Genomic DNA, 52,764 nt, shown 5'->3' on the forward strand with positions numbered 1-52,764 from the left:
GTTATTGAAAACTATGATATTTTTTTTTACATTTATCTAGCAAAATTAGGGATGCACCGAATGCAGGAATTCGGTTCGGCCGAATCCTTCTGCCTGGCCGAACCAAATCCGAATCCTAATTTGCATATTCAAATTAGGGACGGGGAGTGAAATCACGTGATTTTTTGTCACAAAACAAGGAAGTAAAAAATGTTTTCCCTTTCCCACCCCTAATTTGCATTTGCAAATTAGGAATCGGATTCGGTTCGGTATTCGACCAAATCTTTTGAGAACGATTCAGGGGGTTCGGCCAAATCCAAAATAGTGGATTCGGTGCATCCCTAAGCAAAATAAACCTCTTTAACATAAACACCAATTTTATTCTGTGTAGGAGAGACGCCAATACGCTAAGGAAACACCATATAATTGAACTCTATGAGATCTGCAGGTTTGGAAATACACTTTACTGAAATACGCTGCTTATTTTCAACATGGCGGCCAAACTTTTGCGAGATGGATTCCGCATATACGTATTTACGGCGTTGTTTGCTGGTGACGTAATTACGCACAGGCTGCAAAACGCATATTATCAAGCATGTGTTGTTTTATTGGCGTATTTACTGCGTATTTATTTAAAAACGCAACGTGTGACCTTGCCCTAAGAGGGCTATGAAGGCAGGGCTTCAAGGTATCGTTATTCTTGTTTTCATAGAGGGAAGATATACGAATGCTGACAAAACAAGTTTCACTGTGATCTGCAGCCTTTGCCATGTATGGCATTATATCTCTGTTTATCTTATTGCATAAGAACTAAAAAATAAACGGTGTGAAATCACTGCACCCATGCATTATTCCCTTTTTATACAAAGCTTTATGTGATCTTGGTAATAACCCACTGTAGTGTAGTTTTTTAAAATTCATCCCTGGGACCTTGTTTCTTTATGACACATATTAAATCCCCATGCTGCGTGCATTCACTGTAGTTTGTCACATGCATTTGTGCTGCCTAAACCTAAATAATATAAACCTAAATTTAAGAGGTGCAAAACTCTGAATAATCTGTAACCCAGTGATCGTTGAAGTTCCAGGTATAAAAGAAGCCATGGCAGCTGTTGTGGTCTGCAGCTAATTTGCTAAATTTTCTTTAACCCATTAGGTGCTTAGCACAATCTCCATTCCATTCTATTCTCAAACTGAACACTGAGGGATTAGGGTTTCCCTGCACAAAATGTCCCTATTTGCATCCCATCCTTTGCTGCAAATGACCTGGTTTAGCAGGGAACTGGTTAATTAATCATATTGCAGTGACTACTCACTTATTACATAGGGAATAGACTGGCAGAGCAGCGGTCTATGTTTAGAGAGAAGTCAGAATTTGTGGCTACTTTAGTTAAGCAGATGTGTTTTATGGAACACTAACCTGAGTGATAAAGGTAAGATGAGAATTTTATATTTCTATAAAATGGCTATCAGGACAATATCTTAGTAATTCAGGATTAGAAACTAACTTGTTTTACTTTACATTTATTGATAGTATTATTTGATATGAGTAACTCTTATGCAGCAAAGATTTTTTTTTTTTGCCAAGATTGCAGTGGCCTTGGGCCCATTGGGTTTGAACTGGGGGACGCTGTTTTATTTTCTAATAATCTTGTGAATAGTTAGGGGTCATTTCTGCCCCTGGAATCTGCTGCTGTGAGCCTGTACTCTTCAGAGCATACATTCACGCTCTAGTGCAATGCGTTTATTCTTAACTTAAAGAAGGTTCCTGTGCCAGGTAAAATGCAAGCTCCCCACCTGCACAAACATTGAATGCAACAAATCCCCAGCTCCCTCCGCCAGAGCTAGAAGAGGTACTGTATGTGCTCCCTCCCCAAAAACTATGCACGTTCCTCTTTTGCCTGTTTTACTGACCAGGGCCCCAATTTGAGGAGGAAAAAAAGACATTGGGATATCTTCCAGTTTTGAACTACAACTCTCCATTCCCCAGCAGTCTTTGTCAGTGAGATTCTGGGTGAAGTCGTTTGACAACTGTTGAGGGCCTCTGGCTTAATTTAAATTATTAAAATACAGGTATGGGATCCATTATCTGGAAACCCGTTATCCAGAAAGCTCTGGATTACAAACAAGCCGACTCTCATAAACTACATTTTATCCATATAATCCAAATTCTTGAAAAATGTCCTTTTCTCTGTAATATTAAAACAGTACATTGTACTTGATCCCAACTAAGATCTAATAAATCCTTTTTGTAAGCAAAATCAGCCCTTTTGGGTTTATTTAATGATTATTTTATTTTCTAGTAGACTTAAAGGGATTCTGTCATGATTTTTATGATGTCATTTTTATTTCTAAATTACATAGTTTACATTGCAAATAATTCACTCTGCAGTATAAAATTTAATTCCTGAACAAATGTGTATTTTTTTTATAGTTATAATATTGGTGTGTAGGCAGCCACCTCAGGTCATTTTGCCTGGTCATGAGCTTTTCAGAAAGAGCTAGCACTTAAGGATGGAACTGCTTTCTGGCAGGCTGTTGTTTCTCCTACTCAATGTAACTTGCTCTTTTGAAAAATGGATTTTAGTGCAGAATTCTGCTGGAGCAGCACTATTAACTGATGCATTTGGAAAAAAAAAATTTTTTTTCCATGACAGTATCCCTTTAAGTTATGAAAATTAAATTACAGAATGATCCATTATCTGGAAAACCCCAGGTCCCGAGCATTCTGGATAACAGATCCCATACCCGTACTAAATAATACCATTTCTCTCCCGCTGGACAATGATGAAGTTTTATAATTCTGTACATGGTTTGTTAGCACTGGCAAATGTGTGTGACCTGTTACAGAGGCAAAAATGAAACACCCACTGAGGGAGAAGCCCTTCATGCAGTTTCACCCTCTGCTTCCCTGGGGTTATGCCAGGACAACACACCTGTATTTAAAATGTTGCATTTTTTGGGGTGGGGGGGTTACCTAGCCAAGCTAAAGATGAGTTATTTTCAGCAGGAACACACAGGTTGGAATTTAGCAACCCAACAGAGACACTTGGTTATGGGCCAAGAGTATGCTTCTCGTATGGATAGCTAGTTTGGGGTGAATAGTAAATTACAGCCCTGGGGATTGTAGTACATTTGACATCACTGCTATGGGCAAAACCGATCAATATTTATTTCCTGCTATTTATATAATGCTGACACATTTACACAGCACATTAGAGATTTTTTTTTAATTTAAGTTTTCTAACCTCGGATTGTAATCAATGAATATCTCCCAAAAACTGAAAAAAGCTAAAATGGAAAAAAAAAAATCCAATTAAAACCTGGTGAGCTTCTATAGAAGTCAATGGGAGAGGTGTTTTCAAGATAGCCTATGTACAATATGCTGCCTTTGTTACTAGTAGTGATGGGGCGAATTTAGGGCATTTCGCTTTGCTGAAAAATTCGCGAAACATCAAAAATCTTTCGCTGCGGTTACGCAAAAATTTATATATATAGATATAGATATATTACAACTCACAGGATTCCACTGACCGTTATTGTGGAGTTTACCAAGTACATTCTAATTAGAGAATATTTACTTTACAGTTGCCTAAATGTTTCAGGCAGGCTACAAAAATTTATAGTTGGCAAAGCCTGTATATTAGTAGCATAGGGCTGCTGCACATATAAGCAACAATTCTAAGTAGTAGTGATGTGCGGGCCAGCCCTGTCGAGAGTGCATATGTATAGATATAGATATATATAGATATTTGGATCAAGTACAAGATACTGTTTTATTATTATAGAGAAAAAGGAAATACTTAAAAAAAATTATTATTTGGATAAAATTAAGTCTATGGGAGGCAATAATTCGCAGCTTTGGGTTTCCAGAGAACTGATCTCTATAATATACTATTGTATGTATTGCAATACTAATTTTTTTTCACATTAAAAAGGACAGACTAATATTGGCAGCAAAAATACAATAAAGCATACAATATAAAAAGATGGCAAGTTATTTATAGTATCAAAAAGAAAAATATACTGGAACTGTGTAGCGGTGCTAGGTTCAATTTCAGCCAGGGCTCTAGCTGCAAGGAGTCTCCATATTATCCCTGTGCTTGGATGGCTTTCACCCGATTTCCTCATAACTGGCATGTTTATTGGTTTCTAATAAATTTCACCATAGTGCATAGGTGTGCATGTTAGGGATATAGAATGTAAGCTCTACTGGGACAGGGATCATACTGGATCACCATCCTCCAAGTTTGGTATTCATTTTGATTGGAGAAATGTACTTGTAAATAAGGACTTATAGAAAATGAAGGCAAAATAAGAAATCTATCTAGGCAAAGCCATTTGTAACTTGTAACAACCAATGTTACAAGTGCTATATCACTATTAAAGTCTTTTAAAAAAAAATGGTTATTTAAAAGAATAGGGGAATATACAGTGAGACTACCAATTCCAAGGGGGTTTCCAAAGGATTCAGATCTGGCCAATCAAAGGTTAAAACCCTTGTTTACTCTTAGTCCATATTTTGTGCCGTATCCTCCAGAACCTTCCAGGCGATAGTCATGTTTGAGATATGTCTAGGACATCCCGTAACCCCTTGATGGGGAGGAACTATACGTGACTCGGCAAGTCCACTTTCAATGATAAGCAGTAGAGCAGGGTTCACTGCAAACAAACAAGTTGTTATAATTTCATAATTCCAAAATGCGAACATCTAGGCCTGCATCTTGTCATTCTATTAACATCAAACAGTTCAAATTCTTTTTAACATTTTAATTAAGCATAATCTTATACACACTTGATCCTTCCAATATTGTACTGTTTCCATAGGCTTTTACTGCAACCAACTTATTTCCAAATTGACTCATTAGTGAAAGGGTTAATTGGGTTCATGTGCTCGGCAGAAAGTGAAAGTTTATGGTTTGAGTTCCCAGTAGTGTGTTTATTCCATCACATGAGGTGGCAGAGTAAAGACTACATGTTTTGCTGTGGTGTCAATGTAGCAGGATAGACATGTCTGGTCTGTGGCCACAGAGAGGTCTGTAAAGGAATCGCCCGGAGCTCGGATTTGGCAAGGAGCATGTTGGACTATAATTAGAAGAGTGACTCTTTCTTCATTGGACATGAACAACTGAGGATCCTCCCTAGGCGATAACCCTCAGAGCACCTTCAACACGGCCTTCGGCGCAACAGATTCATCCCATATGTTGTGTGACAACACAATCAATCCTCTCCCTAAGAAATCTATTAAAAGTGACAAACGGACAGGAGCAAGTAAGGGAGAAGTCAGATTGTAAACGGCAGTTTCTGGAGTATGGAGTGTAGGTATCGCATTACTTTTACTTTTTCAAGACTCTGTCCTGTGGGAGACACACAAGTTTTCTTCCTCCTGCTTGACAGAATTCGTAAATAGTCTTTAACTACCCTATAAAATGATATCTGTTTTTCTGAAGCCTGTGTCTTTGCTCCACTCATCTCTCCAGTGTTTGCCCAAAAAGCTATAGTGTACAATGACATTTTTGACAAGTTTGTGCTTCCTATTTTGTGGCATTAGTTTGCGGAATGATCTATCCTATTTCTAATACCACCGTGCATTAAGCAAGATAGGTACAGAATTGTTATGCTGAGAAGGGAGTAGAAGTGGAACTTAACTGGCCTGCACAGAATGCTGACCTCTTTGGAAGCCAGACCATCACTGTCCAACCTAATGCTCATGTGGCTGAATAGAATTAAATCCTGCCAACAATGTTCCCACATTTAGGGGGAACACCTACCCAAAATTCTGACTAGTGTCTCTTTTTAGCACTAGAGGGGAAACCCTTTAATTTGTTGGAGAGATTAGTTTCCAGATACTTTTGGTAATGTAGTGCATATCAGATGGGGAACCTCAGTTTTCATACACATGAAACACATTTGCATCAGTGCAGGAGAATTACGCAATCAACTATATCGATATATAAAGAAATAGGATACACACACACCCACACCCTGTGTAGTATTCATACAAAATTTTTATAAAATTTTTCAGCATAGACATACTGAAATGAAGAACTCAACAAGATGATGAAAGGGTGTGTAAGCGTTAAATTGCTCAGTAAGTTCTGCATTATGTGTTCATTACTAATTTTCACAAGCCATGTATAATTAAGACATCCCAAAAGCTTGTATGTAAAACTCTAGAAATATTAGTCATGCATTAAAAATGAGTGGGCCTTATATCCCCCAGTTTAACAATCTGTTTGCATGTAAGGTTTATGTAGATCTGTGAACTACCTACATAGTTCAACACAGACCTAGGAAAAACCGATTTCCACCATAAAATGTGTATAAGCCCCAATGAGATAATAACCAAGAAGGGATCATATTGGGACTATACACTAAACAATAGGCTGCTGGTTTAGCCTAGTGAAGCTGCGTCTCTTTTAACTATAGTCTTACTATAGATTCTTGCAGTCAGTACAAACCTTGCTACAAATGTATCTGTTTTATCCCAACAGATATGGGGTCCGTTATCTGGAAACCCATTATCCAGAAAGATCCGAATTACGGGAAGACCATCTCCCATAGACTCTATTTTATCCCAATTCTTAAAAATTATTTCCTCTTTCTCTGTAAGAATAAAACCGTACCTTTTGATTTGTACCTGATCCAAACTAAGTTATAATTAATCCTTATTGGAAGCAGTACCAGCCTATTGGGTTTATTTAATATTTACATGATATGTAAATATCATGTAAGCCCCAGGTCCCGAGCATTCTGGATAACTGGTCCCATACCTGTTCTTTTTCTTTTCCCTCAATATAGCATTTAAGATATTCCCCATTAGAATAATCAAATGTAATAATATAATGAACTGGGTGTTTAAATGGCACCTGTACTAAAGTAACAAACACTAGTTAAAAGCAGTGTAAAAAAAAATAAAACCTCAGCATAAATAACACCTGCTTCAGTTCTACTCTATATCCAACAAGCACCCACTCTCTCTACCACCCCCCACCCCACAGGCCATGGGGCAAAAATAGCCAATAGGAAAATCTATAAATATATATAATTCGTAGAAAACGTTAGCATTATTTTTTAATATGCAGCACACACTATTGCTGAATTATTCAAGGGAAAAAAATCATACCTTTAGGACTTGCTGTATTCAAAGTGTGAATCTGGCATGCTACCCTTATATATAATTTCTGTATGTTTCACCATGTTTAGGAACAGAAGCCAGTTTAGTGAGCAGCACTTTCAATTTACTTACTTACATAGTTACATTGTTAAATTGGGTTGAAAAAATACAAAGTCCATCAAGTTCAACCCCTCCAAATAAAAACCCAGCATCCATACACACACCCCTCCATACCCTCACATAAATTCTATATACCCATACCTATACTAACTATAGAGTTTAGTATCACAATAGCCTTTGATATTATGTCTGTCCAAAAAATCATCCAAGTCACTCTTATAGTCATTTACAGAATCAGCATCACAACATCACCAGGTAGTGCATTCCACAACCTCACTGTCCTGACTGTGAAGAACCCCCTATGTTGCTTCAGATGAAAGTTCTTTTCTTCTAGTCTAAAGGGGTGGCCTCTGGTACGGTGATCCGCTTTATGGGTAAAAAGGTCCCCTGCCATTGTACTTGTATATCTAGAGTATAAAAGTGCATGAAATACCTTTCAAGATATTCAAACACATATTTATCTACAGACTGACCTGGGGGTACTTTTAGGTATTAGGGTGGTGGCACATTCTGGCTAGAATGTAAATCCCTAGAGGGATGGCACTCGGAGCACTTCGTTTTCCGAAGTTGCCTGGAAACTTCAGGTGACTTCGGAAAGCCAAATCGAGTGCCGTCCTACCGGTGATTTACATTCTAGCTGGCGGTAACGCATATTATTTGAGAGAAAAAGGATAAGGATAGTAAAACCCCCGCACTCTCAGATGAATTCAATTTAAAAAATATCTCAAATATACCGTGAACCAATCAATTAATATAAATTAAGTGCATGTGCTGAAATAGAACTATTTTTTTTTTTTTATAACCTTCTAATGAATTAATTAAATGTTAGGCAAATTTCAAATAACCAATTCAAAAGGCAGAAAAATGCTTTTTTGGTGTATATTAAATATTGCTAGTGCTAGCGTAATATTAAGATTATCCGGTGTCCGTTGACAATTAATTCAGGATACTAATAACTTATAAAGTGCTAGTGCGAAATTGATTGCAGTCTCAGACTGCTTGTGGTTCAAAATTGATAATATTCTAAAAGTGCTAGTGCATTATAGAATATAATCAAGAGGTAATTAATTCTTCGAAAAATGGTTAAAAAAGGATCCAGAGCCGTCATTCAAGGAACATTGAGTAGGAAAAGAAAAATAGTATAGAGATGAAATCCCAAAGAAGCTGCTGCCTATTGAATTTCTTAGCCCTGGGACCCCACACGGGGAGAAAGTAGTACACTGAGGACTGTGGTCTCGTGATTACCTAACCTATCTCATTTGAAGAGCTAAGATTTCCTAAAAAAACACAGGCGAAAACACGGCCAGACGTCATGATACTGCGCGAAATCTCGCAAGATCCTTGGGAAAACGGAAGCATTTAAAAATCATGCGGGCAAGAGCGCATACCATTTGCCTTGACAAAGCTTATTAGCGAAACATGTCGGCAGAGCCTCTCTTTATAATTGATTTCATATATTACCTAGATTCTTTGAATTTGCTTGAATATTTTGGAGAATCTTAACTGAATACTGAACGCCTGGTGGATTTGTGGTTTTTTAAGGAAATCTTAGCTCTTCAAATGAGAGGTTAGGTAATCACGAGACCACAGTCCTCAGTGTACTACTTTCTCCCAGTGTGGGGTCCCAGGGCATAGAAATTCAATAGGCAGCAGCTTCTTTGGGATTTCATCTCTATACTATTTTTTCTTTTCCTACTCAATGTTCCTTGAATGACGGCTCTGGATCCTTTTTTAACCATTTTTTGATGAATCAATTACCTCTTGATTATATTCTATAATGCACTTTTAAAATTATTATCAATTTTGAACCACAAGAAGTCTGAGACTGCAATCAATTTAGCACTAGCACGTTATTAGTATCCTGAATAAATTGTCAACGGACACCGGATAATCTTAATATTACGCTAGCACTAGCAATATTTAATATACACCAAAAAAGCATTTCTCTGCCTTTTGAATTGGTTATTTGAAATTTGCCTAACATTTAATTAATTCATTAGAAGGTTTTTTTTTTTTTTTTTTTTTTTAAAAAAGTCATTCTATTTCAGCACATGCACTTAATTTATATTAATTGATTGGTTCACGGTATATTTGAGATTTTTTAGATTGAATTCATCTGAGAGTGCGGGGGTTTTACTATCCTTATCCTTTTTCTCTCAATTGATACTAGTAATTCACGCCTTCGACTCTACGAGGTAATAGCATTATAAAATTTAAAAAAATTAAGACTGCCTTTCTTTTTTGTTTCTTGGGAAGGCATATTAGTCGCCCGGAGGCGATTTGTTGCTGGGCGACTAATCTCCCCCAGTAGCGTTGTGTGCCACCACCCTAATACAGCTCAATCTTTTTCGCCCATGCAATAGCCAATTTTATCTAAAAAGTACCAGTAGGTCCTTCAGCGCACGTGAGGGCATCCACTGAGATTAGAAGCAAATAGCTTCCATCTTAACCCCATATGTGATAAAAGGCACTACGTTTACCCAGAAGCAGTAACCCATAACAACCTATGCTGCTTGCAGATGGCCAGTAAATGCTTTCTGTTTGGTTGCTATGGGTTACCGCTCCTGTGCAAACTTAGTGCCTTTTATTACATAACCTCCTTAATGTTTATAAAGTGAAAAAAGTACCCCTATTGTAAAATATGAGGATATTATAAGTTACTGAGGAGTTGCATGACCATATTCAAACACAAGGCTGAAGGCCCAGTGTTTTTATACAGGTCATGGAACTGTGACGTGACTTCTAATATCCTCAAATTTGGCAATAGGGGGTACTTTGTCACATGACTCACTGAAACGTGTGTATTGTAATAGAGATGACATCATTAAGTGCCAATTATAACCGATTACATCACTAAGCACCGTTTATAAGGATATCATTTACAGGTATTAATGGCTCTTGTGTATTATAAAGGGTTTCTTGCAGCGAGAGCTGTGTAATTGTAGAATGGTCTCCCTGAACTGGTTGTACTGGCAGATACATTAGATAGCGCCTGCAGGGTTATATGCCATTGTGATTTGGCCCCTTCACACTATTGGGATATTTACAGCCTCCTTGTGGGTGATCTTCCCATTTACCAAAACTGAAAAAAAAATAAAAATAAATATATATATATATATATATATATATATATATATATATATATTTCTTTTTCTTTTTTTTTTTTCTTTGTGCAATCCATAAAAATGATATAGGTTATTGGAGATCTTTAAATCAAATGTAATACTTCTGATTTATACGACAAAAAATTATACATTTTCTTCCATTTTTTTTTTTTTTTTTTCAGGATTTTTCAACACGAAAAATGTGTGAGCATCCTGCTTCTATTGCCCACAAGTCTGAAGATACAGAGTGTCACTTTCTGAGCCCTATTTATGGAGATTTTGATGCAGAGGGTGAAAATACCCTCCCTTTCACCCCTGAGGTCAGCAAGACCTTGTCCATGTGTTCGATTACCTCGTCACAGATCCCTTTTGACAGTACATCTCTTTCTGAAAAAGATGTAGAATTAAATGTTCCAAGCTCAGAAAAAAATCCAGTGAAGGTTTCTAGTGACGAAAATGTGTCAAAAAAGCTCCATGTTTTTGGAACTATGGTTTCAAAGGCATTTTTTCCTAGCAAATGGAAAGGGGCGGATGACGCTTACCAAAAGAAACAATCAACTAAGCCTTGTAGTTCTGTAATGGGTAAGTGTTCTGGACAAAAGAGAAACATAAGTTCAGATATTGATGTTGCCTGTCCTGTCATGACCAAGGTTGAGAGGACAACGGAAACTGGGTCAAAGCTGGCAAAGAGTAGACTACCACTGTCCCTTAAGAAATATGCCACTGTAAATCCATGTAAAGATGACAAGCAGGTGGAACCAAGAAAAAGTATTTGCAGTGTATCTGCCAAAGTCCGGAATTCACAGGGATCTGTCGGCTCTGGACAGCAAAGTTACTCACAAAAGGCTACAACTGCTCTGGAGTCCAAAAAAGTCGAAGGAATAGCAATCTCTCAGCATGAATGTGAAATCAAAAGTAGAGTTCCTATTACTGTCCCACAAGTCTTTGAAGGTTCATCTGAGTCTAATGTGTTACCAGTGCAAAAAAGAAGCCTTGCTGTTTCTAGACCAATAGTGGATTGTGAGAACCAGGAGAACACTGCAGTCACAGTAGCAATAAGAGTTCGACCCCTAAATGAAAGGTATTTAATGTTTTATTGCTTGTAGCCTGTGTGTGTTCAAATTCACTGGGTTTTAATATTGGTACCCCCAGTGAATTGGGCATTTCTTGTCCTTTGAAACAAGGTCTTATCTTCTGTGAGTTTGAATTTGTCGACTTATAACTAGGGATTGCTATTAAAGGTATGCTGTTGTGCTTAACAATGGGATTTGTAAGAAGGTACCATGTACATTGCATACCTGCTCTATGCCTGCAGTGAACCCACCTCTTCGTTATTTTACCTTTGCTTAATAACTAATCTTGTCCTAATAACTAATCTTTAAAGTACGTTTTTTAATCCCCCAGGGAAATTGCCAGTGAACACAAATGTGTCATGTTTGTCTTGGGGCAGACCATACAGATCCAACACCCACAGACCAACCAGCACCTCTCTTTTCAGTATGACTTCTGCTTTTGGTCCCTTCAACCTGATGACTCCTCTTACTCCTCACAAGAAACCGTGTACAATCAACTTGCTCGGCCTCTTTTGCAAGGGGTCTTTCAGGGGTACAATATGTGCTTGTTTGCATACGGCCAAACTGGATCAGGCAAGTCTTACACGTAGGTACAAAAAGTTATTTTACCTGCCTCTGCTTTCCATTTATAAAATTATGTTGTGACTGGTATCCTGGAAAAAGCAATAATAAATGCTGTAGGTTGAGCTGTGTTTCTGCCTCCGAACCTTATCTATGCAACTCTTTCATATATTACTTTCTTTCCCTTTATATAAGCCTGGTGGGTCATGATCCTGTCATCTCCTCAGCTTCCATCTGTGCCATACTGTGTTTAGTTTGATGACACTCCTCTCTTGTACTGATATTTTCCTCTCAAGTATCCAAATTCCTCTCTGCTTTATCCTGTTGTACCATCTCTCATTTTATAGAACTGGACTCTGACAAAATGGAACCAATCGTATTCTCACCAAAACAGTATGGTTCCTACTCCCCACCTTGTCTGTAACTGTAAACAACACTATCATTTTATTCCATTACACCGGTTCACTGTCTTGGACTTATATTGAATTTTGGACTATCCTTCATTCCTCACTTCCAATCCACAACACAAAACTGCCTATTGATAATATTGCAAGGATATGCAACTATTGTGTAAACAACCAAAATTCCTGTCTGCTTGCTAATTATCTCCCTCAGAGAGTATTGCAACCTCCTTTTTATTGGCCTGCCAATCACTCCGTTATACTCTCTCCATTCTTGTATCAAATTTTTACTGCTAATCCATATTTAAAATGTTCTTTATCAATGCCCCAACTTACATTTCAAGCCTTATCTTCCTAAATACTCCAAACTTTCCACTTTATTCCTCAAATGACCTTAGACATTCTTTCTTCCATATATTACCCAGCCATTTCAGACTTTCTCCTAAACTACCAAGGTTCCCTCAAAACCCACCTCTTCCATGAAGCCTACACACCAACCTATTAACCTTACACAAGACATCAATTCCAAGGATATAACAGCCTCTTGCATCAATTCCAAGGATATAACAGCCTCTCGCATCATATTCTACTTATCCATTATCTCCCCACTTACCAAACCTCTGGACTCTTAAGGGGGCTGATTTATGACTGCTCGAGCATAAATTCTGTTTGAGTCATGGGGGAAAAAAAAGTAGAGTTGAAGTATTTTTCCCCCGAGTAGGCTTTCTTACATAAGAAGTTGTTTGGCAGTGTATAGGTGTGGAATTCTGTCCAGGAGTTGAGAAACCCATCTCAGGTGTAAGCACCATGTGGTTTACCAGGGGTGGCAGAAAGCTGTTCCTGGTAACTTTTAAGATCCAAATTTCCAGTTTTCAAACCAAAAATGTGACTCTTCTAGTACAGAGCTTGCAATTTCACTATCTGCACTAGTGGCAGGACCTCCTCCAGCAGAAAAAAGGTGAGAGTGGGGGAGAAGGGGGAGGGTTGCAGCTGAAGGAAAGCTTTGTCTTAAGACTTTCTTATTTAAAGCTTCCTTGGGTTAAAATACCTCAAATAAAGCTGGCCATAGATGTTGAGATTTTTAAAAGATCAGATCCTGATCGTGAGACCACGATCTTCTCAGAACGATCGTACGATCGTACGAATCTACCATCAACTAAAAAGACCAATTTACCAGGAAAACAAAGGGGAGCTGCCTGCTTGGCCCTGCAAACATAGAGAGATTGCACTGGGACCGACAATGATTTTTTGACCTGGCCGATCAATTTCCCGACAGATGTCGGCCGAAAAATCGTAAGATGTACGATCGTTCGAATACCACTAACCGCACGATAATTTCGAAGGATTGGTCGGGCTTCCCTAAAATCGGTCGTTCGGCAAGAAGAATCGTCGCGTCTATGGGGACCTTAACTCTCCCCCTCCCCACCCCCCAGGTCCAGACTAAGAATTAAAATAGGCCCTGGGATTTCAGGTACACAGAGGCCCACACCAGCCCACTAAATACTGACTTTATATGGCACCTTATAGCCGCCCCTCTGACATTTTGCCAAAACCCACAGATTGCCCCCCCAAACCCAGCATCAGTTCCTTAACTCAAGCAGGATTACCTTCATGATTCCTTCATAAATTGTCTTCCCAAGTGGAGAAACTCCCATTAGGATGGTGGCACACGTGGCGTTCCTGGGAGATTAGTTGCCCAGTGTCAAATCTCCTCTTTTTCATCAACTAATCTCCCCGAAATGCCTTCCCGCCAGCCAGAATGTGAAACCAAAGCAATCAGTGCCATCCTGCCAGTCGATTCACATTCTAGCCGGCAGGAAGGCATTTCAGAGAGATTAGTCGCCCGAAGAAGAGGATATTTGTTGCTGGGCAACTAATCTTCCCGGAACGCTACATGTGCCACCTCCCTTATAATTGGATATGTTGGAAGTTGATAATAATGTTATGCATGAAGTAACTGTGTATTCTGTGATTTCCACCCATTGTCTCTTGTCTTTTAAATAGAATGATGGGTTTTAATGAAGAGGCTGGAGTCATTCCAAGATTTTGTGAAGAGCTATTTCAAAATGTAAACGGCACTGTTCAAGAAGAGGTCTGTCAATATCAATGATTGGTATAGTACTACCGCTGACATAAAACAGAATCTGATTGTTTATTTAATATTCATTATTTTTTTAGGTAAAATATCATGTGGAGATGAGTTACTTTGAAATCTACAATGAAAAAATTCATGATCTTTTAACGTCACCCAGAGACCTTGCCTTTAACAAGGTTGCTGTAAGTACCCGATTTGCAGATTGGAACTCAAGTGGTCTTTCATGTTCGTCGTCATTTAGTTTTATAGCACCAGCAAGTTAAGGAGTTTTTACATGAATATATAACAAACTAGGTTTACTATAAATTAACAAATAAGGGTTACAGAACATAAATTGTATCCTAGAGATCTGCTCACTAGAGCTTACAATCTTCTGCTGAAACATATTGTTGAAAAAATGGTGATTCATTAGTGCGGTCTATACTACTTTACTGCAATACAATACTTTTATACAGTATTTGAGTGTCTTTTAAAGGACCAGTAATTCCAAAAAGATGTATTCATTCTGATTTTTGTATATGGTACTGTCTTTGCAATCAGCTCTGGTGGGCTTGGCTGTCTTCTATATGATACAGGTATGGGATCCATTATCCTGGAAACCTGTTATCCAGATAACAGAACAGAACTAAATTACAGAATGGACATCTCCCTTAGACTGTTTTTTTTTTTTTTTTTTTTTCCAAATAACCCACATTTTTAAAACAAGATTTCCTTTTCTCTTTAATAATAAAACAGTACCTTGTACTTGATCCCAACTAAGATATAATTAAAAAACTAGCCTATTGGGTTTATTTAATGTTTACATGATTTTCTAGTAGACTTAAGGTATGAAGATCCAAATTACAGACAGATACGTTATCTGGAAAACCCTAGGTCCCAAGCATTCTGGATAATGGGTCCCCCATAACTGTATCTTAACCAGCAATTTTCAGCCTATTTTTTTCTTTTACCCAGACCTCAAATACTTTTATCACAGTGAGTAACTAGACTCCCAAAATAAAAATGAAGGTTTTAGGCACCTGCAACCAGTGTTGGACTGGCCCTCATGCTGCTAAACATTTGGCCTATTTCATGGCCATTCCCACGAAGAGGTTTTTGGGTGGGCCCCTGGTTCCCCAGTCCTACACTGCCTGCAGCTACTGCTATAATAAAGATTCAAATTGCCTCTACAAAAATTAATTAAATAGTGATTCATTTTATTCTTGCAGCTTAAAGTGCGAGAACATCCAACACTGGGACCCTATGTTGCAGGCCTTTCTACGTAAGTTCATGCAATTTTTTTTCTGTAATGTATCTATACACACTATGGTAGAGAAGTAGGTAGAAGAAGGGGTTGTTCACCTTACATTAACTTTTTTAGTATGTTCTAGAATGGCCAATTCGAAGCAAATTTTAAATTGGTCTTCGTTATTTATTTTATAACTTTTGAATAATGTGTCCTTTTCTTCTGGCTCCTTCCATCTTTCACGGATGGAGTAACAAAGGCAAATAATTCAAAAACTATAAATACATAATAAAGGCTAATTAAAAAGTTGCTTAGAATTGATCGTATTAACATACTAAACGTTAACTTAAAGGTGAACCACCCCTTTAAAGAAAGGTAAACTAGAAAGGATACGGTCAATGCTCTCTATTAGTAGGTTACTAATAGATGAACACACATTTTTTTTTTATTTTTTTTTTTTTAAAGAAGAGGTAGAATCCAATGGGATTACCTGCATTTAAAAATAAATTACTGGTCTGAAAAGTGTAATATTTCTCAAATCTGCACATCTTTATGCAAGCTTCTAAAGTTAAGGGGAATATTATAGCCCAAAATACTGATCTAAGAATTGTATTTTTCTGTTGATGGTAAAACATGATTGAAACTGGAAAAAAAAATATTGGAGAATGCAGGAGTCACCCGGTTGGTGGCCCGGCCCACAATAGATAGTAGACTGCAGTATTTGAGAAAACCGGCCTCCTGCACCTCTGCAAATTTACAATGACCTTCTGATGTGGAAGCTCTCTACACAGGAGAGAGAGAGAGAGAGAGAATGAATTGGTAGCAACATCAGGGAAATATTACATGTAAATTAAAAAGTTCTTTAAAATCGGTGACCAGTAAAGGCTGCTGCTCACTGTTTTTTAGCCTTGTCATATTTACCGCACACATGAAATGAAAACTGGCATACACTGCTTAAGACTCTCATATTCACATATCCAGGATCACTAACAGTTCAGTTTTCATGACAAGCTGATGGAAGGTTTTATTGGCTTCTGTAGCTGATTAGACCTGTAGCAAACTTTGTATATTTTTTTACATTTCTCCCATTAATGTCAGAAAGTAGCTAACAAAAATATTATTTATTTTTTTTTAAAAGGTGGCTCATACATGTAACCGTGTACAGCTGTTCTAGGGGAATGAAATTAAGCCTGGACTTGCTGTATGTCTTTTCTTAACACATGGCAGGGAATGCCTTTGGGAAGAGGACAGGTTCATTTTGGTTCTCTGATTTTTTTTTTTTCTTTTAGGCTCCCTGTATTTCAGGGGCTGTGTCCAAGGTGTGGTGGCTTCACGGAGGGTGCAGCTGCACTGTCAATGTTCCTAAAACAGGGTTTTTATATTTATATTGTGGAATGGATGGTGATTGGATCAAAGCTACACCTAGGGTTGCCACCTTTTAAAAAAAATAAATAAATAAATAAATAAATAATAATAATAAAGGGGCGGGCCGTGACACAAATGGGGCGGAGTCGGCGTTCAGAGATGCAAAAAAATGGGGTGGGGCCACAAAAGGGCGGGGTCACATCGCAGAAGCCAAAGGAAATGTAAGTTTTTACTGGAGGGCAAGGGCTTTTGTAAAGGGTATTACAAATTACCGGCAGCTACACACCGGCAGGTGTTTTACCGGCCGAGTGGCAACTCTAGCTACACCCTGAATATTGTACTTGCTCATTATCCACCCTGGTGTTATTAAGCTTACCTTAAAGGAACAGTAACACCAAAAAAACTAAGTGTTTTAAAAGTAATGAAAATATCATGTACTGTTGCCCTGCACTGGTTTGCTTCAGAAACACTACTATAGTTCATATAAACAAGCTGCTGTGTAGCAATGGGGGAAATTGAAAAAAGGCTATATGGCACAGGATAAATAGTGGATAACAGATAACACCATTATGTTCTACAGAGCTTATCTGCTGTGTAACCTGAGCCTTTTCTCCATTGAATGGCTGCCCCCATTGCTACACAGCAGCTAACTTATATAAAAAATAGTAGTGTTTCTGAAGCAAACACATCAATTTTACTAGTGCAGGAAACCCCTGCATTTTATTTTTATTACTTTAAAACAATTACATTTTTTGATGTGACTGGTCCTTTAAAGTACATGCAGAAAGGTGCTAGAATCCAGTAACCATCTGACCCCCATTTTAATGTTCAGGACATATTCAACCAAATCAAAACTCTAAATTATTTCATTATTTTCAACTACACTAATGCCAACTATTTACACTGGCAACGTTATCTGGTTTTTTTTTTTATTATTTTTGTGACTAGTAAACAAGGTTACTGGGCTGGCTCATGCAGCCACCTAAATGTCACTTGAGCTTTCTCTTGTATTTGCAATTCTCCCCCTCCCAACATGTCACTGTAACTTTACCTGATAATGGGTGAGATCACAGTACCAGAGGTGTGATAATTGTACAGTATAAAGCTGCATGCATATTTTATTGCAACTCCTCCTTCCCTCCTGTCTAAACTGAACACAGGGCACTGACTTGTGAAATAAGGTTTAGAAGCAGAGGCAAGGGAATGAATGTGGAGGAAACTTTTAGTTAACAGCTGCCTGGCCTTGCCTCTTGCTATCACTGTAAATAAAGCTAGCACCTTCCACTGTTCCTGTCTTCTGTAATTTTCCGTCTTGTTATAAACCACTTATATGTGCACATGATCCCTGTTACCCCTAAAACTGTAAGAAAGGAAAGTTCACTAACCGTATAGGAACGGCTGCTTTATTGTAAAGCAAAAAAGAATTCTTTAAGATGAGGGGTTTGTTGGATAGCTTTCTAGCAACAATAAGTATAGTTTTGTTGAACAAACCAGTAGTAAATGATCCAGGGAGCCTTTTTAGGATCAGGTCGAAAGCCATATTGTAAAATTATGATTTAATATTATTTATCGCCTGCAAAGGGGATTGGGGGTATGACAATAATAGTGTGCTAGAATAAGGAATATCTGGGTATTGTTTAGGCATAACAGGGCATGACCAGAATATAACTGCAGCCATGATTTCTGAAGGCTGGAATGATATACCCAGATAAATTGTAGAAGCGTTCTGTAGATGTGACAATCGTGGGTGCTCTTATTCATATGAGTAGAGAGATACAGATATGGAAGGGTCCCTAAGCAGAATAACCCGTCTGTATGAATTTGCGCTCATTTACTGCAGCAGGGCTTATGCACATTGAGTGCTGCGCCCTAAAAATAAGGAAGGGGCACAGCAGCCATAAGAGGAGTTAAAAGAACCTAAATTTGTAGCCTTCATTTTTGGGGGTTTGATGTGTATTCACAAATCTTCACTTGTCTCATGCTATTCCTACTTTTGTTGTAAAATTAGTGCCCTTTTAAAATATTGTTAAACATTGGGGACATGTTTATGCTATTTCCCCCCCAGCCCCCTTCTGCATAGTAAAACAATCTCCTACTAGCAGATGCTTCTTTTATTTATTTTTATTTTTTTTACTAACACAGTTGTTTCTCTATACTTGATAAAGTTTAAAATAAACAGGTCCCGGGGTGAATTACAGGCATCGCAACTGGATTGGCATCTAAACCATAAAGCAGTTGGTGCAACTGCGCCAGGGGACAGCAAACAGCAGGTTTTTGCTGGAGGGGACAACTGCGTTATTTCCCTCTTGGTCTTCAACAACTAAGCAGATGTCCTAGAATTATTATTTTTCCTTCTAGTAATTTTGTCTCTTTATCCTCACAGGTATGTGATTGCCTCCTTCGCAGATGTGCAGGTACGTTGCATGGATCCTGAGTTGTCAGCACCATCTGCTGGTGATTTGTATTATCCGTAGAATCCCTTTTTTGAAGGGGCATAGAATAACCATAAAACCATAATATAATACAGATAAAGCATAAGGAAACATTTAAGCATACACACACACAGTAGTTTTTTAAGATCTTTCCCATATTGGCTTCTTCAGGGCTTATAGCACTGCCCTCATCTAAACTACCATAAAAAGTCTGGCAATGGTTTATACCATGTAGCTTTGCAGTGGTAAAATTATAAGGTAGTTATGCACCTTCTTTTTTGTGCCCCCCCACAATTCAAGATACACATGTGCCCTAAACCATCACACAGCTGCACAAATACATGCTCATCTCGTATACACTGTCCAATTCCAAGGAAAATTTCAGGGCCGTTTTCTTTTTAAATATTAAATATCTGAACGCAAAAGCCACATGTACCTTACAGAGCTGTGTATCATGACTTTATGGGAATGTGCCAATTCTAAAAATCAGCAGTGTAAAAATTATAGTTCCCTTCCAAATTGGTTGTTTTGATTTTATGCCATCTCTAGGGTGGTGTTTTGCTATTCTGGCATTAAAAAATACACACCATTCCGTAAGAATTAATCCTGACCCTGGTTTATAGTATATGCGAACCATGTGAATGGGTGCAGTGTGGTAGATGATTCTAAAATGGAATGTAGTGTTGCTGATTTGTCTGTTCGCATGTACCAATATAAGCATCTGAACTTCATTAACATAACTTAGTGCTGACAAATCTGGGACTGGACTTTCTCAGTAACTGGCGACTCTGTTTTGACATAAGCTGAACTGTACTACTGTTTAGCATTTTTAGAGATCGCATGCATCCCTTCTAGTTGTTTCTATGGAGTTGGGTTGCAATGGGTCCCTTAATCTGTATAATCATTTTCCCCTTATATAACATATTTAACATGAAATTAAAAAAAAAAAGTGTATGTATGTATGTATGTGTGTGTGTATATATGTATATGTATATGTATATATGTGTGTGTGTGTGTGTGTGTGTATATATATATATATATATATATTATATATATTATATATATATATATATATATATATATATATATATATATATATATATATATATATATATATATATATATATATATATATATTATAAATATATATATATTATAAATATATTATATATAATATATATAATATATTATTTATATTATAAATATATTATATATAATATATATAATATATTATTTATATTATATTATATATATTATATTATATATATTATATTATATATATTATATTATATATATTATATTATATATATTATATTATATATATTATATTATATATATATTATATTATATATATATTATATTATATATATATTATATTATATATATATTATATTATATATATATTATATTATATATATTATATATATATTATATTATATATATTATATTTTAATGAATGGCAGGGTAATTCTGGAGTCCATGCAGGGTTGTCAATCGAAACAAGTCCTTAAAGCCCTACTTATATATATATTTTTTACTTAAATACTAGCCTAGTAGAGCTATTTTTCTTCTCTGCAGAGCACTATTTATAAGAAATGCTTGACTTTAGTAAAGCTTTCCAGAAAATGAAAGTGCTGCACATATACTCTGGTTATCGGTGGTATACTAAGCACTCTTAGTCACGAAGTCCATGTGTTGGACAGCCTGCTTTACAATCATTCTGCCAAGTTCATTTACGAAAACTATTATAGTTCTCTTATTTGTCCATCTTTTTGCCTCAGGAATATCCCTGATTAGCAGTTTTTTTTTTTTTTTTTTGTTCTGCCAGCTGCTTTCTTTCCCTGCCATCTTGTAAAATGGAACTGCCACTCCATTGTCCTCTTCCCAGATCCTAAGCTGTTATGGACCTTGAACTACTATAAGTTTGTTTGTCTAGCTTTACTTTTTACTTTAATTACTGCTGCTCAAATGTGCAGCGCTACAAAATGCCCAAGTCCTATAAATAATAGATATTGAATTGTATGCTTGTCTATATATTCATCAATTCAAGCTGAAACCTTGATAGATCTGATAGTCTGAGATTTTACAGGAAGCAGCAAAAGAACCAGAGCCATGGGACAATTGCTTCTCATCTGTTGTCAAATTGTTCTAAGGCAATGTTGTTCTGGGAGTGCCTGTAGACATAGTAGCCCACAGAGGCTGGATTAATGTGTCCTGCTTGCCCTGTGCTAGGAAACTGGAATTCCCCGGCTCGCCAGTTGATCTCCACTCTCCTCATTTTGTACTGAATGACAGCCGTGAAGGTTGCTTCCTATGTTAGTAAAAACGTAGCCACGGGCATCCTTCCAGCAGCACCCCATAATGCACTGGACTGGCCGTCACACGTTGCTAGAGGGAATCAAGGGATGGGTTGAACTCTTAAAACTTTTAAGAGCCAGAAGGAAAAAAAAAAACTTTACATAAGTGACAGATGCCTCAAATGAAACTGATTTGTTAACTCTTTAGGCACCAGTGTATAGCATATCTAAATGAAATCCTGACTGGTAATATTTGGCCTGTTTTATAATTGGTGTCAAATTTATTTTTTGGAACTTACATTTTTTAATGGACACATTTTTGTGTTATAACAGTTTTCTTCTCGCATCAAGAGAGAATCTCTAAAAGAAGAAGAAAATAAAAATAACGACAATTTATAGCTGTAATTAGTAATGGTTCCCATTGTGGGAATAGTTGCTGGGTTTTAGAGAGAGTATTGGGTTCTAAGGCTTATTTCCTATCATTTTGGTTAACACAGACTAGATATCGACTTTATTTATTTTTAAGCAGAGCTATGACATGTTCAAACTTCATCTAAACTGAAGTTTGGCTGAAATTTTCCCTTTCAGACATGGCTAGAACTAGGCAATAAGCAGAGAGCAACGGCAGCTACAGGAATGAATGAGAAGAGCTCCCGTTCCCACTCTGTGTTCATTCTGTCTGTTACCCAGACCATGGTAAGACCCTTGTTTTGTCTTGAACAAATTGTGTTTTTTTTGATGTTTCATGCATAATACATAATGTTGTAAGCTTCCCTTAAATGTAACTGGTTAATATGTTTGGGCTACAGAGAGAGCTTCTGGAAGGGGAAGTTCATGATCACACAAGGACAAGCCGTGTCAATCTTGTAGATCTGGCTGGAAGCGAGCGTTGTAATTCTGCACAAACAAGTGGCGTTCGGCTGAAGGTTAGTCTTACATTAAGCTAGATAATGGTGCAAGACAGTACTGTTTGTGGCCAATTATTTCACTCCTATACTTTTCTTGTACTTTTTCTACTCATTACCTCTTCATTTCTGCCTCCAATTTACTCCTGTTCCTCCCTTGTGCTTTCTATAACATTTTTTATTACCCCCCCACATATAATAATTTATAAGAATTTCAAACCATGCTTCTATCTGTATTTTTTTTTCGATGTCACCCAGCCAAAGCAACTGTGTATGTGTTGTGTATATTCAGTATATGGGATAATAGTCCTTCTTGAAATTTATAAGCCAAAATATATGAGAAATAACAAATTCTACAATCATATAAAGGCATTAGCAGGAAGCCTATGTGATATTCATGGGATGCTGGTATTTAAAAGGGAACTCCAGTGGCCTTTTGACAGAGGGGGCCCCAAAGAGATATGTAGGTGTGAGTTGGGGTCATATAGAGGCAACACTGGTTATGGGCAAATCGTGCTTTTGACATAATTGGGCTTGACTGGGGCATGGCCTTGCATGTGTGCATTGTTTTTTCCCTTTGGGGCCCCATATTTATTGGTGGTGGCCCTACCTCTACTTTCCTTTTATAATACACAAGTACTGAAGACAAGAATATCCTGTAAAATGTACTGGAAGGGGAACATACTTTGCAATGTGTATAAATATTCGGCAACATACTTTTTTTTTTTTTTACTATCTTTAGGAAGGAGCCAGCATCAACAAGTCTTTGCTGACCCTAGGAAAAGTTATTTCAGCCCTTTCAGAGAGGTCAGAGGCTAAAAGGAGAAACTTCATCCCTTATAGAGATTCTTTATTGACTTGGTGAGTGAGCAGAGGCATTGACACTGTTTTAAAGTGTTTTAGCGTAGCCAAGGCTATGTCTGCACAGGTTAGTGTATGATGAACAGCATTCTGTGTATACACATTAGAGAGTATCTGCTCCCACTTTTAGCATATTTTTTAATATTTTTCTACCCCTAGTAGTATCTTTAACTGTTGCCATTACAGCTAACAATGTTGTTTCAGCTGATCTTGACTTGATTGTGTTTGGGCTGTTTGTACCATCAAACCAGTAGTGTAACTTCCTCTCTATTTATGTCTGTGTAGGTTTTCATTCATCCAAGTCATAGTATATCTCTAGTACTAAGTCAAATCAACTGGACTTGCTGTATTTTTCTTTTTCCTTGAAGACGTTTTGCTACTCATCCGGCTTTCTCAATTCAGAATGCCCTGTACAAAAATATTTGGTTATGTACCCTGGAATTTTACTCCAATTAGCATAATCTGTTTAGTAAAACCAGCATGGGGTCAGAGGTGTTGAGGGTACTAAACAGATTATGCTAATAGAAGAAGATTCCAGGGTATATAACCAAATAGTTTTGTACGTGACATTGTACTTGAGAAAGCCGGACGACTATTGAAACGTCGTCAAGTAAAAAGAAAAATGCAGCAAATCCAGTTGATTTTACTTACTATAGATATCCTTTTACTTACTATTGGTGATAATGGGCGAATTTATTCGCCAGCGTGAATTTGCGCGATTCGCCGCCAGCGAATAAATTCGCGAAAATTCGCTGCAAAAATTCGCCGGCGTCAAAAAAAATTCCGAAAAGAACGCAAACTTTTCGCAGTTTTGTGCGAAATTCGCAAATTTTTCGGCGAAGCGGCGCAAATTCGCCCATCACTACTTACTATAGATATTTTTCTTTTGGAAGATATGACTGCACATCAAAAGTAAAATCTGAATGTCATGAAACCTCTATAGGGCCAAAAAAAGACTTTGCTGAGGAATTATTATTGTGTTGTCAAATCCCTCACAACCAGAACTACAAATCAGAAATAAGGATGGGCATCTAATATGTAAATTATTACAATGCTACCTAAATCAGACAAAATACATTCGTAAGGCCACCATCAACAATTGTACACTAGAAAATCTTATTGAGAATATATTGCAAGTTGTATTTGCCGCAGCAAAGTTTTTAAAAATACTTTGGTAACATGAATTTATAGATGAAACAGGCTAGAAGATTACGTCCACAGCGTATACAAGAATGAACCGGTTCTTAGTTAAAAAATATATTAAAGCACTTTTTTGCCATCTTGTAAATGTACACATATATGTGACCAAAATAAAACCGTTCTGCACTAAAGGAGACAAGTTGACTATAAAACCATAAATACATTTTATATGCTGTGAAACGCATATGAGAGCGGTTATGGCTCTGAGCACTGCTGCAAGAAATAACCTTGCCTCCTCCAAATGCCAACCCCCTGAGACTACAGAAAGAAATGTGAACAAATTGTACACTTATAATATGCTGTCTGTGGATTACTTAGAATTGTGGTGGCATAGTTTTATAAATATATGTAAAATATATTAAACTAAGGTGTAAAAGTTGGTGAACAATACATGGCCTATTTATAAAGCTCTGTTGTAGCCAGTACATGTGAATTAACACTTTTAGAAACCATAACAAAGCATCAGCATAATTAAAGCTTTGTTCAGAATCATTCAGACCGACCATAATGTATTGATGCCAATGTGGAAGTTCTGACGGGAAGAATTTCTAGCATAAAAAGTGGTGTAAAATGTTTCTTTACCTACCTTTTTTCAATCTTAACGCATATATTCCATGATTTTAGACATTTATATGAACTCGTTACAGCTTTGTGATAATGCATATACTACACTGTGTGCTGTTGAACTATCAAGGTTTGGTCTATTTGAGGCTATTGGGTATTTTAGGTATTAGCAATGCTATGGCAAAGGCAACCTTGGACTTGCTGGATGTATAGAAAATTAGTTCTAACGGGAATGGTAACATTAGGGCTCATTTACACATGTAGTCAAATCATTGCCCCTTTTGTTGCCATTGATTAACGGTACTTGCACTTGAATGCACTCCTCACACTTGTGCGTATTTACACAATTTTGCCTTTTCTAAAAAATCTCATGTAAATGCATCTATTGACACAGTAAGCCTGAAGCTTCCATAACCCTGAAAGTGGAGGTAATTCCACAGTTTACACTGGTGGCTACATCACTAGGTGTATCCAACTTGTGTCTAAAGAATTGCATGCACATATTATTCGCGCTGAATTTCGGAAATGATGCAGTCTCTACTACAATTTTGATGTGTAATTGTGTCAGATTTGTAAAAATGTGCAAGCATAATTGCACGTGTTTCAAATTATTTGATACCGTAGCAAACAATGCCAATCAGCAGCATCAAGGGCAAATAAAGTCTTGAGCTGTATTAAAAGGGGCATTGATTCACTGGAGGAGGGGGTCATTCTTCCACTGTATAGAGCACTGGTAAGGCCCCATCTAAAATATGCCATACAGTTTTGGTCTCCAGTTCTCAAACAGGACATTATTGTATTAGAGAGGGTACAGAGAAGGGCAACTAAGCTGGTAAAATGTATGGAAAATCTTAGCTTTGAGGAAAGACTGTCCAAATTGGGGATGTTCACGCTGGAGAAGAGGTGCTTAGGGGGTGATATATATCACCCCCTATCATATAATAATCTCTCTAATGCTTTATTTACCAGTAGGTCTTTCCAGCTGACACAAGGTCACCCATTCCAATTAGAATTAGAGGTTCTGCCTAAATATTTGGAAGGGTTTTTTTTTTTTTACAGTAAGAGCTGTGAAGATGTGGAATTCTCTCCCTGAATCAGTGGTACAGGCTGATACATTAGATAGCTTTAAGAAGGGGTTGGATGGTGTTTAGCAAGTGAGGGAATACAGGGTTATGGAAGATAGCTCATAGTACAAGTTGATCCAGGGACTTGTCCGATTGCTATCTTGGAGTCGGGAAGGAATTTTTTCCCCCTCTGAGGCAATTGGAGAGGCTTCAGATGGGGTTTTTTTTTTTGCAGTTATGCAGGTTAAAAAAATTATTAAAAGGTTGAACTTGACTTACTATGTAACTGTCTCCTCTCTCTTTATCGCTTACTTTTAATTTATTTCTCTCTTTAAGGCTGTTGAGAGAGAGCCTTGGTGGAAATTCGAAAACTGCCATGATTGCCACAGTCAGCCCAGCAGCTGTGAACCTGGAGGAAAGCCTTAGCACTTTGCGGTACGCCAGCCAGGCAAGGAACATCATTAACATGGCCAGGATAAATGAGGATTCCACTGCTGCACTAATTAGAGGTAACTAAAGTACAGCTTTGCAATTGTCCCTCCATGTCATCTCCATGTATGTTGTAATTTAGGTTAACTTTTTTAAAAATTTTAATATCCTATTTCAGAACTCAAGGAAGAGATTGATAAGCTTAAGGCGGCTCAGCAGTGCGTACAGGGGGTGGATCAGGAAATGTATGATGCCAGTTTGCAGGAAATTCAGTCTTTGAGAGAGAGACTTTTCATCCAGGATAAGGAGTTGACTGAGACTCAAAAGTAAGATGGAGCAATTCTTTATTTCTTACTGAAATCCAACTCTGGAAAATGACTGTAGATTACAAAGAAGGTTTTGAACAGAAAAGTACATTTGGGCTGTAATGCTGAAATAATTTTTTGATATCAACATTTCAATATATATATATATATATATATATATATATATATATATATATATATATATATATATATATATATATATATATATATATATATATATATATATATATATATATATATATATATATATATATATATATATATATATATATATTCAAAGGGTTAAGGATTTATTATCTATCATCTATCTATATGTATGCAATAAGGAAAATCAGCTGCTGGACTTTTAAATCTTTTTCTGGCAGGTCTTGGGAAGAGAAACTTGAACTAGCCAAACAGCAAAAAATAGAAGAAGCTAAGGAACTCCAGGTATATATGATATCTACAAACCTGATATTTATAACTTGGGCATAGTGAATCACATGCTTTACTTCCTCTATATCAGTTTCTGTTATTTAAAAGCCATAATCATGCCTTCCACTTTTGTTCATTATGCTTTTTAGCCTTTACTGCAGTCTGTTTTCTAAAATGTACTCTCTCCACAGAAAGCTGGAGTTTGTTTTAAAGTTGACAACATGCTTCCAAATCTAGTCAATCTGAATGAGGATCCCCAGCTTTCTGAATTGCTTCTTTATATAATAAAAGAGGGTCAGACGAAGGTGGGCAAGCAGCATCCAGGATCTGATCACGAGATACAGCTGACTGGAGCCCTAATAGCTGAAAACCATTGGTAAGTTTTTCATATAGTATATTTTAATACTTGAATCATTGACTTGAACTTCCCAAATACTCCTAACTATACTGATAAAATCATCAGGGTTGCTTTTACTGAAGGCTGTGCTGAAACCTGTCAAAATTTAGCATCCAAACATTTAAGTGTATTAATAAAATCACAATCTATAATAATGTGAACTGACCCATAAGCAGGTAAAGTCACTTTAAAAGACTTTAGTATATTCTAGTATTCAACATGCTGGTAGTCTGTTAGCAGTGAATTAAAAGTTATACCAAAATATATTGAAAGCATCACTCATTGTCCTCTACTTTGAGTATAAACCTGATAATAAATGAATGGTAACTAATGCATTATATATTCAATGCCAAAAAGACACAGAAACACGTCTATTGGTGTAATTTTACAGTTTCTACAGTGTTCTTTTTATACCCGGAATGTATTTCCTGAATGTATTGGCTTAAGGCAAACACAAAGGACAGTTAGAAAATGAACATACAGTACAGTTGCATTGAATTGTGATGCCATGGCCATTTTATGGACTGTGTTTCAATAAAAAGGAATTATTAGTGAATTAAAAAAGTCAAAGTTTAATGGAAAGAATATGTACAAAGTGAAAATGTTAAATAAAATAGAAAATTGCAATGGAATGAAATATGTATTTCAGTAGATACAAGAGTCAATATCACGGACACTGGACTATTATATAAGCACCTAAAAAATGTAGATATTATACCCCATTCTGTCACTCTAAATTATAAAGCTGATCTTACTGTTCTTACAGAATTCTAATAGTGGAAACAGACGGCACAGCATTCTAGAACTTTCTGGGCTAGGGGAGATTTTTGCCTTATTAATACGACTAGTTCCATACTAAATGTATAAATATAAATGTACCCTGCGACAATCATTATTATTATTATTATTATTATTATTAGCATCAATGTTTTCTGAAGCTCGTTTTAGGAACAGAGTTATTCTGTGTTGTTGCAGGTTGTATTTACATTCTTATTTTATGTTTTTCTTGCAAAGCCTGATCCATAATGAAAATGGTAAAGTATCTTTAACCCCATTGCCTGATGCAGAGACGTTTGTCAATGGAAACCTTGTTCTGGGACCAGTCATTCTACACCATGTAAGATCAAAGTAGCTACATGGATTTATTAAATGTGTTTATAGAAGGAGTCCAATTTTCTTAACATTTATCAGGGGACAAAAAAAAAAAAAAAAAAAAAAACTTGTGCCGAATCAAGGATATATTTCTAAGCACTTAAAGTATTGATAGAATACTGGCACAGGATTAGTTTTAATTTGAAATACATTATTTTAGTGTTTTAATGACTAGGTTTAAGCAGTAGAACAAGTACATTGTGGATGGCCATAAATTGTACCAACTTAACGAAACTCACTATTTAGAGAGAGACTGGGGCAAGATATATTTTCTAAAATAAAGCCATTTGAAATTGAGGTTTAAAATCCAGGAAAGCAACCATTTTGCTATACAAAAAAAAAACACTGGTAAAACCTGTATGTAAGCCATTGAGTATTATGGATAAATACATCAAATACTGTATTGAAAGCATTTCCGGTGTAATTTTGTACCATTAAACAGATTATTATTGGTGTTCTCTTTTGTGAATGATGTAGTATTGGTTTTTTGAAGGGGGTATAGGAAAAAGCTTGGCTGCAATTTGCATTATCACAAAATAGCTTCATTATACAAGATATATTATACAGTTGCTGATACACAAATGAAGGCAGTCTGATACACACTGTGCTGATGCTACATTTTTCCTTTAAATTGGAATAGGGTGTCACCTTAATGGTTTTAACAGCAGCTCCATCATTAACCAATTCAGTTCATGAACCAATTAGTTGGTTCGCCAAAATATTGGCTCTTGTGTAGCCACCTTGACCTTGCCTGATTATACGCTTTCTTTTTTAGGGTGACAGAGTGATCCTGGGTGGCAATCATTACTTCCGATTCAACCATCCCACAGAAGTTGACCGTGTAAGGCGATGTTCTGTGATGCCTCACACAAACCAGGAGGGTCCCAGAGACTTTGAATTTGCCAAAAATGAACTGGTTGAAGCACAGAAACATAGGTTTGGAAATATATCTTTAAGTGAAACAGCACTGCATAAAACACAATCTACATTTTTTTCATACAATGGTTGTAGTTGCTCAACTACAGAAGTAACCGAACCATTCTTATAAAGAAATATGGCTACTACTACTTATGCTAGTTTCTGTAACTTGCTTCTCCATTCTATACCGATATAATAAATTGGCCAATTTATGAATTGCTGCTGGATTGGTTTATTGAATAATAATCTCTTAAAATTAGTATTTTGCATTGGTAATTGAAGTCAGAGCTAATTATGGCTGTGGGACTTTCTGCTGTCCATGTTTGGCAGAAACCTGTTGTAAAGGGCAGTACTCGCCTTTTTATCTTGGTTTGTTAGGATTGAAAATGAAATTGAGGATGCACGACTGCAAGCACAGACTGACATGATGAAGGAGCTCCAAGCTGCCAAGGAAATGGCCCAGATGGAGCTCACGCAGCAGAAAAATTTGTATGAAAATCGAATCCGGCAGCTTGAAAGAGAACTGGTTCGTAAGGGCTCCATGGTGTGTGGGGGGGGATATTATTTAAAGGTTTAATACAGCTGTGGTCACCCACACAGTGAGCCAATCAGAAACAGAGTTCCAAGTAACACAGAAAGATAGACAATTCAAAACGTAAGAATAGGAAAAGGATAGATTTCTTTACAGCTCTCCCCTTGCTCCCTTAAATTTCGATTTGTGCAGTAACCCATAACAACTAATCAAGTATTTGCTTTCAGTTTTTAACTTGTAGCAGGCTTTTTTTATGGGTAATTGCTGATTGGTTGCTAAGGTTTACTACATAAATTAGGTATGGTGTTTTTTTTTAATTTTTTTTTTTATTTAATGTTTATTAGTTTACAAGAGTACACTGTCCATAAATTAAAGAATGATAAATGTAGTAACAAAACAATCACAGTTGTCGCTTATCATTTTTAGCAATACACAACAATCACGGGCCTCCATAGTATATTGAAACTGATATCCCATTTAGTCTATGCACTATAAATTTGTATGTAGTGCAGGGGATACATCTCCAACATAGAAGTTGCATTATTAGCTAGCTTACGTCTATCCATTACCTGATGACATATGTCTTTGTGTGGTAAATGTATATATTACAGGAGGACGAGTTGGAAAGGAAGAGAAGTATAAAAAGGAACCAGAAGGAAAGCAGGACAACCACTGGCAGGGATCACCTACCTCCATCTGGCCTATCCAGCCAGGTATTATTTATTTACCCATATTTCTGAAATGCCAACATATTTTACAGAACTGCTTCTATGTGTAAACCAATGTAGTGTGTAAAAAGGAATGGCCATATTTCTTTTGAATATTTAGTAATGCATAAAGTTTTCCTGAGATGGTTAAAACCCCAACCCAATGTATCACAGGGGATTGTTACAAAACTAGATCTATAGGAGAGTTCTAAGTAAGCCTCTGTCACTCTCTACTTATGTATTTTTAAATGAGTAAAATTTAACTTTTAGTATGGCATAGGCACTGTCATTCTGAGACAATTTGCAATTGGTCTTTATTTTTTATTGTGGTTTTTCAGTCACTTGTTTTTTTTGTTAAGCAGCTCAGCATTTTGGTTTTTCGTCAGCTATCTGGTTACTAGGGTCATATTTACCCTAGAAGCCAGGCAGTGGTATGAATGAGAGACTGGAATATGAATAGGCAAGGAGGGACTAAATAGAAAGATAAAGAATGAAAAGCAATAACCATAAAATTGCACCTTCACAGATTGTTTTTTTTGGCTTTCAGGGTCACTGATCCCCAGCTAAACGCTTGAAAGTGGCAGAAGGCAAATAGTTACAAAACCATTAGAATAAATAATGAAAACCAATTGCAAAGTTGCTGGGAATAGGTCAATCTATAACATACTAAAAGTTAATGTAAAGGCAAAGCACCCCTTTAAGCTTCCTCTTTTATAGCAGTTTTTTCTTTGCTGACGTGGAGCATTGTGGGTAACTTCCTGCAGGGTTGTGAAATGGGAATAAAGCACAGCAAATTCATACAGGTTCTGGAACTGGAAAAGGAGAAACTTGTGGGCCAAGTGGAAAAGATGCAGCAGCAACAAGGAAAGAAAAACATCTCGGCTGAAAGTAAGATGTACTTTACTAGGCTTAACACGGTTCCTCTGTTTAAAAAAAATACAGCATTTTTCTGTAAATCTGTAACCTGAGATAACATTTTCACAATATTAACACTGGGTAAGGTAAACGCAGATAAGCCAACATTGTGAGCTTGGTTGTAGGGGAAAGAAAGACAGTGTAACAAATTTTGCCCATGTCTATACTCTTCATAGATACAGTATCTATACTCAAGTCCTCATTCCTATACTTTCTTCAAAATCCCCTTCTTTTCTAGCAATTCTGTATCTTCTTATATTCAAACACCACTGTTCTTTAATGCCTTGCTTGTTTTTTCACTCCACCTTAATCTGCTGTGCTCTCCTATTCTCCTTTATCTTATATGTTGCCTGCCTACTGTCTGAACAGCCACAATTTTCTTTGTAAGAACTTGTCTACTCTCACATTAATTTTTGCTCCACTTCTCTCACTGCTGTGCTCCACTCTCCTGCAGTATTGCGCTCACATTTACTTGTGGCAGGGGGTTGCCCCCTGTAAACACTATGCACTTTCTGCACCATGTAATAAAGCTTTAATTGTTATTTTATTGGAGAGCTTTCTCCATATCTTGTTCTAAGAATATTATAAGCCACAATGCAATGTCAATCGCATGAAAGGACAAGTATGCTGCTTGGGAGGCTGCGGTATCATAAGAACTTAGTTCCTGATTGAGTGCTACTCTTCAGTGGTGACATATACTGCATTTGACTGCATTTCAGGTGAATGTAAAATATAGCATGACCTCCATAGTAAAAGTTTTTAATGAGACAGTCACAGTCACTTATCTAATAAGTCAGGTTGGTGCTCCAGTAAGCAGAAAACTCTTCTCTTCAGTGAGCACCATGGAGCGATTCTATCCTTCCACTTAAACTCCTGGAGCTAATGCATGAGCAGTAGAGTGAAAAAGCCAGCATTTATGTTGGTGGTGTTAAAGTTTGGCTTTTTAATCAACATCCGTATGAAGAAGGAAGAGGATTGCTCAAGTGCTGCTCGCTGTAAGAACCCTTGGGGCCGGGGCTGTTTTCTGCTGATAGGAGGAGGAGACCCCCCGAATTATTGAATTTGTTATGGCTTATTAAAAGGGTTAAGCACTCGCCAAGAGCTTTGGTTTGTGCAGCTCCTATTTTCAATACTGCTGATAGGAGAACTAGTCTGGGGTATCCGTGCCCCCCCAGTGATTGTTGCCTTTCCTTCTTCTTTAACCAGAACTAGAATTAAATTGTGGATATTAGAAAGAATATCAATTTGATTCTTGACTTCAGTTCATAAGAATGCTTCTTGCCTCTCTGCGTATCACTAGGTCCTAAATCACTGGATCTCTAGACATGACTTATAGGTGAGAATATTCATGCAGTTTGAGACACGTCGCTCATTATCTCTGTCTTGGGGAGGGAGATTGGCAATTCATTATTTGCTCTCTTTCCAGCAATGGCCTTTCATATTTCAGCAGGAAAGAATAAAACACATGCTCCATTTGCTGCTTCTCTATCGTTTAGTTTTTTTAACCTATTTGTTGAAGGGCAAGTATTTATCATTTTCCCCACAATAATATTAATTGGCCCTCTTTACATGTGTGATATGTTTCCTTTCAATGGTTGCTCATTTTATGACAGAAAAAGAACACATCAATACATTAAATTTACGCTGTTGTTTATAGATGTGCCATCATTTGTTGCACTGCATTTATTAAACTCTTCTCTTTTTTTCCCCCCCTCTTCTCCCACTAAAGAACAAGCACAATGGACAGCCTTGCAGCTATCTATTGCTCTGCAAGAAGCCAACACAATCAGTAAAAGTATGAACAAACATACATTGTTTTCAAGGTGATGTATAAGCAGTTAAATACCATCTAGACTTTGGGATGGGTTGTTATTCTTTGTTCAAGTTTAGCCTGGAATCTTTATATACTGTACATATTTTATCGTAACCACTCCATTTTCTGAAATCAATCTTTTATATGATCGAGTAACACTTAATTTTTTTTATTACTTTTGTATCTGTTTACCATCGGTTCCAAATCAGTTCTAAAATTATTGATTTCAGTACAGGTATAAGATCTCTTATCTGGAAACCCAATATTCAGAAAGCTTCAAATTACAGGAAGGCCATCTTCCATAGATGTTGTTCCTTTTATTTCCTTTCTTTCTGTAATATTCATACCTTGTACTAAGCCAAACTAAGCTACATAATTACATGTTTGGTGTCAGAATAATCCAGTTGGAGTTATTTCATGTTTACTTGTTTTTTAGTAGACTTAAAGGGCATGTAAATTTGAAAATAGAAGACTAAAAATGCTGTATTTGTATACTAAATATAAACATGATCTTACTACACCACAAGCCTAATCAAACAAATAATTTATGCTTTCAAAGTTGGCCACAGGGGGTCACCATCTTGTAACTTTGTTAAACATCTTTGCAAGACTAAGACTGTGCACATGCTCAGTGTGGTCTGGGCTGCTTAGGGATTGTCATAAACAAAGCTGCTTGAGTTCTGCATGGCTGGAAAGTAAGGTGGGGGGCTCCCCCTGCTGTTCATATGTATGATTGTTTCCCTGCAGAGCAGTTTGGGACTATCTGACAATTCCTTTCCACAGCAGTAAATGAAGGGAGAATTTCACTGCATACAGTCAGGTTTCTTAAACGGTACACATTTTTTAATTAAAGTATATTGGAGATAGGTTTCTTTTTCGTTAAAGAAAGTAAAAATTGGATTTTATTTTTTTGTCTTTACATGCCCTTTAAGACATGGTGATACAAATGATGGAAAAAAAAAATCATTATCCAGAAAACCTCCATTTGCTGTATTAGATCACTGTCAACATTAAGTGTGTTTAAAATTTATGAACTGTTCTCTGAAGCCTTCTATAGCTTTGGCAATGGAGACACACAGCATTTTAACTAAAATATTAGAATATTTGTGTACATGGAAACAAAGATTTTATTAATGCTTTTGGTTTGAATTGCCATTTCATAAGACCCCACTAGGGTGCACCAAAAGGTTTTGTATTCAGGCATCTTTTTTTTTCTGCAGTACTGTACTGTGATTTTAACTTTTTGAAATGGTTTATATTAATATATGCATAATACTTTGTGTAATATTATTCAGCGTGTTTTAGTGATGTGGCTCTTGAAATTCAGAAATATATTAGAAATTGCCTAACACGGGAAAAATGTTAATTTTTTTTTTTGATTTGCAAAATAGTGAAAAGATTTCCATTTTTTATAAATAAGTTGCATGTTTAGCTATCTTGTTGTATATTCTTTACGTTGAAAAGACCAATTAAAGAAGAAGGTAAGCTCCAATCCAAGGGGGATTCCAAAAGTTAGGGTGCTGCAAAGATTATAACGACTTAACCTGATACCCTTGGCTGGTGCTCTTGTTAGTGGGAAAACTGCACCGGCCTGGGGCAATAGTGAGAGATCTTCTTCCTCCCTTCTTTCTTCTAGGCGTGCACGGTAGAGCGAAAACCCCAGCTTTTATGTTAAAGTCAGTATTTTAGCTTTACTGCACATGCTCGTCCAACACAAATAAGAGGCTTGCTCTGAATTCCCCCAGGCAGGAACAGTGGTCCAGGAAAGGCTGTCTCCCATGGACTCCATTACAATCAAATAATCCAAATTTTTGTAATTCCTTTTTCTCTGTAATAATAAAATAGTAGCTTGTACTTGATCCAAACTAAGATATAATTAATCCTTATTGGAAGCAAAACCAGCCTATTTGGTATATTTACTGTTTACATTAAATAATGTAGACTTAAGGTGTGAATTACAGAAAGACCCGTTATCTGGAAAGCCCCAGGTCCCCGAGCATTCTGGATAAAAGGTCCCATACCTGTATATGTATCTATAACCTGTCATAAATGGGTATTTAAATGTTATATAAATGGATATTTATATATTGGCTGTTTTACAGGTATGACTTGCCTGTGCTCAGTGGAGAAGAGCAGGCTGTGTATGTACGAGTCACCAACACAAAACTTGGTATATCTACTATGTGGAGTCAGGAGAAATTTGAAGAGAAGTTGGTGTGCATGAGAGAACTTTACCAAGTGAGCCACCCTACTGGTTATGAACTTGCTAGGTGCTAGAATATCATATGTACCACCCAAGTAAATCTAGCATCAATCCAAAGAATGTCCATATATTTTAATAGGCTGGTAAGGCATATTATCAATCTTATATTTTTGCATGTATTGCAGGGATCATTTGAAGGCAATGCAGATGATTTGTTTTATGACCCAACTGACACATGGGAAGCTGAATCCAAGCAACCATCGCCCAAGAGGTAGTGTGTAGCATCTGCTGTTCCTGTTTGTATGTTCCGCTTGCCAAGGATCAATTTATGGCTATAGTACAGTAGCTTGCATATTATAAGTGATCTTAGAGTTCCATGTGCAAAAGCGCAAGGTTGAAGGCCCAGTGTTTTTATACAGGGGAGTACTTTATACATTTTATACATTATAATACACAAGTTTCAGTTAATCATGTGACAGATATTAAATCACTAAGCACTGAACTGATGCCATCTATCTTTATAAAGATATAACTTGGCTGTTGCTAAAAAGTTCTATTTAAGGACTTTTAATTTTGTTTCTAGCTAAATATCTAATGTGAACTCCTTTTGTATGCTCAACTTATTCCATTTCCAGGATAAAATGCCTTTCATATGTATTATGGACTGGCTCAGACTCACATTCCATGATTTGAAGATGTAAGGAATTAGGGAATCCAGGATTCGGCCTTTTTGAGAAGGATTTGGCTGAACCGTATTGGAATCCTAATTTGCATACGCAAGTTAGGGGTGGGAAGGGAAATCACGTGACTTTTCCACTTTTTCCTTTTCTGCCCCTAATTTGCATATGCAAATGAGAATTCGGATTCAGTTGGTATTCAGCCAAACCTTTCACAAAGGATTCAGGGATTCGGCCGAATCCTAAATAGTGGATTTGGTGCATCCCTAGTAATAATTGCACAGTCAATGTACCCCTGCAACAAACTTTAATGTCAGACTTTTCTTACAGAAGCAGTGACAAATCTGGAAGTCATCTTGGTGTCTCTGTTTTTTTTTTTTTTTAATCCCTTCAGAATAGTTTTTAAAAATATATTGTTGACATTCCAGTGCATCTAAGGTGTCGACTATTTTATGGTCCACCTTCACATGCATTATTTTTCCCTTGCAGGACAAGAAATTCACTTTCCAGACAAACATCTGGCTTACTACTTGGAAAAGGTATGATATACCCGTGTGAATTGGCACAACTCTCATTCTGTAGCACACACCGATGTTCTACTTTTGATGTGACATTAACTGAAAAGCTGTTGTAAACTGTGTATTCCTTGCAGTGCCCACAGATGTGGCTGTTCCTAGTGCCACATTTTCCTCAGTCTGCAAGCAGCTGGTAATTTCTGAAGCAGAGTTACTAGGCAAGGAGGAAGACTTTCCAGGGCTTATCCTTCAGCTTCTCCTACTCCTTCATAAAGTCTGGGCCTCCAGCAATGATGTGTTAATGGCATATGAGCAACTGGGTAAGTAAGAAAGCTTTCTCAGTATGAAAAAATAAGGTAAGAGATTGGTGATATTTCATGTCAATCTCTACCAACACATCATGTTATTAGAGGACCAAAATAATAAGATATAAAGAAGGCAGATGTGTGTACAGTATCATATGTATGGGATATTAAACGGATACTGTCATGGGAAAACATTTTTTTTTTTTTTTTTTCTTTCCCCAAAACGCATCAGTTAATAGTGCTACTCCAGCAGACTTCTGCACTGAAATCCAATTCTCAAAAGAGCAAACCGATTTTATATTCAATTTTGAAATCTGACATGGGGCTAGACATATTGTCATCCGGTCATGTGACTTGTGCCTGCACTTTAGGATGGAACTACTTTCTGGCAGGCTGTTATTTCTCCTACTTAATGTAACGGAATCGGTCTCAGTGGATCTTGGCTTTTACTATTGAGTGCTGTTTTTAAATCTAGGGATCTGCTATCTGGTTACCTTCCCATTGTTCTGTTGTTAAGCTGGGGGGGGTGGGGGTGATATTACTCCAACTTGCAGTACAACAGTAAAAAATTACTGAAGTTTATCAAAGCACAAGTCACACGACTGGGTGCAGCTGGGAAATGGACAATATGACTAGCCCCATGTCAGATTTCAAAATTGAATATAACAAAATCTGTTTGCTCTTTTGAAAAATGGATTTCAGTGCAGAATTCTGCTGAAGCAGCACTATTAACTGATGTGTTTTCAAAAAGTACAGTATCCCTTTAAGACCCTGCTACTGTTAATAAGGAAATTAGAAGTCACTAAAGCTTGTCACTACTATATACATTTTCTCTAGTGGTCATGAAACTGATGCTAACATGTTTAGAGTTAAGTTATAAAAGTCTGCCTAGCTTCAGTAACCTATTGGGTCAGGATAGCATTTACTGGTCACCTGTTTAAAAGTGAGCATCTTACTCAATGCCATGGGCTAGGTTTGGCACTTACTACATTATCCATATGCCTTCTTCTGACTGAAGCAAATTTCTTGAAGTAGAACTAAACCCTAAAAATGAATATTGTTAAAAATTTATATTTTACATACTGAACTTATTGCACCAGCCTAATGTTTCAGCTTCTCAATAGCAGCAATGATCCAGGGCTTCATCCAGGAATTCATATGCTCAGTGGGCCCTGAGCAACTGAGCATGTGCCGTGAATAAGCCGAAATGAAGATGGGGAGCTACTGGGGCATCTTTGGAGACACAGATCTTTACTGCTAAAGTGCAGTGGTTGCCTTGGGCTGGTACAGAAGCCAAAAATATAATGTACAACATTTCTAGCTACTTCTTTAGTTAGGCTTTCATTCTCCTTTAAACAACCCCTGATGAACTTTAGTCACCTACCAGAATATTTTGGATTTTTGTATGTTTCCTTAATATGAAAGCAAAACTCATTTAAATGTCTTACTTGGAAAACTGAATGTTAGTGCATTTTATATGCTTTTGTAGTCCTTGAGACTAAAGGCTGATACCTTAGCTGGTGAAAAAGTGTGATCTGCTGCTTTCTGACCCGTAATTGCAATGCAGAGACAGGCATGATAGCCTCTTTTCAGTGCACACTGAATTTCAGCATGTAAATGCACGATTTCGGCAGAAATTTGGATTACCTTACATTGGTCTGCTCTGTTACTACGTCTTGATTTACACAAGACTGGCATTGAGATGCCAACGGACTGTTGCCAACAAGTAGTATGACTGGTACCATTATTTTAAATATACATATTATATGTAGCCTTTACTTCCCATAGCTGTTTTCAGGGGGAACTGGTTTTTAGAGTTTGCATTCAGGGAAAGGGGGTAGTATGACTATATCTAATATATATTTTTTTTAAAGAATTTGGAGACTTGGGTGTTCAACCTCATATAATAAAAGTGTCTGCTGCCTTCAGCCATATGACGACCTCAGCCCGGTTCCTTGAAGTCTATCCAGAACAGCAGGTCCCTTGTCCTCATCGACAGCTCCTAAACGAACTGAAGAAGCTTGGAGGCAGCATAGCCTTTCTCCTACACGTACGTTGCCCCCCCTACAGTAGTTTTTTATTATTATTTATTTTTGGCTTACAAGAGACATGCCTCACAGCTCGCAGAAAAGTCATATTGGTTTCCATGGCTGTGAAAGTGTTTGTGTAGTAGCAATAAAAATAGTGAATGGGCTTTTAGGGGCACTGCTCGTAAATATTTTACATGCTGCGAACCTGAATAGAGATGGGAACATAGCGGCTTGGGGAATTTATCTAATGAGCTCTGTTGTTTTCCTTCCTTTAGCACATTTTCTTCCTAATGTTGTAACATTTACACATCACTGCTTGATTAAATGTCCTTGTTACGCCTCAACAATTAATGTTTTTTTTTTTTGCCAAGACTTCAGGCTCCTGTGTCTGCTTTTAACAAATATTATGCCTAGCACATTTTTTGTAAATAGTAGATATTTTCTCAGTGTTTTAAAATTCGTTTTCTCTTAGATAGGCAGTATACCCAAGACCCAGCTCACTACACACACGGAATCTGAGAATATTCTTAGTACTTAATTACTGATTATTACGTTTATTTTTAGCAAAAAATGGCCATTGACTTCAATGCACAAATAATGTCACATTGGCAGTAGACTGAATAGTAAACTTATTAAATGGAAGAGAGGGAGAAATAATCTTTGTGGTGATATATTGGCATATGGTAAATTGAACTGTGCATAGCAAGCTGCAGGAACGTTATTACCATACCTTTATGTAATAGGACAATCAAAATGCCAGACTGCATCCCAACAATAAGAATGAAGAGCACTATGGACCACTTTGATATATGACTAAGTGGATGACCTGTGCCACGTCCAATTCATGTCAATGGTAAGCAGCTGGCAGTAGGTATTGGCTGCTGTTACCTCGTGCAATTGCTCTAAACATTTTTTAGACCATTGGTTATTTGGTAGGTCACAAAAGTCAAGCTGCTTTTGACTGTTCTTATATTACTGTTATGATGTCACAACTGTAAGATTAAAGGGGGTTCACCTAAAATTAACTTATAGCATGTTATAGAATTTCCTATTCCTAGCAACTATTTGTTTTTATTATTATTTGCCTTCCTTATCTGCCTGTTTCCAGCTTTCAAATGGGGGTCACAGACACTGGCAACCAAGGAACTATTGCTCTGCGAGGCTACAATTTTGTTATTGTTCCTTTTTATTGCTTTACTTCCTATTCAGCCCCTGTCCTATTCATGTTCCAGTCTCTCATTCAAACCTCTGTTTGGTTGCTATGGTAAAGAAGACCCTGCCAAACAAAACACCAAATAACTAAAAAAAAAAACATAAAAAATTAAGACAACATGCTAATTGTCTCAAAATATCAAGATCTACATCATAATAAAAGTTCATTTCATGGTGAACTACCTTAAAAATTGAGATAAAATGTGGCATGCATACTGGACAGTTTATAAATATTTCTTAAGCAAGTAAGATTAGTATACTTTTTCGCGCTGATAAAAACTATTTGCATTGCAAATTAGCAAATGTGTCAAAACATAATCTACATATTTAAAGAGATTTTAAACTGCGTTTATTTCATGACATAACATCATTCATTCAAGCTGGGCCTCCTCTAGTCAAAATCTAGAAGGATGGTAGAAAGCTTACATGGGGTTTCCAGCTTTAACCTTGGAAAAAGGTTACTGTCTTCATCATTCACACATACACATTTCTATAATTGAGCAATATTTTCTTTTCAGTGCTGCAAATAACAATGAATAGAACGACATGGGTTGAGATTGGGCTCCTTATCTCAGTACGGAAGGAGTCACCTGTGGGTGCAGACTTCTGATATGCAGAAGCCAAAATTAAACTTTTCTCTTTTTATCACAAGCTGCCACCCAGTTCAGTTTCTAAACCCCAGCTTGAATAGTGCTTCTTCTATGCCAACTGTTCTTTTATTTACACAGGGATGTGAATGTGACATTACGTCAATGATCAAGTCATCCAAAAAACAGATTAACCAATCTGTCACTGCCATTGCGGCAAGGCTTGGCCAGCTTTCTGTTTTCAGGCGACCAAATTTTATTCAAGGCCCAGAGGAAAAATGTGGTATGGAGCAGGCAGAGGTAAATGTGCAACAGCATATCTTATGTTTCTCTCCCTGGTATTGAAAGATTAGCTTACAGATGAAAACAAAGGTCCATTTCTCAGACCGAAAAACTTTAGATCCCTAACAAAGGTTTGTGGATATTAACTTATTGGGAAAACGTATCATTACCCATGGCCACGTAACTTGTTGGTCACATTTGTAACTCTGTTCTGTCTGTGATAACCTGCTCGAGATATCAAGATACTATGGGTAAATAGGCTAAGGCAGTGACAACTGCTGGCCCCCCTTGTGTGGCCCCTCCATTGATATCCGTCTTCTTTGATTGCTTACCTTTGTATAAATTTCCAAAGATATCCGAATTGAGATTAATGCCCCTGTATTGTTCGCACCTCAAATTCAGGCTGTACAAACCCTCCATTGTTCACAATTTTAATCCCATGTATTGCTCACACCAATAAAACCCTGTATTGTTCACACCTCTAAGCACCCTTATCGGTCAAACCTGTACTACCGTGTATTAATCACACCTCAGATTGTCCATGCCCACATTGTTCACAGCTATGTTTTCCCTGTCTCTTTCCCTGCTCTGCCTGTACCTACTCTACCCTACCAGTTTGTGTCATACTCTGCCTGTCCTACTCTACCTGTGTGCGGCATACTCTTCCTGTTATGCTCTGCCTGTGTGTGCCATATACTGCCTGTCTTATTCTAAATGTGTGTGGCATACTCTTCCTGTTCTGCTCTAATTTTAAGTGCCATACTCTGCCTGTTCTGCTCTACCTTTAAGTGCCATACTCTGTCTGTTCTGCTCTGCCTGTGTGGGCCATACTCTGCCTGACCAGCCTGTAGGAGGTGAACCTGGTGAGGGTTAGTTAGCATTTTGGAAATACTTGTTAGGGGGTGCCCAAGGTTATGTGCTGCGGGTGCTGTGCTATCCACAGCAGAGCAGGAAGCATATCGATTGAAGGGTATGTCTTACTACGACTAACTTTTTATTTTTTTACAAATGAGTGACATCCCTGCAGTGAGCACCCAACCTTTGGGGTTTTTTTGTCGATATGGTCCTAATGTTTTTTTGTGTTACAGTGGGTGTGGTTTAAAAAGGAGAGTGGTCAACACTGGCTTCCATGATTGGACCTCCACCATGTAGGACAGAAAAATTCCAGCCCTTGGTACCACAGAAGTTAGACAGCACTGGGCTAAGAGAAGGAAGATATCAAAGTTAGCACATGCTACTTTGAGAGGATTAGCAAACAATCAACAGGGTGAAATCATAAAAGTCATACCATTGTGCTGAGTTTGAAAATAAACCTCTGACTGGCTACTATTAGTTTCAAACTGCAGAGTAGTAAATGCTACCTGCTTATGGGCTGCTATGGTTAGACGGACTAGTAGCAAGCATTGCACCTTTTATTACATCACCCCAGTGTTGGTTTATATTTAGATTTTTAGTATAGTATTGATTCTCTACCAAATAACAATAGGTATCTACCAAAAAGGTAGTTACCTATTATTTTACCTTCTTAAATATGTTTGTTCTTTTTACCACCAAGCTCATTTCTCCAGACATCAAAGAAACTTTTATTGATGCAGTAGAAAAATCCATTGAGTCCCAAATAGATTTTCATCTCCGAGAGGTGCTATCTATTGAAGAAAAGTGCCAGAAGGTATCTGCTGAGAGCCACAAGGTATTGTACAATGTTTTCATCTTTTTTCTGTTCTTAGTTAATTTTTTGCCTTAAAAAAAAATGTCATGGCAATTCTATAGCGCATGGCACTCTATGAAATCTTTGTGTAGGGTGGTTTGGTATTAGCTTGGGTCTTGTTTATATCTCTTCTAAATCTTAAACGGTTGTTTCATCTTTTAAAGGAGAAGAAAAGCAGAAGAAGGCAGTTAATTGCCAATAGCTTAGCCACAACAGTGCAAGCTAGAACACCATTTTTATTCTTTAGAATACCTGAGTAAACTGCTCTAGACCCTGCCTCTGTTTGTTTGATAGCAGCTGCCATATTAGCTTGCTGTGACATCACTTTCTGCCTGCTCGCTCTGGGCTCAGATTACAGCAGAAATGGGAGGAAGGAGGGGAGAGAGGAGCAAACTGAGCATGCTGAAGCCCAAGCCCTGGAGGTTTAAGCTAGAAACCGGTAGTCTGATATAGAAGCCTATGAGAACACAATAGAAGGAAAGAAATGTGACATTTATTTTGACTTTTGAACAGCATTACTTGGTTTTAACCTTTCCTTCTCCTTTAAGTTAACTTTTATTATGTTCTAGAACATAGTAACATCATAAGTAACTCCATCTGAAGCCTCTCCAATTTGCCTCGGGGGGAAAAAATGTCCTTCCTGACTCAAAGATGGCAATTGGACCAGTCCCTGGATCAACTTGTTCTGAGCTATCTTTCATAACCCTGTATTCCTTAATTTGCAAAAAAAGCCATCCACCCCCTTCTTACGGACATCGGATAATAAGCCTTTTTATAATCTATCATAACATTGTCTTTGAATGCTGTTTATAATTTTGCCTTAAACGTATATGCCTGATGCTTTTACATTGCCTTTCTTACTACCCTGTTCCTCTATGAGGACAAGTTGAGAAGGGACAGTCAGGTTGGCAAAACAGTCAGGTTTAGAAACTTCAAGTGACAATTACTTACAAAAGCAGAACTATCAGTGAAAAGCGATCATCATGACCTATAAGTAACTTTTTTAAAGTAGATTATTGTACGACCCCTTTATATAGTGAATAAAGTACCCCCTTTTGTAAAATATAAGGACATTATAAGTTACCAAGGAGTTCCATGACCAAATAAAAACACGAGGCTGGAGGCAGTGTTTTTACACTGGTCATGGAACTCTGAGGTATTTTTATTATTATAATACACAAGTTTTAGTGAGTCATGTGACAGAAATGACATCACTAAGCTCTGACTATAACCGATGACATCACTAAACATAATTTATAAGGATATAATTTACAGGATATTCATGGCTCTTGTGTATTATACATAGTTCTATCCCCCTTAAGCGTCTCTTCTCCAGTGTGAACAAGCCCAACTTGGCCAGTCATTTCTCATAGCTGGAATTTTCCTCATAGTGCATACCCATTTGGAGTATGTGGCTTGCATCATTTTACATCCCAGGTGCATGACTTTTATCAACATTGAATCTCATCTGCCACTTAGCTGCCCAGATTGCCAGTTTGTCAAGATCCTGCTGCAAGGATGCCACCTCCTGGATGGTATTAATTGGGCTGTATAGTTTTGTGTCCTCTGCAAACACTGATAAATTACTTACAATACCTTCCCCGAAGTCACAAGTTAAATAAAAGTGGGCCCAATACAGACCATCGAGGGACCCCACTAAGAACCTTTCTCTAAGTAGAAAATGTACAATAAAACAAACTAGAAAACAAACCCTTGCTACTAAAATCCCCTACCCCCTTACCTACATAGACCCCCTCCCTGCTCCCAGAGTTAGGGGCATTTAGCAAAGGCTCTGGCAAAATCCAAATTGATCTCATCAACTGCCCCCTGCTGACCTGTCCTTCATAAAGCCGTGCTGATTGCTGCTCATAATGCCATTCACTAGGACATTTTTAATGTGATCCTTTAACCAGCCTTCAAATAATTTGCCCACCACTGATTTCAAACTTACTTGCCGCTAATTGACTTTTTCATAAAACTTGTTCCCATTACCTGTCCTGGCAGTAATGTTGCTCCACCATTATCATTACTTTCTCAAAACTAGCAGCCTTTTCTATTTGCATCGAAAGCTTAGCCTTTTCCTCTTCGCTTACATTAGGGGGTCTATAGCATACTCCTACAATTAATTAATGACTATTTACATTCAATGAAGAGCTGTACCCATAATGCTTCTGTCCCCTCATTTTCTAACATCACCTTCTCCTTTATATCCATTTTTAAATCCTGCCTAACAAACCGTCATACCCCTCATTTTCTATTGCCTCTGTCCCTCTGAAACAAAGTATAGCCACTGATATTAACTTCAGTCATGCGACTCATTCAGCCATGTTTCGGCAACACCAATAAAATCATATTTCCCCTCCAGCGCTAGCACCTCCAGTTTTCCCATAGAAAGGCTAATTCTAAGTAACTTTTTAATTGGCCCTTATTTTTTCATTTTTTAATTATTTGCCCTCTTCTCACCAAATTGGAGGGGGGGGGGTCACTGGTGGTCACAAAAAAATTTCTGTATGGCTGCAAATGTATTGCTGTTGCTACTTTTTATTACTCTTCTTCTATTACTCTTCTCTTGCATTATTATGCAATGGAGTTTAATAGTTCTATTGATATGTCAAGTCTCTAAATTTTATGATAGCTGCATGGGTCTTTTTCTGATCTACTGGTTACAGATTCCATCAGGCTAGTAGTTAGTTTTGCATGAAACATATACCCATAATGGAATTACTCCAGTTTTCTGGGTATAAAGATCTATATAATTTTGGTAATTCATTGTTTAGCTCTTAGCAGCCATCTAAAATGGCTCAAGGAAACCTTTATTGGTTGCACCAGTTGTTTCCATGTTCTGGTTACTTATGGCAAAAATGTATTGTATGCCATCTGGTTGCTTTAACAGTTGGTAATCTACCATATTCGACTGTATTTGTATTCTCTTCCAATGTCAAGATGGATTCATTTGAATCATCCCTGTTTCCCTTACAGCTTGCCGAAGACCTCCGGAAGTCTCTGCTTCCAGTTGGAAACTGTTTAAAAAACTTCATGAACAAAATTAAGTGGTTTTGGGTAAAAGGAAATTTTAAATATCTAGTACTTATGCAGAAGGTTATGAGAACACATGCACGCATTATATATATTTTTACATTTCTATAGGGGGATTTTAATACCTTACAGTATAATGCGTATCACCAAACAGGAAAAAAACTAATTTTATAATTCATATACAGTAGACTAAGTCTGATTCATCAGAAAATAGTAGCTATGATGATAGAATACACATCTTTTTCAGTAAATAGCATGTTAGTTATTCAAGTTATTAACATAAATTCTGGCACCAAGGGGCAGAATTATCAAAGTGTGACATTAGAGCTCACCACAAAAAATCATCCACATTCTATTCATTCCTATGGGATTTTGAAGCCAATTTATTAATGGGTAAAAGTTTAAGTTCACTATTTGATAAGTACGCTTTTAAAAATCACACAAAAATAGAATAGAAAGTGAGTGAATATTTCTGTGCTGAGATCTAATTTCACATTTTGATAGACCTGCCCCCCAAGGATGTATCAACCCCACAAACACATCTCTAAAGCTCTATGTATGCCTCTGGCCTGTGACATTCTTTAAACTTCCATGTCCGGCCCTCTTTCCTGTAATTGGTTGCCTAGTGCATGAACCTGAAGCTGTCTCTAATTTGGCTGAGCAGTATATTCAAAAGGGCCAATCCAATCACTCCCTATTATATCAATACTGTACTAAGTATTAATATTAGTAACAAATGAATTTAATAAGCGTGCCTAATGTAGAACTCTGTGTGCGGTTCACTTGGAATCCTAGTGAAGTTAGAGAATTTATTAAACGTGTTTAATAAATTTTTGTCTTTCATAAAACTGTAGAGATTTCTACTTACTGTATTATGCGATTTCTCAAACAACCTTCAGATAACTTCCCCCCACTACAGATGGCGAATTTGCAGGCCCGGGATTTTTAGATGGAGACCTTGAAATATTGACATTAGGGTGATGCTACACTGCTAGATTAAGTCACCAAATGAGCAGATCTGTCCCCCACATTAATCCAATAGTTTGCCCTAGGACCAGTGATTGCATTGTTTACTGGGGTCTATATAGACATATCCGACAAGAAGCTTATCAACCTCCCTGATTGATAAATAGCCGATTTTATCAAGCCTTTCAGTGGGCTACATACTTTGGAAGGTGAACTTCTATTGGTGGGCTCCATACTTTAGCCAACTGAAGTTTGAATCTGCCCATGCATGGCCACTTTAGATCCAATATCTTCCAATCAATTGCTTCCGTTCTAGATGAGAGAACATCTGAAATAATTACTTGGCTCAAACTGCATTATGCTCAATAATGTACTGTATTCTATCAGCCCTTAGAGCCTTGTTCACATTAGCTTTGCATAAATGTTAAAAAAAAAAAATGTCCTTACATTATAATTGAACATACATTGAGACATTAAGAGGGGAAGATGATCAAGCCAATTAAAATCTACAGAAAGATATAAAAGGATCAGCAAGGAGCCGCGTGGCAAGTTGTTGATAAGCAGCTCCTATGGAAAGCTATTGATTGTACCGGGGTCAAGTGGGAAATCATCACAGAGAAATAAGGCCATTTATTTCCAATCACATAGTGTTGATTGTGTAGTGAAGAATCTTTAATTTCCAAGGCCAGAGGATGGCAGTTCTCATTAATTAGTAAAGGACTGATGATTGAGAATATTGTTTTTTGTACAAGGAAAGTTTGAAAAGGTGTTTTCACTTAGGGGAAGTACAACTGCAAGATGGGACAAAGCATGCATGATTTATTGTCACAGTAAAAAGAAAACATCTGCATAAGGGTTGACTAGGAAGAAGTGGTGGAGGTGGAGATGTGTATAATTAAGGTCCTGACAGTAGAAAAGATTTTTGGTGTTTAATAGAAAGGAGTTATTTAGTTTGGTTTATAGCAAATGAGTTTTTCCCCTCCAGCGCTAGCACCTCCAGTTTTCCCATAGAAAGGCTAATTCTAAGTAACTTTTTAATTGGCCCTTATTTTTTCATTTTTTAATGATTTGCCCTCTTCTCACCAAATTGGAGGGGGGGGTCACTGGTGGTCACAAAAAAATTTCTGTATGGCTGCAAATGTATTGCTGTTGCTACTTTTTATTACTCTTCTTCTATTACTCTTATCTTGCATTATTACAGTGGTGTGAAAAACTATTTGCCCCCTTCCTGATTTCTTATTCTTTTGCATGTTTGTCACACTTAAATGTTTCTGCTCATCAAAAACCGTTAACTATTAGTCAAATATAACATAATTGAGTAACAATTTGTCACCAAGACAGCTGACCTGACCTGGAAGTTCTTTTATTGGGTATTCTTGACAGGTCTTGATTTCACTTTGTCATGTTTATTTTTAGGCCCAGTTCCAGGCCCTTAAGGCTCAAAAGGCCAAAGACGTCCAAGATCCTGCCCTCCATGAGCTCTACTATTTGTATTCAACCATTGGATATTATCTTACTAGCCTTATTGGGGCATGGAAGGAACTTTCTCACAAGGGGCTACAATTTATATCAGGTAAAATGTTGCACCAAGTGTTACTTGGAGAAGAATGAGCACTCGTTGGAAGTGAAAGCCGTTAAATAGAATAAAATGTTTTCTAATCAGAACGACTACCCCATGAATCAGCATGAGTTTAGGTATGAAAGCAAAAGGGAGCAGCCATATGTATGAAAAATGTTTGTTTGATGTTTATTGCGGGGGGGTTAGTTTCACCGAAAAACGTTTGCTCTATTTTCACCCTTAGATATAATAGTTCCTTGAACTATGGCAAGCATTGTTTTTCACTCTGTGATAAATAAACCCTTAGGCCAATGAAAGATGAGGGGTTAAGTCGCCCCATGATAAATGTCCTCTAGTATGGGCTACTAATCTCCTCTAAATGCTTTTGCACTGGCAATAATGTAAATCGCCGATTGGAAAGCATCGTCACCTCGGCATTCCAAAGTCGCCTGAAGTTTCCTCATGAGGCAGAGAAGATTTGGAGATAAGTCACTCACACTAGAGTAGATAAATCATGGGGTGTCTTAATCTCCTCTTGTTCTGGAAAGAGGGGAAATACGAGGGGCTGTGGCTCCTCTTTACTTACTACATTGCCATGCACTATATAATGGCAGGTAATTTGCGTAGGCAGATTCTATTTTTAATCTAATCTGATCCATGATCTGATATCCATAGTACAGGTATAGGATTTGCAGTCTGGAATGCTTGGGGCCATGATGCAGGTTTTCAGTGTAAAAAACGGAGGCATCTTTTAAGGAAAGAAGTTAGTAAAAGTTAAATTCTAGATTTTTTTTTTTTCTTCATAAACCAATATAACAGGCAGACCCTAGATACAGTTCATTTGACATAGTGAACGCTCCACATAATGGGTATATATCTTTTGTTTTGTGAAGGGACTGACTGCACTGGAAGTGGCGCCTGATGATGTAGATAAGGCCCGTAAAACAGCTGTACTCCAGGAACTTATATGGTCACTGTTTTTGTGTGTTTTGTTTTTACAGACAGAGGTGTGGACTTTACAACAATGAGGACAGATCTGGATGGGTTTTCCAAAAATGCTTCACTTTTAGCCAAATCGTTTTGCTCTCTGTACCAAGATACTGCTGACCAGCATCCTGGCACTGACCTCTCTTTGGTGACAAAGGACTTTGGGACAGCTGTCCATGAGCTGCATTCTTCTGCCAGAGATTTATTGAGACTTGTGGAGGTACTAGGGGGGGTTAATTGCTTTAATTCCGGGATGTTCCTCCCTCCTAACAATAAATCATTGCCTGGGGGTCCCAGAGCTGACTTGGGGTTCCATATTTGGGGGAGAAATAGAGATTCTGTGCGAGTGGCAGTGGCCAAATGGAATCACGAAGCTCTCCTTAGGGAGAAAATGAATGCTGAAAGTAAAAGGACGGTGTGAATCATTTATCTGCATCATCTGTGCTCAGTTCAAGCCTACTGTGAAGTGAACTGGGTGCTGAGACCTTCTGCACTACAATACACAGCTGGTTTGTGTGATTCCAAAAGTATTCTTTTTGTGTATTTATAAATGGCTTAAATAAAAAGAAAAAGTTTGAGGGTTGCAAGATTTTCCATTGTGCAGTTTTTTTTTTTTTTGCTGGGATTTTGCAGGCAAGATAACCCTCTGAAATGGGCAGAACCTGAGTGAATGTCAATTGTTTGGGGTCCCTGCATCTATCTTGCTCTGCTGTACTTTTGTGTTCTGTTGAAAATATATATATATATATATTATACCCAGTGTTTGCCTATGTTTATACTTTGTTATAATATGTAAAATGTCTGTCTTTATTCTGTATACTTCCTATAATGTAAAGCAGTTCAATAAATTGCCTGGCTGTATTTGTATTTGTACAAGGGCACTATCTGGATCTGAAAAGTGCAGTGAATTTAGCTGCCACTATCATCTCAAAGCCTTTTATGACTCCACGCAGTTTATAATATGGTACTCCTCTTGTGTCCAGGTTTTAGGACTACATTAACTGAGCACAGAGAATCCCTGAACTATGTAAATTTCCCATTCTACATTGCCATAAAGCTTCACGTTACTATACATTTGATATGTGGCAGAATGCACTAAATTTGCTCATACAGTGTGTGCCACTCTTTGGTTTTAGGTTTGCTCTGTTATATCATATATGATCTATAGTGTATATCGATGCACTGTATTTCGTAGGTCCTCTGTGGCTGAAACATTTCTATGTTCCTATGCACTTATTTCCTTCACAAAATATCAAAACACATCTCACAAGCCCTCTATAGCAAGATGCATAGTGTTCTTTAACACATCTCTTCGAGACATTACAACTCCTTGATGATAGATAGCAGAGTTCTCTGACATAATAGAAAGAATACTCTAGGCTAGAATTCACTGAATGAAACACTTCATACACATTATGGTGGAATGCACTGGGGTGAATAAAACACTGATTTACTATAACATTGCCTGCTTTCTGTAGTGAAATTCATTCGGTTAACTTGTTATTTTTTAATGGTACAAAAGGCTTTTGCAGGCTACATGCAGATTTTACAGGCTGGTTGTCTTGTATCGTAAAAGGGCATTATCATTAGGACAATATGTTTGTCTTGTTTCTATATGGGGGGGGGTTTGTGGATGCACACCTAAGGCCAATTTCAAAAAGTATAATTTCAAAAAGTATAAAACCCTGTCTAAGTAATTCAAGTAAATATGCCAGTGCATTTAATTTTGAAACAGGGTTTTTTTGTTACAAAGTTATGATCATAATATTGATAAGCCACCATACCACGTCAAGGTAAAACCCCACATGGTGGTCCCTAACTTATTTATCTTTAGTCATAGTAAACAAGGTACATTACCTCTCTGTAGTAGCAATTCTTTGTATAAACATCTCCTGTGCCTTGGTTTCAACTCTGTGCTACTACAGAGAGGTAATGTACCTTGTTTACTATGACTAAAGATAAATAAGTTAGGGACCACCATGTGGGGTTTTACCTTGACGTGGTATGGTGGCTTATCAATATTATGATCATAACTTTGTAACAAAAAAACCCTGTTTCAAAATTAAATGCACTGGCATATTTACTTGAATTACTTAGACAGGGCTTTATACTTTTTGAAATTATACTTTTTGAAATTGGCCTTAGGTGTGCATCCACAAACCCCCCCATATTTTTGTCTTGTTTCTGACTTGTAGAAGATTCAGTTGTGAGTTTGGAATCCATTAACCAGCTTTTTTTCATTACACGTCAACTAGAACCTTGGAATGGAAAAGCCGCCTTCAAAGCATTATAACAACAAGGTTAATATGGACTAGCCCTTTTACTAGAAATACTACTAATGCCACTAAGCAAATCTTGCACGAGTCGGCATATAAAAAGTGAGACGTATAGTAAGTCTCCAAAATTTACGCAGCCATATACCAATAATTTATACCCTGTTTCTATGTTTGACGCTAATTGAGCGAATCACAGGTGCATCTTTCTTTGCACTTTATAGTCTTTATGTGTTAGTTTTGCTTTTTCACTTCCACATCCAAAAACCTGCTTATTGTACTGTTGGTTGGTAGGTTGTAATCCTAATCTCAATGACTTTGTCTGTTTCATATGCAAAGTTTTTCACCTTTATTTACAGTAATTCTCCAACAATTTCAATGTTCCGAATCTGGTTGAATGGAAAGTAGCTTGAACAGGTTTAGAGGATAGAGGGGAGAAACCGTAGTTCTCTTGTAAGT

The 52,764-nt window shown here is 37.3% G+C and overlaps 1 protein-coding gene across 3 annotated transcripts; it reads left to right on the plus strand.

The window, feature by feature from the left end:
• The first annotated feature begins 1,186 nt into the window (after positions 1-1,186).
• On the plus strand, positions 1,187-50,893 carry kif14l.L (kinesin family member 14 like L homeolog). Of its 3 annotated transcripts, none has more exons than XM_041572489.1 (30): positions 1,187-1,412; positions 10,503-11,401; positions 11,725-11,979; positions 14,360-14,447; positions 14,534-14,632; positions 15,659-15,711; positions 19,424-19,454; positions 22,358-22,465; positions 22,579-22,695; positions 23,417-23,535; positions 26,700-26,872; positions 26,971-27,118; positions 27,484-27,547; positions 27,724-27,908; positions 28,944-29,046; positions 29,857-30,017; positions 30,378-30,525; positions 31,143-31,244; positions 32,042-32,126; positions 33,883-33,976; positions 36,069-36,204; positions 36,355-36,440; positions 37,336-37,385; positions 37,499-37,681; positions 39,541-39,716; positions 41,637-41,795; positions 43,333-43,467; positions 46,465-46,545; positions 48,904-49,060; positions 50,047-50,893. In XM_041572489.1, exons 2-30 carry the CDS (start codon positions 10,521-10,523, stop codon positions 50,451-50,453), a joined length of 4,584 nt encoding a protein of 1,527 aa, XP_041428423.1. In that variant the 5' UTR covers positions 1,187-1,412; positions 10,503-10,520; the 3' UTR covers positions 50,454-50,893. The 3 variants fall into 3 exon arrangements, with proteins under 3 accessions (XP_041428423.1, XP_041428424.1, XP_018085047.1); XM_018229558.2 differs by having other exon boundaries at positions 1,188-1,412; positions 32,003-32,126; XM_041572490.1 differs by lacking the exon at positions 46,465-46,545 and having other exon boundaries at positions 32,003-32,126.
• Positions 50,894-52,764: the final 1,871 nt, after the last annotated feature.

Source organism: Xenopus laevis, chromosome 8L (assembly GCF_017654675.1).
Source record: "Xenopus laevis strain J_2021 chromosome 8L, Xenopus_laevis_v10.1, whole genome shotgun sequence".
NCBI lineage: Eukaryota > Metazoa > Chordata > Amphibia > Anura > Pipidae > Xenopus > Xenopus laevis.

Coding starts and splice junctions, on each gene's coding strand:
- kif14l.L (XM_018229558.2), top strand. CDS start 10,521: ATGTGTGAGCATCCTGCTTCTATTGCCCACAAGTCTGAAGATACAGAG. Junction 15,712..19,423: donor TATGTTGCAGGCCTTTCTAC/GTAAGTTCATGC, acceptor TTATCCTCACAG/GTATGTGATTGCCTCCTTCG. Junction 19,455..22,357: donor CCTCCTTCGCAGATGTGCAG/GTACGTTGCATG, acceptor TTTCCCTTTCAG/ACATGGCTAGAACTAGGCAA.